The 70,490-nt window shown below is 51.6% G+C and overlaps 1 protein-coding gene across 1 annotated transcript; it reads right to left on the bottom strand.

The window, feature by feature from the left end:
* Positions 1–11,060: 11,060 nt before the first annotated feature.
* Positions 11,061–49,492, bottom strand: TGM3 (transglutaminase 3). The gene is made up of 13 exons (XM_047854438.1): positions 49,486–49,492; positions 37,982–38,176; positions 37,396–37,638; positions 36,648–36,766; positions 35,296–35,424; positions 32,422–32,599; positions 32,196–32,331; positions 23,089–23,192; positions 21,702–21,947; positions 18,025–18,333; positions 15,476–15,633; positions 11,968–12,101; positions 11,061–11,594 (listed from the first exon to the last, which is right to left on the bottom strand). Exons 1-13 carry the CDS (start codon positions 49,490–49,492, stop codon positions 11,447–11,449), a joined length of 2,106 nt encoding a protein of 701 aa, XP_047710394.1. The 3' UTR covers positions 11,061–11,446.
* Positions 49,493–70,490: the final 20,998 nt, after the last annotated feature.

Below are 70,490 nucleotides of genomic sequence, written 5' to 3'. Positions count from 1 at the left end.
TCTCCCCCTCCCCCACTCATGCTCTGTCTCTGTCTCAAAAATAAATGAACATTAAAAAAATTTTTTTTAAATAAGAAAAAAGAAACTTTAGGATACCTCCCTCTCCTCCCCAATCCATTGTGTAATTATTGTTATACAAATGACATTTTTATACATTTGTCGGTTTTATTAATTTTTTTCAATAAACCAATGTTTTGCTTTGTTGAGCATTTCTACTGAATGTTTTCTGCTTCATTTTTTTGTTTTTGTTTTTGTTTTGCCCTTTCTCTTATGTCCTTTATTCTATTTTTTCCCCCTTATTCCTTTATGCAAGGCTATCTGGTATTGTTTTATGCTGTTTTCTTTTTTAAAAATCCATACTAGATTAACACATGCAGCTCTAACAAGCTCCCAGTGCTGTGAATGCACTTTCTATGGTGCTGATTCTGTCTTGTGCCCATCGAAATCACCCGGTTTCCTGGGTCAGTGTTTTGCTTGTTGCTGAATTTTAGGGAGGCTGGTTGCAGGCTAGGTCTCCCTCTGTTGGTTGTCCTTAAGATTGCAGCAGGCCATCCCCAGCCTTTGTCACCCTGGGGTCTTTCCTTAATATCCAGGCCACATCTCTCAGCGTCTACATCTGTGATTCTCCGGAGGAGAGGACCTCTTCTCTACTCCAGGCAAACCCTCAGAGCTGTGAGCTGAGCCTCAGCCTGGGTCTTTCCCCAGTGCTGCCAGTTCAGCCCTGATTAGACCACCCTGACCAAAGGGGAGATCAAATCTCCCCTCCCAGTTACCTCCAGGCAGAATGATCGAGTCCTCCCTCCTCCCTAATACCCTCGAAACCTAGCCCTTAGATAGGGGTGGGGAGCCTCTGGCCAGGGCGATGCTTGGACCAGTGCTTGGGCCTGGCAATAATAAAGCTGCCCTTTACCAAACACTTACTCTGTCAGGCACTGTTCTAAGAGCTCAACATGATTAACTCGGCTCTGTGAGGCAGGCACAGGTATTAATCTGCATCGTACAAATGAAGAAACGGAGGCACAGAGAGTTTAAGTAATTTGCCAAAGTCCTACGGCCAGTTGAGAGGCAGAGCTGGGGTCCCCCAGGCAGTCTGGTACGAGAAATAATATCATTTATTATTCTAAATAATTTTAATAATTTAATTCATTTAACCATTATTCATTTAATAATGTAATTTAATAACTTAAATACTTGGTTTGATGATTAATTTACTATTAATTTTTTAACCATACCGTTTCTGTGTCCAAGCACCACTGAGTGCTTGATCGTCACGACCGCATGTAGTTTTGCAGATGGGAAGTCGGCATTCAGAGAGGAGGACTCAGAAAATGGCGTAGACTCGGGTTCGCCTGTCCCGAAGCTCCTCTGAGCCAGGGCGCCTGTGTTGGCAGAATTCATCGGCGATGCTCATCGAGCGCCTACATCAGATACATCTGGATGCCATAAAATGCATATGCCTCACGATTCTGAGCCAGTGAGTTTGGATGATGGGCTGTGAGAATGTGCATTTAACAAGAACTCCCTGTTGATCCCGATTTATTTAAAAAAAAGAAAAAGAAAAAGAAAAGAAAAAAGCGAGCAACCTTACTGCCCTGCTTCCTCCACCCATCAGAGCACATCTTATCAGTCATCTTAGACGTGAGTTACCTGAGCACGTGTCGCTTTCCCTCGATCACAGTTAAAAAAAGTGCTTTTGGGGCGCCTGGGTGGCGCAGTCGGTTAAGCGTCCGACTTCAGCCAGGTCACGATCTCACGGTCCGTGAGTTCGAGCCCTGCGTCGGGCTCTGGGCTGACGGCTCGGAGCCTGGAGCCTGCTTCCGATTCTGTGTCTCCCTCTCTCTCTCTGCCCCTCCCCCGTTCATGCTCTGTCTCTCTCTGTCCCAAAAATAAATAAACGTTGAAAAAAAAATTAAAAAAAAAAAAAAGTGCTTTTGCTGCCAGTAATAGGACCTCTGACAACAGTGGCTTAAGTTCTGAAGGGCTTTATTGTCGGCTTAATAAAATGGCCAGAATGAGACAGTCTCAAGGCGGGTGTAGCAGTTCGGCAGTGTCATCAAGGGCCTCGTTCTTTTCGGCTTTCCGTCACGCTCTCCTTGGCTGTTGGCTTTTCTTCTTCACGCTTGTGGTTTCTTTTTTTCAAATGTTTTATTTAGTCTTGAGAGAGAGAGAGAGAGAGAGAGAGACAGAGCGTGAGTGGGGGAGGGGCGGAGAGAGAGGGAGACAGAATCCGAAGCGGGCTCCAGGCTCTGGGCTGTCAGCACAGAGCCCGACGCGGGGCTCAAACTCACGAAGCGTGAGATCATGATCTGAACCGAAATCGGATGCTTAACCGGCAGTGCCCCCCAGGTGCCCCCCACACTTGTTTCGTAGGTGGCTGCCGCAGATCCAGATATCTTGTCCAAAGTCCCCAGACTTGGATGCAGCAAGAGCATCATCATGTGACTTAGGCTCAACCAAGCACATGTGCTCACTTGGAATTTTTTTTAAAATTTTTTAATGTTTTTATTTATTTTTGAGACAGAGCATGAGCAGGGAAGGGGCAGAGTGAGAGGGAGACACAGAATCCAAAGCAGGCTCCAGGCTCCGAGCTGTCAGCACAGAGCCCGACGCGGGGCTCGAACTCACGGACCTTGAGATTATGACCTGAGCCGAAGTCAGACGCTCAACCGACTGAGCCACCCAGGCGCCCCTCACCTGGAATTGTTAATTGGGAGGTGGTGGCAAGACTGGGGACAGTGAGGACTCCATTCTGGGGGACGATGGTGATGGCTCTGGGGGCCCAGATGGGTTCTTCTATATCTTATTCTTAGGTCGGCGATCATGTGCTCACTCCGTGGGTTTTGTGATGCAATTCTCGCTGCGATGCTGCCTGTGTGGTCACCCTTTGCTCCTGCCGCTTTCTAAGCCTTGTCCTCTGTCTTCCCCACCCGGTCTGGGAGTTTCCTGAGGTCCCTTTGAGATTTCCTCCTCTCCTGGGTCCAGCCAGAGTCGGCTTCCGTGGATTGTGGACAGGCCTACCAAGTGTGGCCCCTTCAGGTCTGAGCTGAAAGACGACTCCTCAGAGAGACATTCGCTGGCCACGGAGGGAAGGTGGCTTGTTATTCCCCAGGACAACCCCCCTGGCTTTCCTTCACCGCGCTGATCGCAAACGGTTTGTATTTTATTTGTTCGCTTGTTCCGTCTGGCTCCGCATTACGGTATAGGCTCCAGGAGGCCACAGACCATCGTGTTCTCGTGTGTGGGGTGCAGTTCTGGACACACAGCAGGTGCTCCAGGTGGTTGCGATACAGACATGACTGGTGGATGGCGTGTTTGGGACGGGGCTGACGTGGGAGGCACCCGATGGGCAGATAAGCCCCTGATCTCCGGTCTCATCTCTCCACTCCCCCCCCCTCCCCCCAGTCTCCTCCTTCACGAAGAGCGGGCAGGTCATATTATGAGAAAGCATTATGAAGAGAAAACCCTGCTCTTAAACAGGATCACAAGGGTTGTCCCTGCCTTGGGTGGGGAGGGTGCCTGCCTCCCCAACGCACAGGCACCAGCCCAGCACGATGGGGAACAAAAGTAAAATAACATTTAGATAAAAGGCCATAATTAGCCTTAACGCCTGTGCATAACGCCTACTCAGACATTGATAACCCTGGAAATAATATGGAGACATAAATGGCACTAGGAAATCATCCACCACGCTGACGTGTGTTGGGATGGTTCCAGTTGCTATCGATGCATAACAAACTACCCCCAGGCTTAGCGGTATAAAACATCCATTAATAGTTCTTATGTTCTACTGTGCCCCGTTTGTGAAGGCCGTCTCAAATGGCAACTCTTAGAAAGGGAGGAAGTTAGACTCCACCTTCTGATGGAGTCTGGAAGAGCATGGATGGAATTCTCACGAGCGCTGTGGCCCTTTCCGGAAAAATGGAAAACATCATCCGCTGCACGGCTCCTCCCCCTGCTCCGCCCCGCCAAACTGTAGTGGACTCTGGCCAGTCAGGGTCAGGCTTCCTCTGGTCCTTGGGCACCCGCCTCTCCAGCCTCACATTCTGACACTGAGCCAACACGGCTTCCTTCTCTTGTCTCCCCCTGCCAGGGTGAGGGAGCCCTAACATCCTTTGCAGGCCGGCTCCTCTGAGAAGTCCGCCCTGATTGCCCCAGCCTCCCAGCTGGACCTCAAGCTTTCTTCCCCGCTGGACCCTGCTCCTCCTTCCAGGACTAGCGTTGAGCTCTCAGCACCTGGGAACTTGGCTGAAGAAGATGCTTTGTGAGCTTAGGCCAGGGTCCCGGCACAGTGGCCAAGGGGGCTGGACGCAGAAAGGCGGCCGATGGGGGCGCAGGAGGGACCCTGGAGGGGCAGGTAAAGAGCCTCCCACTTTACCGTTTCCCACGGCTCACATTGGTGAAGGAAGAGCAAAGCAGCCGCGCTGCTTGAGGTCTGTCTGGAATCATCGAACGGCTCGGACTATCAGACGATGTCGTTCCGGCCTCCTTTCTTCACGCCCCACATCCAATCCCTTGGGACAGCTGGTGGGTTCTGCCTTCTCCACCACGTCTCACGCCACATTGCTGCCACCTTGGTCAGAGCCACCGGCACCCCTGCCCCGGACGGTTGGTTACGATCGCTTCGTCACTGGACGCCTGGCAACAGCCGAAGGGTTTCTTTAAAAACACGAGTCAGAGGGGCGCCTGGGTGGCTCAGTCAGTTAAACGTCCGACTTCGGCTCAGGTCGTGATCTCTCGGTCCTTGAGTTCGAGCCCCGCATCGGGCCCTGTGCTGACAGCTCAGAGCCTGGAGCCTGCTTCGGATTCTGTGTCTCCCTCTCTCTGACCCTCCCCTGTTCATGCTCTGTCTCTCTCTGTCTCAAAAATAAATAAACGTTAAAAAAAAATTAAAAAAAAAAACAAAAAAACACGAGTCAGATTCTCTGCTCCTTCCCCCTCCCCCACCGCTCCTCCCGCCCTCCGTTGCTTACAGCAAGAGTGGTGCTTCCTCTGTGTCCCCTGTTACCTGCCTCGGGGCTTTGTCCCCACTGTTCCTGGAACCCATTCCTTTAGATCTCCACTCTCCCTCATAGTCCACACCGGGTTTCTACCCAGATACCACCCGTCAGAGGGCTTCCCCAACACATACCCACAGCCTGGATTTTGTTCATCCATTATAGTTCGTGTTTATTTGATTACTCCTTTTATTACCTATCTCCCCACACCCACCCCTGTACCTCTGCCTCCCCGCGATGACAAACTTCCAGAAAGCACAGATCATCCGTGCTGAATCCCTGGAACCTGCTCACGGTTGGGGCCCATGAATCAATCATCTGTGATTCAGTGAGATCTTGGCCATGGAATTTTTAATGGCTTGGTGACCCTGGGAGGTCACAACTTCCACGATCAGGTGAGTCAGACTGCTGGTGTCATACACAAAAATACCAAAATCACTCTGCAGAGTGGTGCCCCCAGCCCCCAAGGGCATTTCAAGTTTAAATAGAAGGCTAGGCCTTCAGTCTGAAGCATTGGCCATCAGATGCTTTTAGAAAAGCCTGCAATTCCCATAGTGGACCAGTGGGAGGCACCCCACTCATCCCTCAAGGACTCAGAAAAATCGGGAAGGGCACACACTCCAATCTCAAAACTCGGGTGTCCTCTGGGGGAAACAGTGGAAGAGAAGTGGGGAAAGGGAACCGTCTATCTTTTCACTCTTGCATGCTTTTGTATTTAAGCAATTTTTATATTCCGAACATATTTGCATAAAAATATTTTAATAAATGTGTGTGTATATTTTAAATTTTTTATTTCACAAGAGAGAAAACTAATTTACTATGGAGTGGCCATAAACTCAAAATACATAAGTAATATTATTTTATTTTGTTCCAGATTGAACCCCCTCGCATACACTTTCCGAGGCATGCTAAAAGTGTGGGCTTACTCGACGGAAATCAGAGACATAGATCATCCAAGGCAGCGTGCAGGATTAATGGAATCGCTGTGTTAACACTCCAATTTTGTCGCAGTTTTGCACAGCACAACGAATTATGCCGTGCAATAATTCAAACACGTTGAATTTATCATGCAATGTCACCGAATGTATCATATATTCTAATGTGATATCAATAAATCGTGTTTATGCATGTTTGCCAATGTTTGCACCCTGCAGATCGGCAACCATTGGCAGATAAATGGTTGCCATAAAATATTGTAGGTGATCATAAAGGCATGTGGAGGCTAGAATGAGAGCGAAGAATGGAGAGCGCTTGCTCTAAGCCTCTGCTTCCCCGTTGGTACAATGGTGGGTAAATACTGTCCCCTTTTTGAAGGTTGCCAGGGGGGGAAACAACATAACGAGGGAGCCTCTCCCACTGGGCAGGCTCCGGGAGATGCTGGTTGAATCCAGGTGTTTGAGGCTGGCTTCTGAGGCACGTATGATCAAGATTGGGAGGAGGAGGGGTCGAGAGCCAGAAGCAGGGCAGATGAGGAGGCTGCTTCTGGGAAGAAGGACTCTGAGGTCCCTTGGTTATGGCACCTCCTTAGGTTGGGAATGCGAGAGCCAGGAGCCAAGCAGTCGCAGGAAAGTAGGCTGGGAGGAAGCATCCAAGAGTGGCTCTCTGGGGCTGGGTGCCACTGCACAGACACACGTCCTTAAGTTTCTGCATCCTTTAGCCCCTGTCTCTTTGCAAACCTGGGATGGAATTCATCACTGGATACCTTTTTAGAATTTGTGCATAACACCGAGGCGAGGCACTGGACCCAGCCTGCCTGGGTACTAGCGCTGCCTTTGCTAACTCTCCCGTGACCCAATTCACTGGCTAAGTCTCGGTTCTCAGATCTGTAAAGTGACGGCAATATTATTAGCCCTTTCCTCAAAGGATTATTGGACGGAGTAGATCAACAAATACCTATGAGACGCTTAGAACAGGCTTCCGCCTTCCAGCTTCTGGTCCGGCACAAACCAAGCTTCAAAGTCGCCACTCCATCCTAACGAGTAAAAAGCTGAACAAACCAATTTTTCACGGTGCAAACCACTCCCCGAAATTGGAGACACTGACAGGCGAATAGAGAATCCTAATTTACAGGAGCAGAAACCCACGAATAGCATCTTCTGTAGAGGCCAGTGCCGGGGTAGGGAAACCTGAATGGTTATTGATGAACGGCTAGAGGCTCGGTGTGGGCAAGTCTGAGAGTTAAAATCCCCGAGGGGCCCCATCCTAGAGGGCACTCAACACCTCTGTGAGCTTTACCCCCCAGGAAGCTACCAGACTTTCACAGTGAAGATCAGAGAAAAATCTCCTCAGGCTTCAGGAGGGGGAAGGGAAAAGAAACTATTTTGAAATATGCCAGAACATTCTGTTCTTCTTAGCAAGGTCGGCCCCCAGGAGAAACTAACCAGAGCTGGGCTTATGTCAATGCCTAACTGACCCCGAGGAAGGGAAATACCCAATTTCAGCCCCTTCTAGCCTTCCATGTGGGAAAAGGGAAATACACAACTCGAACACACCCCCGCCTTTCAGTCCCAACCACCTATGGAGGAGGGGCAGGGACTGAGAAGCCTATGTAAATTTCACAGGTCAGAGGCACAGACACACTACAAAACAGACCTGACCATAGAACTATAGAATGCTTCCCCTCCTCCCACACCTGATGACCACATCACTAAAGCTTATTTACAGTAGTTCATCTTACCCAGTGCATCATGTCTTGCTCTCAAGAAACAAATTTACAAGGCATACTAAAAGGCAAAAACACAGTTTAAAGAGACAGCGCAAGCATCAAAACCAGACTTAGATATAGCAGGGATGTTGGCATGATCAGACCAAGAATTTAAGACAACTGTTAATATGCTCAGAGCACTAATGGATAAAGTAGACAGCATGTAGGAACGGACGAACAATGTAAGCAGAGAGCTGGAAATCCTAAGGAAAATAAAAAGAGAAATGCAAGAGATCAGAAACACTGTAACAGAAATTAAGAATGTCTTTGATGGGGGGCCCCTGGGTGGCTCAGTCAGTTAAGCATCTGACTTCGGCTTTGATCATTATCTCACGGTTTGTGGGTTCAAGCCCCACATCAGGCTCTGTGCTGACAGCTCAGAGCCTGGAGCCTGCTTTGGATTCTGTCTCCCTCTCTCTCTGCCCCTCCCCTGCTCGCTCCCCCTCCTCTCTCTCTCTCTTTTTCTCTCAAAAAATAGCTAAAATAAACTTTAAAAAAATGTCTCTGATGGGCTTATTAGTAGACTGGACACTGCTGAGGAGACAACTTCTGAGCTTGATATCTCTCAATAGAAACCTCCAAAACTGAAAAGCAAAGAGAAAAGCAAAGAGAAAGAAGGGCGGAAAAAAAAAAAAGGAAAAGAAAAAAAGAAGAACAGAATATGCCAGAACTCGGGGACAACTATATATGATGTAACATCCATGTAATGGGAACACCAGAAGGAAAAGAAAGAGAGAATGGAATAGAAGAGATATTTTAAACAATAATGACTGAGAATTTCCCCCAAATTAATGTCAGACCCCAAACTATGAGCCAGGAAGTACGGAGAACACCAGATAGGATAAATGCAAAAAAAAAAAAAAAAAAAAAACCCCCACAAAAAACAAAAACAAAAACAAACAACCCCCCTCTGCCAAAAAAACCCCCTATATCTACATATATCATTCTCAAACTGAAGAAAATCAAAGAGGGAGAAAAAAATCCTGAAAGAAGCCAGAGGTGGGGCAGAAAAACAAAAACAAAAACAAAAACAAAAAATCCACCTTCTCTATATAGGAGCAAACATAAAAATTACGTCTGATTTCTCAGAAAACGTGCAAACAAGAAGAGAGTGGAGCTAAATATTTAAAGTGTCAAGAGAAAAAAAAAACCCATCAACCTAGAACTGTGAAATTATCCTTAAAAAGTGAGGAGAAATAGCGACTTCCTCAGACAAACAGAAATGAGGGAATTTGTTACCTTGCAAGAAATGCTAAAAGCAGCTCGTTGGAGAGAGGAAAAAATGATCTAGTTCAAGCACTCAGCTCTACATAAAGAAACGAAAAGCACTGGAGAAGGAATAGGTGAAGGTAAATAGAAACTTATATTTTTTTTCTTTTTTTTTTTTGTTTTTATTTTATTTTATTTTTTATTTTTTTTAATGTACATCCAAATTAGCATCTAGTGCAACAATGATTTCGGGAGTAGATGCCTTAGTGCCCCTTACCCATGTAGCCCATCCCCCCTCCTACAACCCCTCCCGAAACCCTCAGTTTGTTCTCCAAATTTATGAGTCTCTTCTGTTTTGTCCCCCTCCCTGTTTTAAAAAAAAAAAATTTTAATGTTTATTTATTTTTGGCAGAGAGAGAGACAGAGCATGAGCAAGGGAGGGGCAGAGAGAGAGGGAGACACAGAATCCAAAGCAGGCTCCAGGCTCTGAGCTGTCAGCACAGAGCCCGACTCGGGGCTCGAACTCACGAACCGTGAGATCATGACCTGAGCTGAAGTCAGCGCTTAACCGGCTGAGCCACCCAGGCGCCCCTCCAGATGGATTTTTAATGTCACACCTTAGGAGTGTCACTCCAGGAGAAACCCAAGGATAGGGATCATGCTGTGGTTGATTTTTAATCTCTCTTGACCCCATGCCCAGCAGAAAGCCTGGCACAAAGTAGGTCCCTCTGGAAATGCTTGCTGATAAGATGGCTGTTTGTGGAAAGTAAGGTCTGGGGCAGGCCTCCCAGGGATGGCAAGATACGGATTTCCTTCTTTCTCTCGGAGACCGGAGTAGGTGTCTGTTGATTTCACCCTCTCCTACCTCACTGGGGACTGCTGCAGAATTTCCGAGGAGGAACGGAACACCCCATCTTCAGGCCTAGTGCGGGGCCAAGGCCCCCAGAACGCTTGGAGAGGGTGGCAGAACTTTCGGGAAGAGAGACAAGCCCCTCGCTCCGCAGGGGAAGCCTCTGCTGCGTTTAGACACGGGAGCCGGGGTCTGGTGATGGTTCCTTGATGTTGGGAGCAGAGTTGGGCCCGAGTGCTGGTGCCGGCTGCCTCCAGGAAACCGTGGAGGTGGGAAGCTGAGCCCGGAGTGGCTTGAGTGGCAGGAGGAGGAGAGAGGCAGCTGGGGCCGGCCAGCTTACCCCTTTTGGTGGATCAAGGAGGTTGCGAGTGTCCCATGGGCCAGGGGACCCCACTAAGGGCAAGTGGGCTCAGGAGAAAGCACAGGACCTTCCGGTGCAGTTAGAGGTAGTGGGGTGAATCTCTGGGGGCTGAAATTAAGGGCCATGTTGCCCCCATCATGGAACACGTAGTGGCGAAAGCCTGCCTTCACACGCTGGCCGACATCAGTGGATCAAGCCATCCGAGGGGAAGGGGGAAGGAAGGAGGAGCAGGTCGGGCCTGAGCCGAGCAGAAGGCAGACGCTTTGAGCTGGACGTTGAGGCAGAAGCTTCTGGCCGATTCAAGAGAGCACGGTACAATTGCCAAAACGGAATCTGTCAGCACAAGGGACCGGAAAGCTATGGGCTCTGCTTGGGGTCATTTCGAGGGGCAGGGAGACCGAGGAACCACCAAAGGGTGCGCGAAGGCAGAGAAGGTTCCGGCTGAGTTACCAGTGCTGTGGCCTCCTGGCTGCAGGAGGAGAGGTGCGGCTTTGAGGAAGGAAGAGCCCGGTGTGAGCAGAGGCTGGGCCTCTCCGGGAGTCTCCTCTGCAAAAGGGTTCCAGGGAGGACTTTGAGGTCCCTTCCCACTCGGCCCAGCAGCCACACAGAGAGCACGCAAAGCCTGCCTGGGACAAGGGGCTCCCTCTCCGGGCAACCTCGTCTATTTTTGGACATCCTATTAGAAAGTTTATTCACTGAACAGTGATCTGTCCCACACAAGCCCACACTCCCTTTGGACACTGGCATGTGGGGAACAAGATGTCCTTGGGTCATCCCTTCTCCAAAAGAACATGGCCGCCGCCCCCCTTCCTCCTCCACCACCTTAGGCAAAGCAGCAGTCTAGTACAGCCCGTGCTGATTGTGTTCTTTTTAACTTTTATTTTGAGTGTAAAGATGTGAGTGCCACGACAGTGTGAGTGTGGGACAGTGCCTCCCGCGGTGGCCCGAGGGAGGAGTGGGAATGTCCTAACTGCATAGGCTTGGGATCAGCAAACCGTCCGGACGTCTCCTCCCCCACAGCCATTCAGAGAGTCGCTGGGTCAGATGCCACTCTGTCCTGCAGCATTGCTGGCCTTGAGGGCCGAGCAGGGCCACGGGGCTCATGGGAACGTGCAAAAGTGAATGCGTCTCAGGGCGGGAGGTAGCCAGCCCAGCCTGGGGAGTGGGGGGGGGCGTGCGTGTGCCGGAGGCTGGGGGTCCCGTCCGGGCCGACTCGGGGGACGTCGTGGATTTCCCAGGCTGGACATCATGGGCGGGAGGGCTCACTCCACAGGCGAGCGCCGCCTGCCCCGTGTTACCCAAGTTTGTATGGGGCCCCCTTGAGCCCTTCATTCGGCCACGTCGATGGACAGCATGGCCTTGATCGCAGGGAATTTGTTGCAGGAGAAGTCAGCAAGCAGCTGCTTGGTGCCACTCCGGGTGGGCAGGATCTCAAAACGCACCCGGGACCGCTCCTTGGGGCGCAGGGTCGGCACACTGGTGGGGAAGCGCACCGTCAGGGTTGATGGCGAGGTTCGCGGACCTCGGGCTAGAGGGGCCCCCTGCAGCCTCAAGTCCTGCACTGGTGGGGCTCCCTCTGGCTCCCTCCCTGAGTCATGCCCCACCCCCTGCTAGCTTGGGGCCCCTCAGCCGGGAGGGAGGGAGCCCCATGATCTCCCACATACGGAAAGCCCTTGAGGACCGGCTCCAAGCGCTGGTGATCTGGACTTCCCGGGAGTTCAAGTCTGGTCAACCCCCACACCAGATGCAAACGTGCGTGCCCGCGTGCGGACTCTCCCAGGGGCTGCGGGGAGGCCGCCTCCGACCCCCTCCCACCGCCCCACACTGGCCCCTCGGGCCCCGGACTCACTCAATCCTGAGGCTTCCCAGCAGCAGGCCGCTGCCCTCCACCATCAGCACGCAGTCCTTCACGGGCTCATCCAGCGGGTTGGAGAAGAGCATCTGGACGTTCACGGGCTGCTGCACCCGGGCCTGGTCCAGCACCTACGAGGAGAAGGGCTGCCGGAGTCAGGACATGGGCTGCTAGCCTCACCTGCCACTTGGTGAGAGCCCACGCAGGCTGGGTGGACAGCTCAGTGACGGGCAGACACCCCGGCAGGGGCTTCCTAGGAGACTGCTGCCAGGCCCCATGCTTCCGACGGGACCCCAGGCTCAGAGGGAGAGGCGGCACATTGTAGTGACTGAGAGCACTTTGTCTTCTCTGCCCCTCTTCCTGGTCGTGCTGGGAAGGGCAGCCCTGCTTCCCAGGACGGCCCCGTTCCACGTGGGCTGCTCAGAGGGCGGGGGACTGTTTCATTCTGAACTTAGAACTTTCCTGGGGCGCCTGGGTGACTCGGTCGGTTAAGCGTCCCCCAGTCTTGGCTTCAGCTCCGGTCGCGATCTCACAGTTTGTGAGTTCAAGCCCCAGGTCGGGTTCCGCGCTGACGGTATGGAGCCTGCTTGGGATTCTCTCTCCCACTCTCTCTGCCCCTCCCCCAGTTGTGCGTGAGTTCGAGCCCCGCGTGGGGCTCTGTGCTGAGCTCCAGCTTAGAGCCTGGAGGCTGCCTTGGATTCTGTGTCTCCCTCTCTCTCTGTGCCCCTCCCCCTCTCACACTCTGTCTCTCTCTCCCTCTCAAAAAATAAATAAACATTAAAAAAATTAAAAAAAAAAAAAGATAAAGAAAAGCAGTATTTTCTTTGAGGCTCCCACTCATCGGTCTTTTTCTTCCCTTCCAGCCTGGAAGCCCCCTCCCTGGGAGGCCCGAGCCCACTCAGACCCCCCACTCAGAGCCTCATGCTCCTCTCCACAGGACATGGCATTGGGCCCCTCAATTCAGGCCACTCTCTGATGACACCCCGGCCTATCAATGTCCTTTGAAACTTCTGGAGCCAAAGTTTTCCCTGTGTGTCATGTGTGGTCTGGACGGGGCTCCCGCCCCGCACTGTCCTTGGCCAGAGAAGCCTCGTGTTCCCATCAGGAAAGCAACCTGGACTATTTGTTTGCTGTCGAAGAGAGAGCTGTGCTTCTGTCCCTCCCTGCCTTCCAAAGAAGGAGCCAGATGAGCTCATGGATACGTAAACACTGACGTAGCGTTCACACTGATACTCGGTTTTCGTGTTATTTGTTCCTCTTGCATTATTGCTGCTTACCACCCTATCCCGTTGACCCAAATCTGTATGTGCACCCAAAAGGGAGGATAAGAACCACCAGAAATCTGAATCTGATTATCAGTGGTTCACGGGCCAAAGTGAGGGACATCACCCTTTGGGACAAAGTTCAGATTTCGTGGTCTGATTCCACAGTACAACGTCCTCAATGCTTGCTGCGAATCCGTGCTGGATTAGAGAACGGGACTTCATCTGAATGGTTACCTTTTCATACAGATTACCCTCACGGGTTTAAAAATCCGCACCCTGGGGCGCCTGGGTGGCGCAGTCGGTTAAGCGTCCGACTTCAGCCAGGTCACGATCTCGCGCTCCGTGAGTTCGAGCCCCGCATCAGGCTCTGGGCTGATGGCTCGGAGCCTGGAGCCTGTTTCCGATTCTGTGTCTCCCTCTCTCTCTCTGCCCCTCCCCCGTTCATGCTCTATCTCTCTCTGTCCCAAAAATAAATAAAAAACGTTGAAAAAAAAATTAAAAAAAAAAAAATCCGCACCCTGCTCTGAGTGAGCTGTGCACGGATTCTTTCAAATCAAGGTAAGAGTGCGTGGTGCTCTGCAGGTTGATGTCAAGGCGAGATTGTTAGGAGCAAATTCGCACAGAGATGTCCGAAAGAAGAGAGATCAGATGCCCTTTTGAAAGATTAAGTAAGAGAGTTCTTGGTGGCACATTTCCAGCCTATTTGTATTCTGATCTCCTTTCTAAAGATATGATAGTCTCTTCAAAGACAAAGGCCACTCGATATGGAAACCCAAAAGCAACAGTGTTGCACAACAGTGTTGAATAAAAGGGCGCCCGGGTGGCTCCGGTGGTTGAATGTCTGACTTTGGCTCAGGTCATGATCTCACGGTTCTTAAGTTCGAGCCCCGCGTTGGGCTCTGTGCTGACGGCCCAGAGCCTGGAGCCTGCTTCCGATTCTGTTTCTCTCTCTTTCTCTCTCTGCCTCTCCCCTGCTCATGCTCTGCCTCTCTGTCTCTAAAAAATAAATGAGCTTTAAAAATGAAAAAAATAAATAAACATTAAAAAATTGAAAAAAAAAGATAAAGCTATAAGAATATTTGACGATACCGGATAAAGGAGTATAATGGGGGAAAATTACCCTCACTTAACCACTGATCATTTTAACACAGAATGTTTTCATAACTGAACCAGCTGCTACCCAGCGTCCCCTCCCAGCTTCAGCTGTCCATCACGTCCACGGAGAGGATGCGCGGTTCTTGGAAATGCCTTGGGAAGCAGGAGAGGCTTGGGCACACAGGGGACAAGCACCGGCTGACGACGAGGACGCGTGGGTGGGGAAGAAGGCAAGCCGGAAGCCAAGTGCCCTGCTCTGCTCATGATTATTTTACAAAATCTGATTAGCTTCTAAGATGTGGCAGCAGGGGAGCCAGTGATGGGCCCAGAGCAGGGGCAGCGCCTCCCCGGGTGGAGTTTACAGACGGGTAGGAGAACGGAGCCAAGATCAAAGTGCACAAATACAGGTATGACTTCAACTAGAACCGATGCCATAAAGTAAGAGCACAGAAGGCTCTCGGGGACGTATAACTGGAGACCGAGCCTTATTTGGCGGGGCAGGGAGGGGGCGCGTCAGGAAACGCTTGTCTAGGGAAACGGCCCCTGCAAGGGAGGTATTTTATTATCGCGATGACAGAGTTAGAGCAACGGAGCCACAGAGATCAAGGGACTTAACTCAGGGTGGCTGCTGGTAAATGGTGGGGCCTGGGTACAAGGTCAGGCCCAAGGGCTGAATGGATGCCCCTCTCTGCTTTCCCTTAAACTCCCTGGCCAGGACAGGGGCTGCCCTTCTGAGGTGGGGGACCACTGCCCACGCTGAAGCACAGTCTAGACGATGCTTTGCAAACGTGGCCAGCGGCTAGACTGTGGGCTAGACCCACCCTTTTTGAGCCTCTGTGATTCTCGAGCCGGCCCCCCCACCCCCGAACACGGCAGGTGCTCAGAGCTGAGGAACCCCTCCAGCGGCTTCTCAGCTGATGCCCCCAGTCCATCTGGAACCTGATCCGAAGAAGCCCAGGGGCAAATGTGCTTGTTTATTACCAGAAACAAGGATTCCGGTCTGAGCGGGAGCTCTGGGCCATCCACTTGGCGGAGGCTGGACCTAGGTCCCTGACCCTCTCTGCGGGGAAGGAGCTGCTTTGCGTTTTGGGGGTATTGGTAGGGCTGGGCTGGCTGGGGAGGCGCCCATTCACCGCCCCCCTTACCTCCAGGGTCAGGCTGGGGTTGTCCAGGATGATGTCCCTTTCTACCACCACCTCTGCCTCGTCGGAGACCTGGCACACGGCGGTGGTCCGGATCATGTTGTCTGCCTTCAGGTACTTCTCGTACTGAGCGTATGTAATCTTCACGGGATGCTGTATTTCTGGAAGGGGAAGCCGGGGAGGGCAGAGTGAGAGAGAGTGGGGTGGACTTCTGGAACCTTCAGAGCTGATGATACCAAGCCAAGGCTGCGGGAGCCGGCCGGGAAGGTCTGCAGCCCGGGGCTTGACTGAGCCCTCCCTGCTGGGCCCGGTGGGAAACAGGCCCCTGTTCTGTGCAGCCTCTAGAGCCGAGGCTGGGGAGGGACCAGGACTCCGGCTGGCTGGGCAGCTTCCCAGGAGGATGGGTTGGATGGGCTGGAGACACTTCCCTTCCTGGAACATGTCGGAGGGCAGGGAAGAATACAAATGTTAGCCGATTGCCTAACGATGACGACAATGGCGATGACAACAAAATCTTAACTAGGAAGGGAAGCCAGGGATCGGCTGAAGAAATCGAATAGCCTGGGATTCTATTGCGACAGGTCCCCGAGCCACCTCGCCACCGCTGGTCTCTCCTGCTTCCGAGTCCCCCCCCCACACCAGGCGGACGCGGCTTCGGAAGCGCTCCCCCCACCCACCCCCTCCAAAATCATGTTCCTCCTCTCCCTTGCCACTTCAAAAAGCTCCTTGCTGGCTCAGAAACGAACAGATGATCATAAGGGGGAAAGAACAGGAAAAATGAGGTAAAAACAGAGAGGAAGGCAAACCATAAGAGACTCTCAAACACAGAGAACAAAGTGAGGGTTGATGGGGGGGGGGGTGAGGGAAACGGGGGATGGGCATTGAGGAGGGCGCTTGTTGGGATGGGCACTGGGTGTTGTATGGAAGTGATGAATCATGGGAATCCACTCCCAAAGCCAAGGGCACACTGCATATACTGCATGTTAGCTAACTTGACGATAAATTAAACAGAAAAGAAAAGAAATAACGTTCCGATGCGTCAGTCTGGCCCTGCATCACTGAGCCCAACTCACCTCCCCCTTGAAAGAGCCCTCAGTGATTCTCATTGTCCCTTTGACCACACAGACACATGGTGGCCAAACCACAAGGTTCCTTCGGGTAGAAATGCCTCCCCCAGCTTCTGTCCATTCCCCTGGCTTTTCCCAAGTCTCAGGGCCCCTCTCCCTCCTCTGTGGTCCAGGCCATTCCCGCCTCTCTCCCAGGGGTCATGCTGGGTGGCCCGGGGTGCCCCGGCACCCCTATGCCCTTTGAGAGGGAAGCTGCCTCGGCTGTTCGCACTGGAGGAATGTACGAGGCCTGCCTCGACTGTACAGGTGGATGTGCAGAGTGAGATGTTGTTGTTTCAGCCCTTTCCCTCACGTGAATTCTTTCTGGTCCACAAAAATAGCTCTCCCCTAGAGCTTTGAAGGGAGACAGCAGCCCGGCGGTTGCGTCTGGAGGGGGGAAGATTTCTGCTGAAATTCTGCCAGAAGGCAGGTTGCTGGGGCTGCAGCCTCCTGACAGGTGTAACACATCTCAGTGTCCCTACAGACAGAGCTCTTCTTTCAAGACGGGCTGTATAATTAATCAGTTTTTATTATGGGAAGCAAGTAGCCACCCCACCCTTGTTAATCTGCTTTGTAAGTCCCAACTTTTCATAACAGCTTGGCGGATTTTGCCAACGTGGGCACGCCTGCGTTCTAATCCTCTCAGAGCGCCGGGCCTTTTTCTGCTCCGCCTCGCTCCTTTCCCATCTGTGCTACCCAGGACCGGGGAGTTTCTGCTCCTCCCAGATTCTCTGGCCTCCAAGAACACCCGTCACTGCCGAGGGAAATCGGGAAGCTTCCCCCGTGGCTGCGGTGTGGGAAGGAACACTGGACAAGGGTTTAAGACCCTGCTCTGTATTGCGACCCGTCCGGGGGGCAAATCTGAAAAGTGATTCGTTGTGGGGTGGGGGTGGGGAGGGCTGGGGTGGGGGTGGGGGTGAGGCGTGTGGGAGGGGTAGGCAGACATATGATCTAGAAAATGGGGGGTGGGCCTGGATTTAGCATCAGGACGCCCAGGGCCGAGACCCCCGTACTGCCGCTAGCTGTGACGCGTAAGCTCTTAAAGCAAGGTCACAATGTCTCCAAGCCTCAGTTTCTGCCTCTGGGAAAGGGGATACTGAAATCCGCCCGTTTCAGAAGATCAGATGAGAGAGGATGTGAAGAAGCTCTCTGCACGCTGAGCGAAGTGCGTGTACCTGCAAGGGACGTCGCGGTGTGGCTATTAACTGCCAAAGCCTCCTTCCTTCCTCCCCCCCGGGGTGTAGGATTTGGGTTGGCACCGCCCTGACCTGCACTGTTCTCACTGTGACAGCTTTCAAAACTTCAAAACCCAAGGCTTAACCACAGCGACCATGGGCTGCTGCTCTCTTAGTCAGCCGAATCCGTTCCAACAGGAACCCTCCAACCCCAAAAGAACACGAGCCGCCTTGGATGCATGGCGTCCCCACAAACCACAGGGCGAGTTACCTTCTTCGGGATCCAGGGATATTGTGACAGAGTCCTTCCACACTTCGTGTACCAGTGTGCCGTTGTAGACGATGGTCCAGGCCGTCATGTTCACGGTCACCGTCTTCATGTCGCTCGTCAGGTTTTTGAGTATCAGGGCCATGTTGACTTCTTTGCCCACCTCCAGGATGCCGGTGACCTTGAACTTCCCAGAGATGCTGGGCTCCCTCCCCTCTCTTTCCAAGTGTCTCGCAGACGTGGCACCAAAAGCCATGCGGGGTTTAAGTTTCCCCAAAGCCTTCTCAAACACTTGTCTCTCCTGGCTGGAACCTGTGTGGTTGGAAAAGAGGGAAACATCTCAGGGAGCGGGCGGAGCCTGGACAAAGGACAGCGCTCTACCTGGAAAGGCAGCCTGGGACTAATTGGCTTGGCCCACTGAGCCACGATTCTCATCGAAGCAAGTGGCCACGCTCTCGGGGCCTCCATTTCATCCTCCTTAACGCGAGGCTCACGGACCCACCAGTCTGTGGCGCTTTCCCTTTCAGTGGGGAAAGCTTTAGCGCCACCTGCACCAAGTTACCATCTGGCTTGATATTTTGCTCAGCTTAATCAGTGTAGATTTCGTTATGTTTGGATAAAAGGTCCCTGGCGAGAACAAGCAGGTACTTTAAAAATAAGTGACGGGGACACTCGTGTGGCTCAGTTGGTTAAGCGTCCGACTCTTGATTTTGGCTCAGGTCACGATCTCAAGGCTCGTGAGTTCGAGCCACACGCCAGGCTCTGCAAGGACAGCACAGAGCCTGCTTGGGATCCTCTCTCTCTGCCCCTTCCCCTCTCGTGCTCGCTCTCACACTCTCTCACTCAAAATGAAGAAAGGAGCTTTTAAAACAGAAAAAGTAAGAAAAACGGAGTCAAAAAAGGTTAGAGTGAGTTCATAAGCAAAAAGAGGGGGAAAAAGGTTATGATTTAGAATTGGCTTCATTAAAAAAAAAAATTTTTTTTTTCCAAACCACTTCACCATGTTATTCTGCTTTGTTTCTAGAGGTACTTTGGGGTCCAAGAATGGCACTTCTGTCCATGTCAAAAAAGAACGTCCCGTGGTTGGTTTGGTTCCGTGTTATGACTAGTTTAAATTGTCGAGAGAGTCCAGGTTTTAAAACCCCAAGGATGGATTTTCTGACTCCGACTCAGATTGTGAACACTACTAAATGTGACGGTAGAGATGTCCCCTGGAGGATGGCCATGGTGACCCTCAAGGTCGTGGCTCTTGGGCATTAAGGTGAGTAGCCACCTCCATGCCTCTGGGCCAATGGTGGCCACACAGTTCACATAAGGCTCCCTGCCTTGACCTGAAGATAGACCCAAGATCAAGGAGAAGGTGCACTGACCCTCCAGGAATGTGGGCAGACATACACAAGGAAGGATTCCCATGTTTGTATCTGCAGACCATACTTAACGGCCCCCGTCTTCCCCAACCAACTTGTGACATTTTTAAGACACCAGATGACTTATCGTAAGCACTTTACAACTTAGCGAGGCCTTTCCCGTAAGTTACACGTAACAACTGGCTGAGACCTCAGAGGCCAACCCATCCAAGGCCATTGTGTTAAAAGCAAGGCCTTAAGAGAAGACGCCACCGATCCAAGCAACTGGTCTGATCATGGGGTTAGAAGCAGAGAAGAAGGCCAGTCCCCACGTGTCTATACCCGTAGTCCAAGGTTCCCCCCGAACATCCTACTGAAAAGGAGACAGGCAGCCAGATTACCCAAGCTGAAAGCTCCTGGTGGGCTGGGTTCTTTCTGGTGCCTTCCCATCTTCTAGCAGAATTGTAAGTCCACACCCAGGGCTGGTGTCTGTGCAGGGAGCTGAGCCTTCTGTCCCCAGGACCTCAAAGCAGGCGTGTTTGCACAACAAGGCGCAGAGCCCAGATACCTATATAGGTCACCTGCTGAGCTTACTCAAGACTCAGCTTCCTGCTACTGTCTTCTCCCTTGGTGTTGACGTTGCGCAAATGCTTAGCAACCCATTTTATGAGCTTTTCCTCCCCGGGGCCCTCGGAGACGGGCCGGCCGGCATCATTAGGTAAGGAGAACCGGGGACAACAGTCATCAGCTCTGCTGTCACGCAGAGGCTGGGGCACTGTCCTGCATGGACTCACCCCAACCTGGCCACGGCCCAGCCCTTCCCCATTGGTGAGGAGGTTTGGCTGGGACAGGCAGAGCCCCTCAGTAAGCAGAATCAAGGTGTGACAGCAAGGTAAGGAAATCCACGGGACATATGTCCAAGGGAGCAGTACCCTTCAAAAGGCACCTTGGGAGGTCATCATTTCAGTGCAGCGACAGAAGTCCAAATTGATAAAAATCACCACTATTTAATACATCCTCACTGTGCCAGGCACTGCTCTTGGCCCTTCCTGTGCACAAGCTCATTTACTCATTTATTTATTTTTTAACGTTTATTTATTATTGGGAGACAGAGAGACAGAGCATGAGCAGGGGAGGGGCAGAGAGAGGAGGAGACGCAAAATCCGAAGCAGGCTCCAGGCTCCGAGCCGTCAGCCCAGAGCCCGACGCGGGGCTCGGACTCACAAACCGCGAGATCGTGACCTGAGCCGAAGTCGGATGCTCAACCCAGGCGCCCCTGCACAAGCTCATTTAAATCCTACTGAAGACAGGCATTGCTGTTCTCATGTTACCGGGGAGGGAGCCAGGGATCAGAGATCCTAAGACTCCTGCATGAGGTCTCCTGGTTATAGATGTATGACGGGAACCGACCTCCTGCCCCCCGGCCCCTACCCTTGTTTCTACGTCATGACAGTGTTGAAAATTCTTCGGCATCTCCCTTCCCCCTGGCCTGTGAGCTCAGGGAGGGCAGGGTCCCCGTCCGCTGTGTCGCTCATTGCCTCCCCGGAGCCGGTCACGCAGCGGGCACAAGCTGGGTCTCAGTCCAGGTTTATTGACTGAGAGAAGGGCTGTCTGATCCCAGCCCTGGGGATGGCCTGCAGAGGCAGCTTGGGGACCAAACTGAGGCTACCGATCTCATTACCCTAGGCCTATGCTTCCAAATGCCCATAAATACCACTACCCAGGCAGGTTCCCTGCCCTCCGCCACCAGACTTGGAGTCAGACCCCGTCTCCCGTGCTCAGCTTTCTTCTTTTGTGAGCTGCAGCCGACACCAACAGCCAGCATTTGTGAGGGTTTTGGGCTTCACTCCAGGGCGTGCTCTGGGTCCCTTTAGGGAAGCACCGAGGCAGGGACCCACATCTTCGGGGGCTTTGCCCATTTCGGAGTCCGGATAGTGTTTCCTGCCTGTGTTTCTTGGAGGCTAGCAATTTCTCCTAAAGTCCCCAGGGCAGCCTCCCACGGGAATCGTGTTTCTCCCCGTGATGTCCCATCGCAGGGCTGTCACCCCAGTTGTGGGAAAGGGACGCGGCCGGAGAGGAGCCGCACTGCCAGCTGCCAGGCCCCGTGGCAACATTCCACGGGCGCCGCGTCTGCCTGTGATGGTTCCGTCCCCACTGGAAACAGTCGGAGGAACTGGGCGTTAGGCGCCAGGGAGCAGTCCTCCCATTCAGGCCGAACGGGCTGAGAGCACAGGAGGAGGAGGAGGAATTCTCTCCCTCCTCCGCCCTCAAAGCCGTCTTCCCACCGCCCAGCCCTGGGCGGCGCAGCCCCCAAGGGCCATGCCCCCTTCCTACCTTCTGGATACTTGTACTTCTCCGTGATGTCCATGCGAGAGTTGCTGCCCACGGCCTTGGTGCTGATGTACCTGCCGATGCTGCGGGCGTCCGTGGAATTCTGCTTCAGGGTGTTGTTGCGGGCGTCGTGGATCCAAGTGATGCGGTCGGCGTTCACCTCCGCGAAGACGAAGGGCATGTCGAAGTCCAGGTTCACGTCACCCTCTCGCACGGCGGTCACCGAAGCGGGGCCGCACTGGAACACCCCTGGTGGCCCAGGCGTAGAGATTGGATGCGTGCCAAAGCCAGGCCAGGCGGGCGAGAGCTCCCCCCGGGGAGGCCGCCCACGGCGACGCAGCCTCTCTGCCTCTACCCCCTGAGACTCCTTCGGCCCCGGCTGCCTGCCCCACTCCTTTGGCCCTCGGCACAGGCCCTCCCGGGGGTGCTGTTATCTGCCGCGGCGACACCCCGCTCAGACGGCACTTCTCCGGAAGAATGGCCAGTCCTGCAACCCGCTGGCCGCCCCGGGGGCTGTCTCCTAAAGAGGAAAATCTGGCCGTCTTGTGCCCTTTTCTACCTTCCCAAATCCTCACCCCCTATTCCCAGAAGAATACCCTAAACCCAGCCCGCAGGGGTCTTGCTCCTCTGAGCTCCCAAGCCCTGCCTGTCCCCTCGCGCCTCCGGCACTTGGCCGAGGTGGATCAGATAGGTAGAGATAGGTGTAGATGTGGATACACAGGATACAGTTTCATGTGACACTCAACATGAACGTAGTCCGCGACACACGGCCCGCGGGTCACAAGCGGGAAGAAGAAAACTTCCTGGAGAGTCTGGGGCCCAAGCCGCAAAGGGAGAGGCCGGAAGTGGGAGCCGAAGCCCTGGGCACCAGGACAGGGAGGGGCCAGCCTGCATGAGGAGAGCTTGGCTTGGCAGAGGGGCACCGTGGAGGGGACAGAGGTGCTGGGGGCCCTGATCACGGAGGTCTCCAGCTGAGCGGGGGACTCTGGGCGAAATCCCTGGGCAACAGGGGACCGGAAGGTTTCTGTGCTGGGAGGGACAGGCTCCTCGAGGCAGTGTGGGGAAATCCCTGTTGGCAGAGCGTGGCGTCTTCCCCTTGTCGCCTGGCACGTGCCAGGGCCTCCACAGCAGTGACAACAGTCGCGTGGGCGCAGGGAAGCCACTCGTCCAAGTAGCAGCCTGAGCCAAGGAAAATTAGGATGGGAAATCTATGCTGAAAATATTTTGTCTTCGTTCCATCGAGCCTTCCTGACATCGAGCCTTCCTTTCCTTCCATCGAGCCCTCGGGTGGCTTTCCTGAGCCGCGTCCACTGCTGCACAGAATTGAGAGGCCGGGACATAGGGCGAAACCCAGAGGAGGGGGCGGTAAGCAGGGCTGCTGGAGGGTTACCTTGGCTCCTCTCCTGGGGGGTGGCGTCCAGGACCTGCCATCCACCGTACGAGGGGCCCAGGTCAGTCCGCACAAACCAGCCTTCGTTCCAGACGTGGAAATTCCTGCGGACAGAACCACAGATTGCAGAGCTGGCCAAAGGCCACGCAGCAGGAGGCGGCAAAATACCACGCCTCTGCCTGACAGTGCGGCGCCCCTTAGTCACCGAGCGAGTTTCCCCTGCGCCAGCTACTGTGCTAAACCTCGCCGAGCACCTAAGTCCTCACAGCGCTAGGAAACAGTGCCTTAATGCCGATCTCATAAGAAGGAGAAACTGAGGCTCGGGAAAGTTAAGCAGCTTCCAACGGTACGGTCAGAGTTTGGATCCAGGCACCCCTAACCCCCAAACCTGGGTCCTCGACCATGATGCTCTACTGCCTTTCTGAGGAGCAGAATGGCCCCCGGTGGGAGCGAGCATCCAAGCAGGGAAACCCACACAACTTTGTTCCTGCGCGTCCTGCTGGGAAACACGTCTGTATCTCACGCCAGCTGAAAATAAATGGGGCTGCAGCAAGAGTGACAGGTCTGGCGAAGAGCCACGTGCTTCTGGGCTGAGGTCTGGCTGAAGAATGACACACGCCAGCGCAAAGATGTTCTTCGTCAACCGCGTCACCTCGTCTCCCAATCTGCGGGGCTCAGTCGCGTCTCCAGGGATAGCCAATTAGCCGATGTCTCCGTCATCCCACCTGGTGGTTCTGCCCTCTCCTGTCCTCTCTACGCCCACTGCAACTACATTAGCCTTGGCTTTGGAGCTTTGATCCAACTAGAAGAAACTGCACGTCGGACACGAATCCAACTTCCATTCGACTTGGAAACACAGCGTTTTATACTCGTGAGGTGGAGAGAGTTTGAAGCCGAGTGCCCACTCATAAACCATAAAGGAAAAAGATCGATACATTTGACTAAGCAAAGATATTAAACTTGCATATACCAGCCAAGCAAGCAAAGTGTAGTTCCATTTCCCGTATGGAAGAGGAAGCTCCTTGTACGTGGTCCCTTCCGCAGGTAACGATAAACTCGGAAAAGGAAAGCAAAACAAAACAAGCCCCCCCCCCCAAAAAAAAACAAAAAGAAAATAAAAACCAAAAAAAACTAGACAACTACCTGAGCGTGAACAAAACAGAAGGATTTTGGAAAGGAGTCTGAACTTGGAGGAAGGAGCCAGCATGGGGCAAATTGCACTTTGGGTGACTTTGCCCTAAGTCAGACCACATCTGGGGCGAGGTGCAGGGCAGTAAAAACTTCAACAGGTAGCCCACGTGTTTCTGACCCGAGGAGCCAAGAAGCAGCCTGGGTCAACCAGGGCCACTAGACAGTGAGGGGGAAGCCCTGGAGGGAAGGAGTCAGAGAAAGAAAATCCCAGATATGTATATAAACTCTGCCCAAGCCTCTGGGCAACTCTGACCCATGCATGTATACAGCAGACAGCAAGCAGTCGGCTAAAGATAAAAGAAATGAGCTGAGATTCGAGTTGTTTCCTGCCATAGGGTGAGACGAGGTTTGCAGTTTGGACCCAGCCCAGGCAGGCTGCTGAAATAAAATAACAGAATCCAGACATACTCAATGCCCGGGATGCAGTCCCAGATGACTCAACATAGGAAGAACCAGAAAAACATGACCCATTCTTCAAGGGAAAAGGCAACAACAGAGAGTAACCTTAAACCAATATAGATGTGGGAATTATTGGACAAGGACTTTAAAGCAGCTCTCGGGACGAGGCTCAGTGAAATACGGGGAAATATGGCAATAGCAAGTGAAAAGAGAACTTTTAGCCGAGCGAGAGAAACTATTTGAAAGAAAAAAAAAAAAAAGAACCCAATGGAAATTCTCAATGGAAAAAAGACGAATATCTTAAATCAAACCATTCGATGGATGAGCTTATTTGTGGAATTGAGAGGCCAGAGGAAAAGTTCTGTGAACTTGAAGATAGACCAGTGGAAATTGTCCAAGCTGAAGAAGAAAGAGAAAAGTGGTTGAAAAAAGATCAATAAAATAGGGAAAAAATATGTAACATATACATAGACAGAGATTTACTCTAATTAATATTATGAAGGACTTATACATCAGTAAGAAAAACACAAGAGGACGGGTCAAACACACCAAGAAAGGACAATGAGCAGGCAATTTTGGTAAGAAATACAAACGATTAGGGCACGTGGGTGGCTCAGTTGGTTACGCGTCCAACTCTTGGTTTCAGCTCAGGACACGATCTCAGTTCGTGAGTTTGAGCCCCACATCGGGCTCTCTGCTGTCCTCGCAGAGCCCGCTTCAGATCCTCTGTCCCCTCCCCCACCCCCGACCTTCCCCTGCTCATGTGCTCTCTCTCAAAAATAAAAAAATAAAAACTTAAAAATTAAAAAAAAAAACAACCTGTCAAGTAAACATATTAAAAAAAAAAAGAAATACAAACGATCACTGAACATATGATTACCCTAGCGTATGTTTAATCCCATGACCACGGAAAGAAAATTAAAGTGACAAAGAGATACCATCACACCCATGCACGGAAAAAGACAGGCCCAGGATGATGCGTGTGGTTGTGTGATGCTTGTTTCCAGATGTAGGAACACAGGCACTGTCAGAGCTCACTGGTGGGAGTTTAAACTGGGGTGACATGTATGGAGGGCCATTGGGTAATGGGTACGAAAAACCTTTAAAAATCCACATACCCACTGAACTGGTAATTCCACTTCTAGGGATTTCTTCTATAAAATAATTCACACGGGCTCACATAGGTACACGTGGAAAGGCGCTCACCGTGGCATTGTTTGCAATAGCAAAAACAATGGAGGAGAAATTCGTCAGGAGGGAAATTGCCAGAGAAATTGCGGCACAGCCATGCACCAGAATATCAGAAAACCACCCAAAAGAATGAGCAAAATCAAGGTAGCATTTACGTGGAAAGATGTCTAAAATATATCAAGTAAGATATGGTGCATGGTCCCTGATTTTTAACCACCACACGATCCTATCTGTCTCTCTACATTTTTACTTATTAAAAAATTTTAAGAAAAGAAAAGAAAGAGAAAAGAAAAGAGAAGAGAAGAAAAGAAAAGCCAAGAAAAAAGAAAAAGGGGCACCTGAGTGGCTCAGTCGGTTAAGTGCCTGACTTCAGCTCAGGTCACGATCTCATGGTCCGTGGGTTCGAGCCCTGCTTCAGGCTCTGTGCTGACAGCTCAGAGCCTCGACCCTGCTTTGGATTCTGTGTCTCCCTCTCTCTCTGCCCCTCCCCAGCTCCCTCTCTCTCAAATATAAAATGAAACATAAACAAATTTAAATTTTTATTGATTGACATAGAAAGATATAAAAAAATTATAAAATAGACAGTTTAACTTGATCCTATTTGGGTCATGAAAACCACCACACATCCATCTAATGTGTGTGAATAGAAACAGGATGAAGGGTCTGGGAGAATCCATCTCAAAATGTTATTAGTGTTTTTCTTTGGGAAGTAATATTGCTCATTACTTATTTACTTCTTTGTTATTATTTCATAATCGGGAAAAATTTGTTTTCATGTTGCATGTTTGGAAGAGGCTTCCTGTGGGGCCAGACGGGAATCTGTGTATGCTAGGCAGCTACCGGAGGAGTTAGAAGCACCCCGTCAGTACTTATGGGGTGCCACATGACCGTGCTAGTCCTGCAAGGAACAAGGGGAGATATAAAAAGTCAGCTCGGGGCGCCTGGGTGGCACAGTCGGTTAAGCGTCCGACTTCAGCCAGGTCACAATCTCGCGGTCCGTGAGTTCGAGCCCCGCGTCAGGCTCTGGGCTGATGGCTCGGAGCCTGGAGCCTGTTTCCGATTCTGTGTCTCCCTCTCTCTCTGCCCCTCCCCCGTTCATGCTCTGTCTCTCTCTGTCCCAAAAAAAAAAAAAAAAAAAAAGTCAGCTCCAACACAAGGCAGAAGGCGATAAGGCCATAAGAGGTGAATAAACAGATGAGTAAGAATAATACGAAGCAAGGATACGAGTGAAGAAAAACAACACTCTTATTCACGACTGCAGTGACCATAGGTCATCACAATCTTTCTGGAAGGCAACAGTAGTAGATGTCAGAAGCCTTAAAAATGTTCCTTCCCTTTAATCCAGGACATGCCATGTCTAGGAATCTTTCTTACGGGACTAATCACAGATTGTGCTCAAGATTTATATCTGAGAACGTCCATTCCTGTGTTATTTATAACAGGGAAATAGATAGGTAACCTAGGGAATAGGGATTATAGTAATAGCAAAGGTAGGAAAAGAAATAATGGTTCAACCATACAGCGGAATTTGACACACTCAAAACCTTATTTTTGGAGACTATTTAAAGACATAGGGAAAATGCTCATCATATAATGTTTGGGCCAAAGCACAGGACTTTAAAACAAACAAACAGGGGGCGCCTGGGTGGCTCCAGCGGTTGAGCGTTAGGCGTGCCTGGGTGGCTCAGTCGGTTGAGCGTCCGACTTCGGCTCAGGTCACGATCTCACAGTTCGTGAGTTCGAGCCCCGCGTCGGGCTCTGTGCTGACAGCTCGGAGCCTGGAACCTGCTTCGGATTCTGTGTCTCCCTCTCCCTCTCTGCCCCTCCCCCACTAGTGATCTGTCTCTCTCTTCCTATCAAAAGTAAATACATGTAAACAAATAAAATAGAAAACAAACAAAACAGCGAGTTTCGTTTCCAGGTGCGGAAAAAAGGAAGATGCCACCTGTGATATGCTCCGTCTTGTACCGTGCCTCGTAAAACGTATAATCCCAATTCCATAAACAACTGATGGAGGAAAGATTGGCTGGAAAACGATCAACTACTCAAAGTATGTGAACAGTGGGACTACAGAGGGCTTGCATGTCTTTATTCTGAAACTGCCTGTAACCGGGGGGCAAAAGGGTCATCATAGAAAGGATTGCTAGGAAGGTCCACAAGTCTTTTGGAACGGGCCTCCAAGATCAGTGAGAGTTCGCCCGGGGAGAAAGCAGGGGGTGTGAGGTGATCAAGGGACGGGACAGGGATGGGAAGGCAGTAGGGAACACCAAGTTTCGCGTTCGTCTACTTCCTGGCAGAGAACCCTAGGGGAAGGGCGGGTTTGTATCAAAAATCGATAAGTCGCTGGATTTTAATATTTATTTGCAGGGTGGGAATTTAAGAGCAGATAACAGATTACATCCTGGTCCCTCCCTCATTTGGAAGCCAGGACTTTACGCACGATTATTTGGGATGCATGTGCCTGTCTCTCGAGGGGTTTCGGGGGGGGGGCCTCAAGAAAAGGACACACTGCAGGTGTTAGAACTACCTGAGGCGTTTACTAAAAGATGCAAATTCCCCTATCTACCCCCACCCCCCCCCACCTAAGTCGGTTCTAATATAATCTTGGAAGTTTGTAAACCATTGCCTTAGAGACGGCATCTGCCCTCTGCTGAATTCATGGGGTCAGGAGACCCCATCTAGAAAGGGACCCCCAAAGCCCTCTCCCTTCCCCTGGTAGACTCCCATTTGTCCTCAAAGCAGTCCAGACACAACCTCCTCCAAAAAGTCTTTTCCTGATGCGGGGAGCCAGTGCCGGCCGCACGTCTGGGCTATCTCTGAATCTCGCTCAGGATGCGGTTATTTGGGCTTTTCTCCTCCACACCTGCCAGTCTCCTTACGCAGCCGCGAGCTCCTCTGGCCCAGTGCCTGCGTCTCGCTCCTCTTGGGGCCCTGGGCCCCGGGCAGGGCCTGGCACGGGGGACGCACTTCATCGTGTTTTCTGGGGCCCGGGCCATTCTGGGAGCCTTGGTTGCCTCGCCACAAGTGTGAGCGAGGCGCGTTGGGGCGGCCGCGTGTTAGTGGAGGCCGGTAGCCACGGAGAGATTGCATCACGAGCCAGCTAACAGGCTGAGGTGTGGTTGCCAACAGCTCTGCCCCAGAACTGGGCAGCTCTACCTCCCTGTGACCGGGCAGGGCGGGCCCCACGTGCCTTCTATCTCAGAGCTATATAAAGTCTGCAAGCAGAGTCAGGTCTGTGACTCCAGAAATTGGGGAATCGAGTCAGGCAAATTAAGAAAACAAGCCAGAGATGTCAAGGGAACGATAACCTTGGCCTTACTTGTTCCAAATCTTTTGCTTAGCGTTCAGTGACAGAGCAAGGCCCCACAGGCCTCCTCTGCAGTGGCTCGGAAAGGAACCGAATGAAAGAAGCATCTCAAACTAAGCTCCCTGCCCCCACCCCCAGAGGAGCCTGATTCTCGAGAAGCGAATACTCCAGAACCCTGCCCCTCTTAAGCCGAACCACTGGCATGAGCAGCATGGCTTGGCAGAAAACCTACCCCACTGGATGCAGTTAATGTGATTTGAAGAAAGATCTGGAAGAAATTGCTGAGGTCCCCCGGCCTAGCCCTTCGTTTTGCAGATGGGAAACTGAGGCACAAAAAAAGTTAAGGAACCTATGTAAAGTCATACACTTTAATTTAGAGAGCCTGAATGTCTCTCTTACTTCTCTCCGGGCCTTTGTTTTCTCATGTACGGAATCAGCAGGTCCCTCCCCAGGATCCTTCCAGTCTCCTAAGGTTCTCTGACTCGGGAGAGTCCCGTTGACAGGGCTCTGTGTTCCACCCCTCCATGATCTTGACTCCATCTGCACGGGTTGGACGGCACCCAACCTCACCGCAGCCCTGTTTGGCATCCAGCCAAACCGGGAAAATCTCAGAGTCAGCAGGGTTCGATTGCTCAAGGTAACATTAATCAGGAATAATAACAATGTTCTGTGGCATGTCTCTGGTACCAAGTTGCCTGGGTTCCAAATCCCACCTCCACCGTTTGCTGGTTATGTGCCCTGGGCGGGGGGCGGGGGGGGTGACTCTGTGTCTCAGTTTCCTTGACTACAGAACGGGGGTGATGACGATACCGCCCTACCTCATTGTTCCCGAAGACCCCGCGTAGGCCCCGAGAGAAGTGTCCGGTAAGCGGCGATTGCTCAACAGGCTATTCGTCGCTGCTGTCCTTATCAGGCACTATTGGCCATTTCACCTCACTTGATCCCTACCTTCTATTTATTACCTGAGGCAGATCTGGGCAAGGTTCTCCAGGCTTTCAACATTTGCAACCCGCAGAGATTCGGATCAAGGTTTATTCTGTCCAAACCCAGACTATCCCTTCTGCTAACAGGTTAGCGAAGTCCCTCCAGGCGGAGGACGACTTATGGTTTCTCTGCCCCCCCCCCCCACCGCCACATCCGCACAGAAAGGACAGCATGGGTCCCCTTGGGAAGGAGAGCTCTCAGACAAAAAGTGGGGTGAGCCGGAGTTGCAGGGAGTCGAAACAACGAAAGCCGGTGAGAGTCTTAAGGGAGCGTTAGTCTGGTAGTGTGAACCAGTAACCAAGAGAGCTGGATCCTAATTCCAAATTCAGCTTAAAGGCCCCACATTTCTGTTCTCGGGGAGCCTTCCTTGAGGCCTCCTTTCCCGAGCTCCCACGGTGCTTGCCGTCTGATGTGTTTCCCTGGCATACCACACGCCATCCTGTGTCGCTAAACGGTCTTGACTAATGGCTTGCCCCTTCCCTGTCTTCTGACAGAAGCAGAGGGACCGAGTCTCGAGCTCTCTGGTCCCTCTGAGGTTCCTAGCCTGTAGGACGATCACAGAAGGGTTGTGCCCAATGGGACCTCCCCTCCCAAATGGTATTGGGCCGAGCATCAACTCTTGTGAAGGAAACCAAGGCCAGGAATGACATTGCCCCAGCGATGAAAACAGGTTGCAGTGGGATTTTGGACACAACAACAAAAGGGAGAAGAAAACCGGGGAGAAGAAACCGGGGAGAAGAAAAGGTGCCCACTTACGAGAAGCCGGAAAACAAAATCTTGCGAACGCAGCAATGCCATTAGAGAGGAAGTTGTATGTGCCCAGATCAAGAAAGGACATCCTGAAATGAGCTTTCTCTCCCTCATTACTCCCTGGAATCCACGTGACCTTGGGTGAGCTCCATAAGCCTTACTCTCCTTCCGAGGCGAGGGGATATTGATATCACCCAGTTCCATTGTTGGTGTGGGGTTGTTGTTGATTTGTCTGAACAACTTTTCCCATTAGTATTTAGTCCCCTCTGACTCATTCAACCGGTTACACTAAGCACATTTCAGAAAAGCTGGACCTCCCTCTTCTGAGAATATTAAGTAACGGGGAATATTTTATAAGACTGTCTCAGAATTGAACGTCTGGAAATAGATCGCATCAGGTTACCTAGCCATATGCATGCATGTGAGTGATTGTGTGTGTGTGTGGGGGGGGGGGATAGCCTGTGAAATGGATTAAAACAGTAGATTATTGACATGGGCCTGTAGTTCTTTGCATATATCAGCACAGAGATATCTACGTGTATGTACAGATATAGACATAATTCTTTTCAGTTGCCATTTGGTAATAACTTGGCTTACTGCACAATCTCAGATAGCTGTAATAATATTTATTGCATGTATATATATTGCCGTATGAAGTCATAGGTCTATGTCTATAAGTTTTATATAGCCTGCCTCCGGGGGCCATCTATTATACGTTACATGTGTATGTGTATGTATAGATACACGTGCACATGCCATATATACGGTTAGAAATGTATGTGTTCGATTACATACCAAGCTTCTTATGTTCAGCTGGAATCCAGAATAAACTAGCTTTTTATCGTATCGATCCAGGTACACGTAAAGTACATATGCGTAAGAGAAAATGTGTTGCTTTCCTTTAAGAAAGCCCCTAAGTCATACGAGTCGCCTGAAATAAGGTAAATTTATATTTATCAACGGAAAATCAATAGTTTCAGCATTTACGGTTCTCAAGTACAGAGGGTCTAATGGGCCCTGTAAATTCAGGGCGATTGCACACAGCCCGTGAGCCATTGGCTTTCACCGGTAGCAGAGCCTTCATCTGAAGGCAGGGCGGTGGACCGCCAGACTTCCCAGGACCCTGGGAAGGGGTGTTTTGGATCTTCCTAGACGTCTAATCAGCACTGCCCACGTTTCCATTCTAAAGCTTCTGTCGATGCGTTAACTTGCCTCCCAGCTCCTGTTGGGAGCTGGGTCCCAGAAGCTGCTCAGGGCTGGTGCTCAGAAAGGGTCGACTACTCACCACACGCTATCACTGCCCTTGTCCATGGGTCTCCCATAGGCGTCATAGTACACGTCCACACTGAGGTTTCGGTCTGTGTCATGAGCCGAGTTGAAGTTGGTGACCACCCGGGAGGGAATCCCGAAAGACCGCAGCACTGCAAGTCAAGGGGGCCGTATGAGGACCCAGGCTGCTGTGGAAATGACCCTCCTGGGGCCCCCTACTGCGGCCCACCGACGCAGGGTACCTGTGTTGAGGGTCCCAGCAAAGACCCAGCACTGGCCATATCGGACTGGCCTGAAGCCAGACCTTTTCCACTCCTTGAGGATCTCCACGCTGCCATTCCAGTTCCGTGGGTCCCGGCCACCCGTGTAGCTGCCGCTCCAATTCCCAGAGATCACACCGTTGTCATCATTGCCGTTGACCTGGGCAGGAAAAACCCCACATGAACCAGCGTAGAGTTCAAGGGACAAGGCGGGGAGATGAGGAAGGAAACCGGGGAGATGGTCTAGTGGTTTCTCTGTGTCTTTCTGGCTGATTTGGGGATGATCATTGTAATAGCGATCCTCTAGGGGCACGGAACAGGTTAGCAATTTAAAAGTGCTTTGGGCCATGATCAATGGCCCATGACCCATCTATCAATCCTCACATGGCCAACTGAGGCTCCACGGCTTTTCAGTGGCAAGGCAGAGTCAGGACCCCAGCCTGCCAGAACTCAGGGACTGTCGTTGATGTCTGACTTGGGAGTCTATGAAGCAGCCAACTTCTTCTTGGAACGCGTAAAGATGGAATATTGCTTTTCATTCATTCATTCATTCATTCATTCAACTTAAGACGTGATTCTTGGGGAAGTAACAAGCGAGATGCAATGTGAACAGGGCACCCGATTAGGGATCAAGAGACCGGAGTTCCATTGTCTTTTAGAGACACATATTGAAGTCTTTACGAATGAAATGATGTCACCAAACAATCTGCAAAGGAGGGGGTCAGAGATGACACAAGACTGGCCTTGGGTAGAGTAACTACTGAAGCTGGGGGTGGGTCCACGGGAGTGCAGTTTACTCTTTCCTCTACTTTTGCGAAGCTCTGGGCTTTTCCATGACAGAAAAGTTAAAAGAGAAAGAAAGGAGAAACCAAGTTATATGGCCAACTTTGCCACTTGTCAGCTCGGTGACTATGGGCAGGCCATTCAACCTCTCTGGGCCTTGGTTCTTCACCTTCCTTCCCCTACAGGGAAAGTTAGAAACAAATGACTTCTAGCGGCCCAAGTGTTCGAAGTTTAGGAAATTGACAGGCATTTAACCCAACCATCGAGGCTGCGAGGCCTGCTCCCTCTCTTTGTGGGGCTCCGCGAGTGGCAAGACGGGTGAGAGCAGATAGTCTGGACCCAGAAGGATCTTCACCCAGCCTCCCGCAGCCCCTCCGTATGAGGGATGTGCTCTTCTGCCCAGCTTCCGGGAAGGCCTGGGCTATAATCGTGGAATCAGGCAAGACAGGCCTCCTCCAAGATGGAAGATTGCACGGCCCAGCCCATCTCCTGAGTCACAGGTACCCCCGCCACAGCCACCGCAGTGGTAATCAGCAGGGTCATCTCCAGCTGAAAGCAGAGCATCTCAAAGCGCTGCGCAGGCCATAATTAGCTCAAAGCCCAGCCCGACCAGGAGGTCTGGAGAGAGCGGCAGGGAGGTGCAGCTCAGGAACTTGGCACTGAGATACGGTGCTTTGTCCCCAGGGTCAGAGTGAGTCAGCAGCTGCCAGAGCCGGCTGGCCTCACCCACCCTCTCCTGGGCCTGTGAGGCTCAGCCTCCCTTAACCTGGGCCTCAGCTCCGTCCCACCCCTCCCGGGCCACTTGGTTTTCAAGGCTCAGCCCAGGCCCCACTTCCCTGGTTCTAGCCCACCGCCTCCATACTCCCTGGGCCTCCCCTCTCCTTTCCTGCAAGGCTCCGTTTTAGACTCCATGCCCTTGCAGGAAGCCCTTTGGTTAGTAAGCAGTCAGAAGGTGGTTCCAATTTCTAACAGCATAACGAGCTCATTAACTCAGGCTCCAACTCAAAAGTAGAGACCAGGAATGCCTCGTCCATTAACAACAACCAGAAAGGGGGACACCTTCTGGGCAATTAGTTTCAGAGGATTAACGTTCGAGAACTCTTTAGCTTTCAGCTTTAAAAAAAAATTTTTTTTTAATGTTTATTTTTGGGAAAGAGAGAGAGAGAGAGAGGGAGACACAGAATCTGAAGCAGGCTCCAGGCTCCGAGCTGTGAGCACCGAGCCCGACATGGGGCTCGAACTCATGAACCATGAGATCGTGACCTGAGCTGAAGTTGGAAGCTGCCCAGGCGCCCCAACTTTCAGCTTTTTAACTGGTAACATGACAACATGTTTGGACCCTTTCTAATGGAGACTTTCTCTACACAGCCAGTACCTGAGAGAGAGAGAGTCCTCCAGGATCCAGCCTGTGTGTGTGTGTGTGTGTGTGTGTGTGTGTGTTTGGGGAGGGGGCACAGGTCTTCCACGTGGAAGAACTGAGTGAATGCCAGAGGCCGTGGGCAGGCAGCTTGCAGACTTGTTCTGGTTTGACTCAGGCTGTGTGCTGTGAGCAAGTCACTTCGGTTCCCCCATGGGTTCCCACTGCGGTTCCCACTTGGGTTTCCCCATCTAGATAAAGAGCGGGTGGGCCTGCTGCCTTTCCAGTCTGACATTTGAGCACTCTGCTGCACGGGATGGAGCACAGCAGAGGCGGGTTGATACCCCGGACTCACTTGGGAACTCACCTTTTCCCCCCCTAGGGGGCCCGGTGATGGAGCAAAGTTTCAGTTGTGCACCCTACTTAGCGTGGGGGACAGCGAAAGGGAAAGTGCCCTTATCATCGGAGAAAGGCCTCAGGATACAACGGAAAGGGCCTTGGGGCCCGGCCAGTTTCTGCCTCGGCCATTCACTCACCATGTGCCTTGAATTTAGAGGAGCCTCACCTCCATATGTGCCAAAGGGGGTGGTTATAGCCACCAACTAGATTTTGTGAGTCTTCAATAAGATGGCAGGTGTAAAGGACGCAGGTGCCTAACCCATAGTTGGGTTTGATCTATGGGAGCCACGAGTTATTATGGTTCTCCTGTCACTCACCATGGCACTCAGCACTCGGCCGACGTATTTGGGGTCGCTTCTGCGGGCCACATCGGTAGCAGGGTCCCGACGGAAATTCAGGCTGTGATCCAGGATTGAGAGGCAAATGTCCAGGATGCCTTCTTCAAACTGTTCCAAATGGGACCATCCGTTACGATGAGACAAATGACAAGCAGCGTTCACTATTGAAGGGTACGGGAGCTACATACCGGTGGGAACCACAGGAATGACTCGGGCCCTTTCGCTCCGTGGCCTCTGGGACACGGAGCTCTCTAGGAGCAGCCACCTCGCCCAGCCTCTGACCTGCAAACTCGTCCGGAGCCCTCGCCATGCACGAGGTCCCGTGCCGAGGTCCCGAGAGGGGACGAGACCCTCTCCCTGTCATGGCCCGGGGAGCAAATCACTTAGCCTGCCTGGGCCTCGATTTCCCCATCTGTACGACAGGGGATCGGGCCAAGCTCATCCCAAAGTTTCCATCTGGCCCTGACTATGATTTTGAGCATAATCTTTAGACTCCGGGGAACTAGTTATAAAGATAAAATATCTCACTAAAAGATTTTGAAGCCGTGTTCCCCAAATAAGACTTATTTGTTGTCACTGCTTCTCAAACAGAGAAGGCCACGCTCTCTCCTGCCTTAGGCGCTTTGTGTGTGCTGTTCTTTTGCCTCTAATGTGTTTCTCCAAGATATCTATCTGGCTCCTTCCCTTTCTCAGGTTTCTCATTAAAAGTTCCTTCCTCAGAGAGGTTTTTCCAGACCACGCCGTCAAAATCAGCCTGCCTTCCACCCCTGGGTGCACTGTATGCCCTTATACATTTTTCCCCCTTTTGTCTTCCTTCCAATGCAATTTGACCCAAAGGGCCAACATCTAACTAGGCTGAGCACAGCTGAGAACTCTGTGAACTCAGATTGGGGGGGGGTGGGGATGGGGGGGTCACAGTAACGAAGGACCAAGAGGCTACGGCTTTGAGAGGCCAAATGCTCACACTAGGGAAGTTTCGTCGTATCCTTACGCGGAATTACGATTAACAGAAAGTCTGTGGTTAACCCGAGCGTCTCTACTAGGTCTTATCCTCATTCGTCTGTCGTGACACCAATAATTCCTCAATGTATTGATTTAGCTGTATATTCGTTTTGCCCCCCTAGACTGTGTCCCCCTCAGAGAGACAGAAAATGTGCTTTTCTCCACCTTCCGTGTCTCGAGTGTGCGGCGGGGGCCTGGCACACAGCGGCTGGTCAATAAATGTCTTCTGAACGAGTACATGTATGACCAGCAGGGCAGGCAGGTAAGCGGGTTTGGGAACTTCCGCCTCTCCGCTGGGACTGCCACAGAGCTTCTTAAGACCCTTTTACCTGCCCGAAGTTCCAGCCGACCATGCCAATTCGATTTGTGCTCCCCACATAGATGATGCCGGCATCTTCCTGAACGTATTCCTCTCTCTCCGCGTGGTTGCTCATAAAGACACCATCCTCTGTTTGATACAAAAGTCAGATCCCAGGAACTAGACTCCTACAGAGGACTATGGTGACCCGTTCTCCCATTCCTGAGGGCCGGCCTGGTGGCTGGAGCAGGCCACGCCTGCAGCCCGTCCCCCAACCCCCACCGAGGAATGAAGCCTGTGAGCTCTAATGTTTCCAACTCATATTGTGGGAACTATAAACTTGTGAGAGAACCTGAAATGACCTGGAGGGCAGAAAATGAGACCCTAGGAGGGAGATACTTGCTCCCTCGGGCAAGAAGCGGCCTCCATGCTGTAGAATTATACTGCGGTCATTGTTTTTTTATAGTTACACCACGTGACGCACTTTGTAAAAGCTCATGGGGTCCCCACAGTAGCCCCGGAGGCGACAGCAGGATTTCCACGTAATGGTAAAGACTTTGAGGCTCAGAAGGATAGAGCCACTGCCCAGACTTACAGAGCTGATTAGGTGGCAGAGCTGGGATGAAAATCCGTGACTTCTGACTTCTGGCTTCTACGCTATTTCCATATCCCACGCACTCCTGCTACTCAAACTTGAGCCTATAAAAATCACCCCCCCATCTCCTTTCCATCGGTGTTGCTTAGCCGATGGCTAGGCGTGTGGCTGGTTGGATGCCTACCTTGCACCCAGGGGTTAAAGAGCAGTATGAACGTCCCAAGTTTCTGAACGAAGTCATTGCCCTGGGAGGAGATCTGGGTGCTCAGCGTGTACCATCCGATGGGCGCACTGGCAGGACTAGAGATGGAGATGGTCAGAACATTGTCCTTGTTGGACACGAGCTGTGCGCTCCAGCCACCACGACTTATCCCACTGGAGAGCGGAAACACAGCCTTTGTCCTGGCCGACTCTGAGGGGTAGGGCCCTGTAGAAGAAGACAGAGGGCAATGAAAACCGAAGAGTGCTGGCCAGACAGTGGGGAGAGATCAGATTCCAACCTAACCACAGGGGCGCTTTGGAGGGGGACGTCATCCCCCGAAGCACCACAGAAGAGCGCTGAAAGCAACGACAGAGAGCAGGGAGGCCAGATCTCTCTTGATTTGAAGAATAGGACTCTTGGGCTCGAAGACCGGCAGAGGCTTGCCCAAGGTCACACCAAGTATCAATGGCAGAGCGGGGTTAGGACCCAGAGCCTAGTGGCCCAGTGTGACACCACCGAACCCTTGGAAGCACAGCCCCAAGGGCGTGTGGGAGCGGGGAGCAGGTACCTGTGGAGGCTATGAAGCCCAGACTGTCTCCACTGTCAAGACTTCGGTTCAAGATCATGGAGAAGCTGAAGGGTTGGCCTCTGCGCACGGTGAGCTGCTGGCCGGAGAACCTGTCTGTGCGATGCGCCTGCCGGTTGGAGGTCACCTGCCAGTTGATACTCTGGGGTTCTAAAGCTGGAAGACAGAAGAGGGGACCTAAGGTCCTGGAAGGCGAGGGAAGGTGGCGTGGGGAAAGGCGTACGTTACCACAAGGACAAGCTTTTGGGTGGGGCCGGTTGGGGAAGAGTCCAACTTCTAGGAAGCACCCCATTAAAATTCAAAGACCTTGATGGAGCGAGGTGAGCCCTTCACACCCTTTTCCCCGTTCTGTCCCTTCAGGCAGCTGAGCCTCTCTGCACACACTACCCACAAGGCTTGAGAATATCCTCTCTTCCACTCGATCACCCGTCACTCGACCCTGAAAGAACAGGCCACGCGTTCAGCATAGCTTCACCCAACCAGCCAGGAGAACCAGGTAACCAGCCGTGAGTAATCACACTCTGTCCCGAAAGCATCATTGCTTTGGGGGTGGGGGGCTCACGCCGGACCGGGAGGGGGCGCTGTCTCTCACATCCGCCACGCTGGTTTGCCTCGCTTTGCTTTTTTCCCCTTCGCGCCTTCCCAGATACCAAGTGCCTTTTCGCTCTCCAACATCCAGCAAATACTGACCCGTGTATTTCTTGCTTTCCCTAGATGTGCAGCACCCGGATGTCGGCCTGGGTCTCTGCTGCTGGCTGAGGAGGACAGCAGGACTCCTTAGTGCTCTAAGGAGCACTTCTAGGCCTAGAGATGGGGCGATCACTGGTCCGGAGGGGACTTTCAAATGCTCACCGAAAACAGTGGTAGATAGCAACAAGTCAAAGCTCCAGGAGTTCTCTGGATAAGATGCTGAGGACAAACATCTCGGACTCCTTCTTTTTTAAAAAAAATTGTTTTTACTGTTTACTTATCTTTGAGACAGAGAACGAGACAGAGCGGATGAGCAGGGGAGGGGCAGAGAGGGAGGGGGACACAGAATCGGAAGCAGCCTCCAGGCTCTGAGCTGTCAGCACAGAGCCCGATGCGGGGCTCGAACCCACGGACCGCGAGATCATAACCTGAACCGATCGGATGCCCGACCGACTGAGCCACCCAGGCGCCCCCAAACCCCTTCTTATGTGATTATGGAACTAAACTGAGAAGGGTTTATGACACACGCCATGATGTACAAGGAGTATCACCTGCATAAACCTTCTGAGAAAGTTTATTCCTTCAAGCAAGAATCTGAGATGTTTTATGATCCATTCCTCTGCAAACCAAACCGTCTTTCTGGCTTTATGATGGGAGTGTGGTGACGCATTCCCATAGACATGCCGGGCACAACTTTTTTTTGTTATATGTGTCTGTCTCTCTCCATCAGAATATGCCTTCTTCTTCTTCTTCTTTTTTTTTTTTTTTAATGTTCATTTATTGTTGAGAGAGAGAGAGAGCTCTTGAGCAGGGGAGAGGCAGAGAGAGAGGGAGACCCAGGATCCGAAGCAGGCTCCCGGCTCCGAGCTGTCGGCGCAGAGCCTGACTCGGGGCTCGAACCCAAGAACCGTGAGATCGTGACCTGTGCTGAGGTCAGATGCTTGACCAGCTGAGCCACCCAGAATGTGCCTTCTTGATCTTCCCGTTCTGATGCCTGGCACCTTGCTTGGTGGTGTTAGGACAAGTAGATAAACCAATGGATGAAGGAATAACTGAACAAATAAAAAAACCAGGCACGCAATCACCACGATGACGACAGCTCAAAATGTAGTCCATAAGGAAAGGTGCGTAGGGGGCATCCACTCGCCAAACACATCTAGAGTACCTAGTGTTTGCAGGACATTACATTAAGCGCGACGCCGGCGGGGGGGGGGGGGGGGGCGGGAAACATGTATGGAAAGCAGTTTTAACCCTCCAAGAGCTTCAGCCGTGGGTAAGACAAGCCCAAGTGGGACTGGGTGATGGGAAGGGGGTGAGTCCACTCTTCCCCTATAAAAGGTGGCTAGGAGAGGCAGGCAGAAAAGAACCACTTCCACTCGTAGAGATCAGAAAAGGCTTCGCTGGCAGTGCCAGGTCTTGGAGAGAGTTTTGTTCGATGCGAAGGGATTCCGGAAGGTGGGGAAGGGAATCCGAAGGCAGGGCAAGCAGGGGTGTCATTTGGCTAGCGCAGAGGCGCTCCGCACAAGAGGAAGGGGAGGCGGGAGAGGGTGGGCCTCCGAGGCAGGCCTGGGGCCAGGGGCTCCGGCCCAAGCAGCTGGGGAGGTGGGTACAGGCTCATCAAAGACACTCCCAAGTGAAAGGCAGGCTGTCTGGGCTGGTGTGAGCCGAAGACAGCGGGTCCAGGGAGGGATCTTGCCACCAGCTCAGGGTTTAAACCCCCGTGTCCTTCTCTGCATCTCCCGACACCAAGCGTGAGCCCCGGCACGAAGGAGCCAAACTCCGCAGCAGGGTGCCTGCGGGATGCACCGGGGCTTCTCTGAGCGGGGAGGTGAGGAGAGCGGGGCTCACATGTGGCCTCGGTCTCCTGCAAACGCCAGCTGCTGTTAACAATACACAGAGCACATGGCCGACATCGTGGGTGGAATCCTCATATGTGTTGGAAACTGACGCTCAGGGGGATAAACTTCTGAGTTGGGGTCCGTAGGCCTAGTAACTGGCAGAGCCAGGTTCTGAACTCAGGTCTTCCTGGCACCGTCCTGTTGCCGGCGGCCCCCGGGTCCCTGCCTGGAAGGGGGACCCGTGCAGGACCTTCAGTCCAGAAGTTACCCAGAGGGTGAGTGGACCTCACCATGCATTTTCCTCCCCGTGGGCATGTTCATTCCGACAAAGACGAGAGAGTGAGCAGGCCAGGGAAGGAAAATGTGTTCCCAAACAGCATTCGCTCTGCACGGGGTGGGGGGGGGGGTGCATAAAACGGGAGCAGCCTGTCCCTGCCGCCCGGAGTGGACAGGGCAGCTCGAGTGTCTGCTCGTGAAGCCTCCGGTGTGGTTTCTGGAACCTTTCTCCTTCCACTGGCTGCCACTTTCAGAAATTGTCCTGCCTCTGAACCCTAGGACTGGCTCTGCCAGCCCCCAAATCGAGGATCTGGTCATCCTGTCTGTGGATTTCCTCATTTCCCTCCCCCCTCCACCCCTTCACGTCCCCCTAATCACAGCCCCCTCTGCCGGAGGGGAAGGGAGGGGAAGGGAGGGGAAGGGCAGGGAGTGGGGGAGGGACACAACCATGTAAGGTTCTTCTCAGGTTTACGAGCCTCAGGGCAGTTTTCTGCACCAGTCTGGACAGAACAAAGGGAGGAAGGGAGAGTTGTGTGATGTGACTCCGACAGTGGACTCATTAACACACGCTCTTAAAAAAACATCAGAGGGAAAGGAACCTTGGAGACGGATCATGTGCTCACGTCCTTATTCCGGAGGCGAGCACAGGGAGGCCCGGAAGGTGGCTTGCCCGCAATGGGCCACTCTGGATTCTCATTCCCGTGTTCTCCTGGTCCCATGCCACCTCCCTGAGTTCTGCTCGCCTCTCGTGTCAGGCCTGGGGCCACGTCTCCAGCTCTTTCTCCTGAGAATAGCATTGCCACCAGCAGTCCCAATGGGGCAGAGATTACTAAGTGTCCCTCCCGATATTTCCTCGCCCCTTCTTTCTTGGTAATTAAGTCCCCCATATAACTGGGCACTACATTTCCTGGCCCCCCCTGCAGCCGGGGGCGGGGGCGGGGATGGGGAAGAGTAGTCACGTGAATGAATTCTGGCCAATGACCCGTAGGCAGAAGTTCTATACGTTAACTGCCAGGACACGTCTTTTTTTTTTCATTGAGCTAAAATTCACAGAACATGAAATTGACCACTTTAGCCGTTTTAAAGTGGACACTTCGGAGGCGTTTAGTACGTTCACCATGTTGTGAAACCATCACCACTATCCGGTTTCAGAACCACTCATCAATCCCCATTCCCCCTTGGCGACCACTAACCTGCTTTCTCTTCCCCATGGACCGGCCTCTTCTGGACATTTCGTATAAAAGGAACCACACAGAGGGGTGGTCTTTAGGGTTGGTTTCTTTCGCTTAGCGTTACGTTTTCAAGGTTCATCCATGTGATGGCATTTTGGGGGAGTTCATTCCTGCCTCTGGCTGCATGATATGGCTATACCACATTTCGTTCAGCTGCTCATCAGTTGAGGGACATTTGGGTTCTTTCTGCCTTTTGGCTCTTCTGGATAGTGCTGCTATGAACGTTCATATGCAAGCATTTGTTTGAATACCTGTTTTCAGTTCCTTTGAGGAAACCTCTTTTTAAAAGCAGTTGGCAGGGGCAACCCCGGGTGGCTCAGTCGGTGAAACATCTGATTTTGGCTCAGGTCAGGATCTCGCAGTTCGTGAGTTGGAGCCCTGCGTCGGGCTCTGCACTGGTGGTGTGGAGCCCACTTGGGATCCTCTCTCTCTCTCCCTCCTTCTCTCTCTCTCTCTCTCTCTGCCCCTTCCTCACTTGCATGCTCTCTCTCTCTCAAAATAAAGAAATCAACTAAAAAAATGAAAACAAAAATAGCTGACAAATGCCCTTAATCTGCTTACCTCCAGAGCCCAGGTCCCCGGGGATCCGTGCGCCTGCCTTCCGCACCCAGAACTGCCTACATCAAGATCAATTGTTGAAGGAAGAAGTCAACTCCTGTCTTGTGTCTCTAAGCCATTGCTCCTTGGGAACTCAGTGTTATTCATTACCAAACCTAATCGCATACACCCGAAAGGTGACTCCCACCCACTCATTCTGTGGTCTGCCTTTGGCAGGGATAGCATGAGAAGCACAGAACAGATTCCAGACTGTGCTACTAGTCAGCTGTCTCCATCTTTATCAGCCTGGCTCTGTAATTGAATCACCCACCGCAGACAGGACAGCAGCAGAGGTTGCCAGCTGTGTGGCTGGGGTTCTTCCTTCCTATTCCTGGGGGGGCCACACCATGCAATTGCCGGTCGGTCATCCAACAGGACATAATTGATACTCAAGTGGTTAGGTCTTCCCCACCTGCCCAGGTCCCGTCTCTAGACAAGACAGATGTTTATCGTACAGATTTCTAGACCTAATTAGGTTGATAGATACACTAAACACCGTCTAGCTGAGTGTCTTCAAGCATTTTGTTAGAGACCACATTAAGAAGTACATTTTCCAGAGTGTGGGGTGCCTGGGTGGCTCAGTTGGTTAAGTGTTCACCTCTTGATTTTGGCGCAGGTCATGATCTCACAGTTCATGAGTGTGAGCCCTGAGTCGGGCTCTGAGCTGAGTGGAGCCTGGTTGGGATTCTCTCTCTCTCTGCTCCTACCCCACTCACTCATGCTCTCTCTCTCTCTCTCTCTGTCAAAGGAAGGAAGGAAGGTAGGAAGGAAGGAATGAAGGAAAAGATAGAAAGAAAGAAAGAAAGAAAGAAAGAAAGAAAGAAAAGAAAGAAAGGGAAGGAAGGAAGGAAGAAAAGAAAGAAAGAAAAGAAAGAAAGAAAGAAAGAAAGAAAGAAAGAAAGAAAAGAAAGGAAGGAAGAAAATAAAGAAAGAAAAGAAAGGAAGGAAGAAAGAAAGAAAGGAAGGAAGGAAGGAAAAGAAATGAAGGAATGAAGGAAGGAAGAAAGAAAAGAAAGAAAGAAAAGGAAGGAAGGGAGAAAAGAAAGAAAGAAAAGAAAGGAAGGAAGGAAGGAAGAAAAGAAAGAAAGAAAAGGAAGGAAGGAAGGAAGAAAAGAAAAGAAAGAAAGGAAGGAAGAAAAGAAAGAAAAGAAGAAAGGAAGAAAGGAAGAAAGAAAGAAAGAAAGGAAGAGAGAAAGAAAGAAAGAAAGGAAGAAAGAAAGAAAGGAAGGAAGAAAGAAACAAAGAAAGAAAAGAAAAGAAGGAAGGAAGAAAGAAACAAAGAAAGAAAGAGAGAGAGAGAGAAAGAAAGGAAATTTTAGAGTGTTTAGATACATGGGTCTACAACTAAGTTTCACAAAACAATACTAACCTTTACTATGTACAATGTACCAATATTTTCTCTTCTACTTCTTCCTTTTTTTTTTTTTTTTTTTGGGTGGCTGGTCATAATCCACTAAACTGATTTTACAGTCTTCTAATGAGTGACAACAGGCAGCTTGAAAAACAGTGATGTAATCCCATATTCCCGTCTTACAGGAAGAACACTGAGGCCCCCAGAGGGTTATAGGGTAGTTTAGAAGCAGAGCTTGGCTCAGAAACCAGGTCTGAAATCCTGGTCACTGAGGGGCTGTGAACCACTCCCAGTTCTCCCTCTTCTCCCTGTCACTCCCCTCTGGGCACCCGGAACACCCCCTAGTTCCTGGCCAGTCTCCCACTGGCCCTGGGCACACAGGGCTTTCCTCTCAGATCTCAGGTCTCTTGAGCCTGGCCCCTTTCCCTTCGTACCCCCCCCCCACCCCTACCATGTTCGGACAAGTTCAATCCCTGTGCAGCATAGAGGGGGTGGGTACTGTCCCTTGGCACCCAGCTGGTGGGGAAGACGGGGTTCTGTGGGCAGCTGAACAAGGGGCTGGTGAAGCTCCCTGGGGTGCCGGGCCATGAGCCCTGCACTGGCAGTCTGGAGGGCCTTGGGCAAGCTCCCCACATCTCCATCTGTAGAAGGGACAGTGACACCTGAACATCCTCCCTTGTAGGGTTATTATTGGGATCCAACGTGTGCCCTTCACTAACGCCTGGGCCCCAGCGGGGGTGGGGCAGAGGGACAAATCCCTTGGGCTCCTTCCCACACATAATGGCAATAGCAACACAGGATACAAGAGGGCTTGAGCTTTCTCATGGGCTGCCATCGAGGGCCTCGGATGCACCAGGCACCGTGCGTTTTTTACCTGCGTTATGTCCTTCGATAGTTACAAGACCCCTACGATGTCGTTATGCCCATCTCACGGATGAGAGATTTGCAAATCCAGTTGGCTGACGTCATCTGCCAAGTAGCACGTGCTCAGGCAGCTCCTGGACCCAAGCCCAGACTGGAAGCCAAGTTCTGCCTGACCACACGGGACTCCTAGCTGCCACCAACAACTTCGGCACGGTGCCAGGAAGCTGCCAGAGAGAAGGGGCCCCCCGTGGCCTACTCCCTGCCTTGACATTACATGGTCAGGGGCACGGGGAGGAAGAAGGACTCCTTGGCCCCTTCACTTCCAAAGACAGGTGAGAACCTCTTGGCCCCGTGGGTCTCCGGCCTGGCCGCACATGAGAATGGTCTGGAGAGTCTTATTGGCCTGAGCCCCTTCCTAGACCAACTAAATTAGGATCTCACGGTTAGGGTCAGCCTTGGTGGGTTTTGTTGGTTGTTTTTTGCTGTTTTAAACCCTGCTGGTGATTCTAACACGCCAGCAGGACTGAGAATCACTCCCGGAGGCCCGTGTGTCATTGGACATCCATCAGAGGACTCTCACAACCAAGTGCCTCACCCGGAGCCACAGGGCAGCTCTGGGAAGCAGGAGGGGGAAATCGCTGCCTCCTTTTTACAGGGGGAGGAAGCTAAGGCTAAGAGCAGGGAAGGTCAGACACCTTCTGAACCCATCCCTCAGCCCCTACCAAAAACCCTGGGGCCTTGTTCCCTCCGCTCCGCTCCGAGGTGATAGGGAAAAGAATTTCCTGCCTTCAGCTCACACCCCAGGCCGGCATGTGGGCCCTGGGGAGAGGGATTGCCCCATCCGTGGAGCACAGCCCAGCAGGGTGGAGACAGACTGAGAAGTTATATGAGGTGAATAAAAATGACACAAAGACGAGAACTGGGGACTTGAGAAGGGGCTGGTGAGGGGGTCGGGGATGGGGGTCTTAGTGGGAGAGGTTCCTTGGAAAAACTCCTCGATTAAAAAAAGGGACTTCATCTCATAGCGTCTGTCTTCAGACCCCAAGGCAAGGAGGAACTAGGCTCAGGAAAAGAAGTTCCCAAGTAATAATGAGCCATGCGGCCTGAGCATCTAGAAAGGGGATATTAAAAGAGCCCCATTAAAAAAATTTTTTTTAGGGGCGCCTGGGTGGCGCAGTCGGTTAAGCGTCCGACTTCAGCCAGGTCACGATCTCGCGGTCCGTGAGTTCGAGCCCCGCGTCGGGCTCTGGGCTGATGGCTCAGAGCCTGGAGCCTGCTTCCGATTCTGTGTCTCCCTCTCTCTCTGCCCCTCCCCCGTTCATGCTCTGTCTCTCTCTGTCCCAAAATAAATAAACATTGAAAAAAAAAATTTTTTTTTAGTGTTTATTTTTGAGAGAGAGAGAGAGAGAGAGAGAGAGAGACATTGAGCACGAGTGGGGGAGGGGCAGAGAGAGGGAGACACAGAACCTGAAACAGGCTCCAGGCTCTGAGCTGTCAGCACACAGCCCGACGCGGGGCTTGAACCCACGAACCACGAGATCATGACCTGAGCTGGAGTTAGACGTTTAGCCAACTGAGCCACCCAGGCGCCCCTGAAAGAGCCCCATTTCAGAGAGGAAAGAGCTGAGATACACGGTTAAGTCAGCTGCCCAAGGTCACTCAGCTGGCAGAGGCAGAGCTGAGACGCAACCCAGGGCCCCCCTCTGGATGTGAGCCCGTCACCCTTCGGCGATTCGACCTCCCTGTACAATCTTGGGTAGAAAAAGTGGAAACGGGCAGCCTGCGTTGCAAGGGGATACAGCCGCTGGCAGGTCTGGGTCCCACGAGGGCAGGGGGACAGCAGCGGCGACCCCAGGTGAGAGGAAGCCGCTGGGCCTGAGGCAGGCAGGAGGCAGCTGTCCTCCACAAGCTGAGCCTGAGGGCTGCAACCCTGAGCCCCTGAGCCTTACAGGGCGGCTCGGCCTGCAGAGAGAGCCTAGATGTTGCTCTGGTCCCGGGGGCTGACACACAAAGCGAGGGGCCCTGCGAGGAGAGTCCTGGACACTTCCGGGGCTGCAGACGGAGGCAGGACCCCAGCAGGAATGCCCGACTGCTTCTACAGCAGAAAGAGCCGCCGGTGTCCCAGCTCCGGGGAAAAATGCTTTGCGGCAGACCCACAGCCCAGAATGGCACGGGTCCTTTGCATATCGGGAACGAGGCCCGGAAGGTAGTGGTCTGCCCAGTATAGCAATTGGCAAGAAAGCTGACGGCCCCAGGGGGACGGAGGGTTTAGTCCCCAGAAGGTCGGTCCTGGCCTCCGAAAGGTTTGTACCCTGAGGACTCTGCCTCTGACCCCGGGCCCCCAAGTGGCTCTGGGGGAGAGGGAACAAGGCTTCCCCTGCAGGTGAGCCCAACGTCCCCAGTGGGCAGCAGGCCCAGGACACCCCCCCACCGCTGCCAGCCACGCCTTCCTCTGCCACCGTGGTCCCCACCGCAGCCCAGGCTGCTCTCTCTGAGCCCCTGCAGATTCCAACTAGAACCTTAAGTTAGGAACGGGACACAGAGTCCTCTCAAACCAGCACACGTGGGACCCTGCCGGTCCCCTGGGTCACGCCTGCCGGCCCACCCACATTTCTTTTCCTGTTCCCTGTGCCCAGAACACTCCTCACCCCGCAAAACTCCTCGCCGTGCCCGACTCCTTGTGACCAAATGCCGTCTGCTTCGCTCCCCCGGCGCCATCCCTGGCTGAGTTAATCTCCTCCCCCCATCGGCCCCCACAGCACGGGGGTCCGATTCGCCATGCAGCCTCGTGACAGTCCACCTTGCGGGTCACTTGCCTACCAACTGGTGTTTCCAAGCGCTGTCAGGCTGAGAGCTCACGGAAGGCAGAGACCACAGTCCATTTGTCTTTGTCCCCGTCTGCACCTCCCCTTGGCTCCTTTCCCGAGGTGTCCAACAGGTAAAATTCATTCATTCGGAAAACACTTTCTGAGCACCGCCTTGGCTGGGGGACTAAACGCTGAGCTAGGAACTGCCTGTGTCACAATGTGACACGTCGAAGGGAGTGAAGATAATTCACCTGTCTCTCCCCTGCCTTTTTAAAAAATTGATTTTATTTTTCCGCCCACCCGGCTATTGTCTCCCTTCTGTTGTGACCTTAGGACATCTCTGGTCGATTTAGATGCTGAGCTCTTAGAGCTCAGCGTCTCCACGAGTCACAGGCACTGACACGCTGGGCCCACACGTGTGGAACAGCCTCACGGCGGGCAGGTTTGGGGGGACGGGGCTTGCAGGGCCTGCAGAGCTATTGGGGGGGGTACACTAGGCCCTGGGGCCCGTGCTCCCCGCCCCTGGTTTTCCTCTCATGGCACAGCATTTCCTACTAGAAGGAGCCTGGAGTCTGTTTACCCCAGGCCTTTCCTCTTGCAAACGGAAACCTGAGGCTCGGTGACGTTAAGGAACACAAAAGCAGCTGGGGAGGAGAGTTCAAGTTCGGTACCGCGTTTCCGCGCCACAGAGGTCACACACGGCTCATCTAGGAGCTCAGCTCTGGTAACAGGACAGAGTGGAAAGGGCAGTCTGGCTTCTGCTACCAACTTTCTGTGCGGCCCCGACAGTCCGCCTAGAGGGAGGGAGTCGGCCCAGGGGACGCTGACATCCCCTCGTGCTAACGTCTACAGGATCCAGGGCTCTTCTCGGCAACCCAGCAATGCTGCAGGTGCACAGGAGGAAACGGGGGACCGTGGAGGGCGGGGGGGTTCGCGTTTGCAGCCCACCCCCCCCAGTCCTGCTCTTTGGGATTCCGAAGTAACCGGCCTTGGCCGTTTGCATCGCATCGTGCTGAGCGATTTCTTTGGCAAAGCTTCCCCAGGTCCTAACCCCCACTCGCGATATTTTACAGGTTTGACTCATGCCTTGTTTGGGTTTGGCGTCTCTGGCAACCCACTAGGCTGAGCACCCATGACAGGCAATAATTAGCACGCTGCCTGGCAGGGGTGCTCACAAGAGCCCAGAGCCTCCACCGGCGACCGCAGAACTAAAAAACCTGTACATCTTGTAGCTCCTTTTCACCTCCTTCCCCGGTGCTGCTTGCAGGGACGGCCTGTGGTACACCTGCTCCTTCCGCCCCGGGGAAGTTTCAGCTCATCAAGTCCCTTTCAAAAAGAGCCTGCGGTGCTTCCGGATGTGTGGTTTACTTAGGAACATTCCAGCCGCGCTAATGATTTTTTTTTTTTTTTTTTAAATCAACTTACACGCCATCACTCTCTCTCTCTCTCTCCCTTGGAGCTCTGAGATGTGCTTTTCTTTGCCGACATGACTGACAGCTGGGAAAACCGCCCTGAGAAATACGGGAAGCAGGTCTCAGCCGGCTTGAAAGGGGCGAGACTCGTCCATCTGTCCGAGGGATGTGAGGTCCAGCTGGGTTGGATACACGGCCCATTACTCTGGACTACATTCCAAGCATGTTCTACCCCTGGAACCACGCTGGAGGGACTAGGCAGCCACTGAGGAAGAGGCGCCTTTGAATGCCCTCCTTAAATACTAAGATCTAGCCTTCAGAGCCCCTGGGGCAGCTGTCCCGAGCTGAACACTGGCCTCTCAGCCTGGTCCAGGAGAAGCTTCCAGCAAGGACCTGTAGAGTAGATGCCACGCACTCACCCGTCATGTTCGCCTTCCTCTGCCTCTTCTCTGGGAATGGCGCGGACAGACGGACAGAAGGTGTGGGGAGACAGCTGGGGATCTCCTTACCATTTATAGCAGCCTCTCCACATCCAATTAGAATTCTAATGAGGTGGGCGAGGCACCAGGTCATTCCTGTCGTGCGTGTAAACGTTTCACTTACGACATACTTGTCACCCAATGGAAGGTCATCCTGCTTGTGCAAGACCAGCTTAGGGAGAAGAAGGGAGATAAGAAACACCAGGCGTTCACTTTTATGATTTTTTTTTTTTCCCTAAGACAAACTTCCTGGATTGTAGGGTTTAGGAAGTGATGTCATGCTTTTCTCCAGGTACCTTGTCCAGAGTTGGTGCTAAGAAGTCCTCCGGGAGGTCAAAGAGTTGTTTCTACAGAACCCAGAAGCAGAAAACGGCTTGGTCCTTCTCAGGGTACACGGTGCTGGTGTCTCCTCCTTGCATAAGAGGCAGGAGACGCTCGTCACAGCCTGCTTGCTCAGAGTTGCAGCAGAAAGAGCTTTGATTTGGAGCTCGACCCGGTAGGTTCTGAGGCCGGCAGGGCCCCGGGGCCATCATGGAACCTCAAAGCCCTGGAAGCCCCACCATCCGCAGCCAGGGGGTGGTCGTGTGCACCCTTCTCTGCTCCCTAAGTGGTGGAAACAATCAAATGAGGTGGGGCAATGTGAAGTGCATGGACGTGGACCGTAATGGGCGAAACCAGCTTGAAGGGAAACTGCTCTTTCTTTTTAAAAAAAATTTTTTTTTAACGTTTATTTATTTTTGAGACAGAGAGAGACAGAGCATGAACGGGGGAGGGGCAGAGAGAGAGGGAGACACAGAATCCGAAACAGGCTCCGGGCTCTGAGCGGTCAGCACAGAGCCCGACGCGGGGCTCGAACTCACAGACCGTGAGATCATGACCTGAGCCGAAGTCGGACGCTTAACCGACCGAGCCACCCAGGCGCCCCGGAAACTGCTCTTTCTAAAGAAGCAGCAGGGACAGCCACAGAACGCGTAGTTGTGACACGGTTTCATGCCACTTCTGCCGCGTGCTCTCTGTAAGAGGGAGGGTAGGTCCTGCATGGTCTGTCTCTGGGCCCAGGGTCCACACCGGTTTAAAAAAGGTGGAGGGGGGCATGGGGTGGGAGGGACTCAGACAGTCTACCTTTTGTGTGTGCTTGTTTGTCATTTACGTATTTTCCCCAAACCCCTCTTGTGGGTATTTACAAGCACCAAGGTTTCCTGTGATCGACAAAGGAGTTTAAAAACATCATTAAAAAAAAAAAAAAAAAGGGGGGCGCCTGGGTGGCTCCGTCGGTTAAGCGTCCAACTTCAGCCCGGGTCACAATCTCGCGGTCCGTGAGTTTGAGCCCCGCGTCGGGCTCTTGGCTGATGGCTCAGAGCCTGGAGTCTGCTTCCGATTCTGTCTCCCTCTCTCTCTGCCCCTCCCCCGTTCATGCTCTGTCTCTCTCTGTCTCAAAAATAAATAAACGTTAAAAAAAAAAAATTTTAAAACATCATAATGCCGGAGCGCTGGGGTGGCTCAGTCCGTGAAGCATCCGACTCGTGATTTTGGGCTCAGGTCACGATCTCACAGTTTGTGGGTTCGAGCTCAGCTTCGGGCCCTGCGCCGAGAGCGAGGAGCCTGCCTGGGATTCTCTCTCTCCCTCTCTCTGTCTGCCCTCCTCCGGCTTGCTCTCTCTCTCTCTCAAAAACAACGAACTGAATAAATAAACAACCAAATAAACGCTAAAAAAAAAAAATGTAGCATAATGCTTCAAAGATTCATGACAGAGCAGAGATGATTCAAGGCCTCCCCCAGAGGTGGAGGGGGAATGGAGACCTAGCACCACAAAGACAAGATTCAGTCTCTAGGGACAAGGCGGGCAGTCTGGGCCTTGAGAAAGCTGAGACGGAATAGACAGGTGGGTTGGAAAAGAGAAATCAGCATCCTCTGTCCATCCTCTCAGCTCCCACGGGCATTTTGCACCGTGCGCACTTTGGGACCTCGTTTACCGATGCATGTCACCACACCAGATCACCTGTTTACGTCTGCCCCCATCCCTAGACTGAGCTCTGGGAAACACAGGCTGTGTGTTACTCGCATCTTCTCAGAGCCTACGTCGGGCTTGGCACACGTATTTTTGGATAAGTGAATCAATCAATCACCGTAAACGCGGAAGTGTTGAAAGTTTATTTACTTATTTGGGGGGGGGGGGGCGGGTAGGGGCAGAGAGAGAGGGAGACAGAATCCCAAGCAGGATCCGAGCTGTCAGCGCAGAGCCCGACTCAGGGCTCGAGCTCACGAACTTTGAGATCGCGACCTGAGTCGAAATCGGGAGTCAGATCGTAACCGGCTGAGCCACCCAGGGGCCCCAAACATGGAAATATTAACCACCGTCAAATTAGTGCTCGCCGTGGGCAGATCAAACATCTCATATCTGTTACCTTTTCTCATCTTGATAGCAATCCTATGACATAGGTACTATCATTGCTATCTCACAGCGGGAGAAACGGGGTTAACTGGAGTCTCTGCAAACCGGGAGATTCACACCCATATGTGAACAACTCCAGAGCCTGTTTGAGGTCCGCTGGCCAAGCGAGGTGCCATCACACCCATGACAGGCAGAATGTGACCCCCCCCCCCCCTTGGCTCTGGCAAATGACCAAGAAGAGAGCAGTGAGGTGGATGACAAAGAGTGCTGGACCCTGACGAGGAGGTTTGAGTGGGGGTCTCGGCCCCCACTGGCTGTGACTCGAGACCCTAAGAACTTCGTGCATCATTTCGGCTGAATGGGTCTGATGCCCTAAGATGCGCTACTTTGGGCACGTGGATTTTTTTCGAGCTGACAGCAGTCAAGGCCCACAAGACTCAGGAAGAAACGTTGACCTCCCGCCTCCCCAGTGGCCTAAAATGGTTTTTTATAGAGGACCTCTTCCAGGAAGGGAGCCGTCATCACAGATAATGGCAGAGTGACATGAACTTGGCTTGGTGGATAGGGAGGAGCCCGGCAAGGCCTGTCTGATCCAAATCCTCCCTTTGTCCCGTTGTTCCTGGGTGGCCCAGCAGCGACCTGCTCACCAAACCTTGGCCCTTCCCGTTCTTCCAGGGGGGCACTGCCTTCCTTTGCTCGGAGGCCCCAGACCCCTACCTCATTCCCCTTAGTCCAAGATGGCACAGATACCTCATCTTGCCTGACGGTCTCGGGAATCGCTCACGTTTATGGTGGATTCCCCGCATGTATGTAATTAAATTCGATCTCCTCCTGCTAATCTGTCTCGTATCAAGTTAATTCTTTTTTTTCTTTAACTTTTTTTTTAACGTTTATTTATTTTTGAGACAGAGAGAGACAGAGCATGAACGGGGGAGGGGCAGAGAGAGAGGGAGACACAGAATCCGAAACAGGTTCCAGGCTCCGAGCTGTCAGCAGAGAGCCCGACGAGGGGCTCGAACTCACAGACCGCGAGATCATGCCCTGAGCCGAAGCCGGATGCTTAACCGACGGAGCCACCCAGGCGCCCCACATATCAAGTTAATTCTTAGACCAGCCAGAAGAACCTTGAGGAGTAGAGGAAGACTTTTCCTCCTCAATAGTTGGCGCGGCTAGCAGGGTAGACTGTCCTGGCTGGAGACGCTACAGAGGAGAGATCCTAGGACAAACAGCCGGCAGAGGTAAGAATTCTTACCACGGCAGCAGCCCGGAATCTCTGTCTGCGGCGTCTGGTGGAGCAAAAGTGGGGAGTCCTTTCTCTCTGTCTCTAAATTGAGATAAGCAGGGAAAAAACATATGGGGAAGTCGTTCCTCGGTTTTAATGACTCTGGTAAATTTGATAGAGCGCTGTTGGGTTTTACTGACCCATTTCCTCTCAGAGATAGTCACCGTTTTTCTGTGTCTTCTGTGTCATTTGTCATAAGAAGGATACGAACACAAGCGTAGGTCCTATAAGCCTACTGATGGAGTCGGCTTCACAGACTGCTGAGTTCACGGTTCTCCCAGACCAGTGTCTGTTTAGACAAGCTTGCTGTGGGTCACTATGCCCACGAGGTAAAAGCTGTTGCTAAGGGGCGCCTGGGTGGCTCAGCCAGTTAAGCGCCCGACTTCAGCTCAGGTTGTGATCTCACAGTTCGTGGGTTCGAGCCCCGCGTCGGGCTCTGTGCTGACAGCTCGGAGCTTGGAGCCTGCTTCAGATTCTGTGTCTCCCTCTCTCTCCCTCTCTCTCTGGCCTCCCCCTGCTCACACTCTGTCTCTGTCTCTGTCTCTCTTTCAAAAATAAAATAAAATAAAATATAAAATAAAATTTAAATTTAAATTAAAAAAAAAAAGCTGTTGCCAAGGGACGTCTTGGAAGCCAACGTCACAAAATTGGTGGGCGTGGGTGGGGCACTTGAGAGCTGTTAGAGCACTAGCCCCCTTGCCCAGAGACTCCCGGGTTAGAATAAGTTGGCCACAGAATAGGTCAGAAGGACACTAGATCCCCTGCTGACCTCAAGGAAACTTCTGTCCAACCAGGCACGCTGGACAACACACTGTCCCCCACCCTTCTGAGGTATCATTGTGGCTCGGAGAGAACCAGGGCTTAGCTAAAGCTGTGAATGTGCATATATAAAAAACTGAGGAAGGTTTTGCTTTCATCTTGTTCTGTGTTCTTAACTGAGAGCTTAACTTTAAGCCCAGGGAGGGTTCTCTCTCTGGTCCCTGCCATCTGGAGGTGTGCAAACCAGAAGTGGAAGAGACTGGGGTTCCAAGACCTCCTCTTTGCCCAACCGAGCCGGCTTCCAGGGGGCAAGGAAAAAAAAAAAGACTTTAAAGCAACGATTCTTGCTTTTGCAAGAATCTTTGAATCTGAATCTTTGGAAAGGCAAGAGCGTGACTCTGACAGAATGCAAAACCCGTTCCCTATTTGCCTCCAGGCATTTGCAGATACTGTAAGAATCTAGAACATTAAAAGAAAAATTGTGCCGCGGTTCGGAAAAAGGAAAGCTTGGGGCACCTGGGTGGCTCAGTCGGTGAAGCATCTGATTCGTGATTTTGGCTCAGGTCATGATCTCATGGTTCGTGAGATCGAGCCCCGTGTCAGGCTCTGGGCCGACAGCACAGAGCCTGCTTGGGATTCTCTCTCCCTCCCTCTCTCTCTGCCCCTCCCCCGGCTCTCGCTTTCAAAGTAACTAAATAAACATTTAAAAAAGAAAAAAGAGGGGTGCCTGGGTGGCTCAGTCGGTTAAGCGGCCGACTTCGGCTCAGGTCACGATCTCACGGTCTGTGAGTTCGAGCCCTGCGTCGGGCTCTGTGCTGCCAGCTCAGAGCCTGGAGCCTGTTTCAGATTCTGTGTCTCCCTCTCTCTGACCCTCCCCTGTTCATGCTCTGTCTCTCTCTGTCTCAAAAATAAATAAACGGTAAAAAAAAAAAACCAAAAAAAAAACTAAAAAAAAAAAAAAAAGAAAAGTTTAAGAAGCAATTTCCCTAAACCCCATCACCGTCAGAAAGTTCATTTATCTCCTCTTGAGGGACAGTTCCCCCTCAAATGACGGGTCAGCTGAACCTAGCCACACCCCAGAACCCACTATTAAGCCGAAAATAGAGGATGGGGAACATTTCTTAAATGACACTGTGTGTTTTCTCCACTATCGGCTCAAAGAATTTTCCCCACCTGTCCCCTCGGATCCCATTCAGGCTGTCGGAGAGTCTGGGCAGCCTTTCACTGCACACGTCCCAGCCTTCCCCAATATCTTTTTCTGTTTTTTCCTTCTCTTCTCTTGTCTTTAGTTTTCTTTTCTTTTCTTTTTTGAGAGAGAGAGGGCGCAAGTGAGCAAGGGGCAGAGATTGAGAGAGAGAGAGAGAGAGAGGAAGAAAATCCCACAATGCACACACAGAGAGAGAGAGAGAGAGAGAGAGAGAAAAGCGGGGCTCACCCGAAGCAGGGCTCAAACTCGTGAACCTGAGCCAAAGTCAGATGCTTAACTAACTGAGCCACCCAGGTGCCCAACACCTTTCTAGTTTCAAACTGCTCACCAGCAAGTCTTTTAGGTAGAAGTATGTTATGTAGATTTAATGCCACTATAAAATGCAATGAAAAGGGCATTTTTATCTCCCTTCCTTCAGGCCTAGCCCCAAATCTCTTACTTCCCTTGCTAGAAACTCATTTTGGTTTTAATTCCTCTGAAGAGGAAGTCTTTATTTATTTATTTATTTATTTATTTATTTATTTTTAAAGTAGGTTCCACGCCCGGCGTGCAGCCCAATGCAGGGCTCGAACTCACCACCCTGAGATTAAGACCTGAGCCAAGATTAAGAGTCAGACACTTAAATGAGCCACCCACGCACCTTTGAAGAAGATGTCTTTAAAAGATGTTCCAGTTAGGGGCACCTGAGTGCCTCAGTCGGTTAAGCATCCGACTCTGGCTCAGGTCATGATCTCACGGTTTGTGAGTTCGAGCCCCGCGTGGGGCTCTCTGCTGACAGCTCGGAGCCCGGAGCCTGCTCCCGATTCTGTCTCCCTTTCTCTCTGCCCCTCCCCTGCTCACATTCTGTCTCTGTCTCTCTCAAAAATAAGTAAACATTAAAAAAAATTTTAAGATGTCCCAATTGGTTCCTGGGCTACACATGCACATGGGGTTGGATTGAGTGCTGAGCCCGCGTGCATGGCATTAATTTGGGGAAGGAATAAACGGGTTCTAGCAGTAGCTCAGTAGGGGTTTCCCTCCCTATACATAGGCAGAGCACCCCTATGAAATCTCGCGTCAGCCAAGATTCAAAATTAACCTCTCTTAGGCTCTGCTGATACCTCAAGACACATCTTGCTAACCGATGCACAAAATACATCAAGACAAAGCACAGATGCTCACAGACACTTGGAAGCTCTTGGTGTTTTGATGCTGAGATGCTGAGGGTAGTTCCCGGGGAAGGAGCTTGGCGGGGGCGGGGGGGGGGGCACTCACGGTGCTCGGGGTGTGTGCAGCCTCTCTCTATAAGGGCTCACTACGAGACAAATGCTTTTTGCCTTTTCCCGTAAAAAACAAAAATCCTCGGGGCGCCTGGGTGGGCTCAGTCGGTTAAGCGTCCGACTTCAGCTCAGGTCACAATCTCGCGGTCCGTGAGTTCGAGCCCCGCGTCGGGCTCTGGGCTGATGGCTCAGAGCCTGGAGCCTGCTTCCGATTCTGTGTCTCCCTCTCTCTCTGCCCCTCCCCCGTTCATGCTCTGTCTCTCTCTGTCTCAAAAATAAATAAAACGTTAAAAAAAATTAAAACAACAACAACAACAACAAAAATCCTCTTGGGATTTTCTGGCAGTTAGCGAAAACAGGGACCAGTGTGGGTCTTTCGTAAAAGCCAAGTAGTGTGATGCAAACTTTTGGAAAAGTGGGGGACGCCTGAATGCTCTCTCCGGCCGCGCCGAGTGAGGAGTTGAATCTCTGCTAGACTTTCTCCTGCAGGAGGGCGTGCTTTTCTTTACCTTCACCCTGTAACACTCCAGGCTTGCCCGTAAAGAAAGAAGGTACATCTGATACAGAGTGGAATCAGATCTGTCTTTTGGTGCAAGATCGAAGGGCCGTCTTCTTCTGCACCCTTCAGTCCCCAGTCCGGCTATTATTCTTACCTCGATTCCCGCTGATGCTGAGGCCGCCTGGTTTATAGTAACTGATCGCTGCTCAGCTTTCCTTTCGATCTCATTGCACCCCGACTCACAATTTCTTTCCGCACTCACAATCAAAGGAAGACAATTTACTACTGACTCGTGAACTTCAGGAACACTGGGAGTCTCCCTCAATGTCTTCCGCGTACTTAAAGCAGACTTAGCTTCTGTGACCTTTACCAGAGGCTCCACCGCTGGTTCAATATGTTGACGGATCTTTTGCTTTGTAATCAAACTAAGCTCTTACAGACCCTCATTCTCCTAAAGGCACTAGCTGAATGAGGCCAGAGGGCGTCCAGCTCCAACTTCAATGGGGGCAAACAACTATTATCTGCTTAGGACCTGAGATGATCCCAGGGCATTTAAAAGCTCACCCTACAATGCCTTGAGTCAATTTTGTCCAAAATTCTTCCCCAAACGAAAGAGTAATTTTTTAGAGGCAGCTGGCTAAGGCTACCCATGCATCCCCAATTTTGCAACCCTTGCTAACCTTGTGTCCCCTTTTCCCAGACGTGTTCCCTCAGAGCATGTTCCCTGGCCCTCAGAGACATTAACCTCCTCTGAGGCCTTGAAATTGACATCGTCAGCACCCCCAGCTCTTGGCTTACCGAATTTAACCAACCTTTTTATCTATACTGCCATAAAAATCGTGGGATTGCTGCAGGCATTTTAGGACGATCTTTTGCCTCTCAGATACATTTCGTAGTATGTTGCTCACGCCAGTTAGACCTTGCGGCATCAGGTGCGGCCCCACGTCTACACGCAGCGGCAGCGTTCGGATCGACAAAGCCAACGCTCATACGTTAGGCTCCCGCATTCCCCTCCGTGTTCCCCATGCGGTGTCTGCTCTCTTCCAAGTTCGTAAGACCCAGCACCCCTCTACACAGCGACAGACCACTTGTGAACAAGCTCTGGACCAACGCTTCCATCATCATACGTGGTTGTTAACACTCGAAATCCAGCTACCTTACTATCCCCCGATCACGGAGAGCCCACTCTCTTCCCCTTGATTGCCTTACGAGTATCAAAATGGTCTCAAGGCCACAAGAGGATCTCTCAGACACCTCTCTCCACCCAATTTTTAAACCTGCCTTTATCCTTGACCGATGTTATTAGCTCTCAGGCAGAGGCCCCACCATCTGAAAAAGACAGTCATATACAAAGAGTGCCAAACAATTACCAGATGAATTATATATTTATCAGGCCAAACGGACCTCCTAGAGCCCCCTACCTTTTTTTTTTTTTTTTTTTTTTTTAATCCTTTGGCTTGTACTTTTCTTGCAGACAGGGGATCGTGAAGGAACTAAGAGTCAATTGATATTGCCCTGATATCCACAACATTTCTGAGCAAATGGTTTCCCTGTGAACTCCTTGTGAATCTCACCAAATTTCTGGAAGAAAGTGATGCCCCCCCCCCCACCGGAAGTCCTCCTAGGCCCACCCTGCCCTTTCCTGTACTTCAGATGGATTTTGTACATTTGCCCTTGGCCTCGGGCTGTTCTCACTGGTTATTGTCTGCATGTTTGGTGGATGGATTTATGCTATCCAACTGGATGAGCCCATGCCCCAGCAGCGGCAAGGACATTAATAACTGAGATTTTTATTTTCTCTCATTTTGGCATCCCTTTATGGATTGAATCGGACGGGGAAACTCATTTTATGGCAGAGATGAACCACTGACTTGCAAAAACTCGGGGGTACTCATTAAAATTCCATACCCTGCATCACCCTCGATCATCAGGGCAAGGGGACAGTAGCAGTCTAGACAGAAAAAGGAGTGTAGGAAAACTCTGTCAAGAAACGGGGCTTCGGGGGCGCCGGGGTGGCGCAGTCGGTTAAGCGCCCGACTTCAGCCAGGTCACGATCTCGCGGTCCGTGAGTTCGAGCCCCGCGTCGGGCTCTGGGCGGATGGCTCGGAGCCTGGAGCCTCTTTCCGATTCTGTGTCTCCCTCTCTCTCTGCCCCTCCCCCGTTCATGCTCTGTCTCTCTCTGTCCCAAAAATAAATAAAAAACGTTGAAAAAAAAAATTAAAAAAAAAAAAAAAAAGAAACGGGGCTTCGATGTCCAGAAGCAGTGCCCTTGCCTCCTATAAAGGTCCAGAATATTGGACAAGCCCAACCATCCCAGTCTCCTGGCCTTCAGAAGAAGGTCTTTCGAAGAAAACATGAGCTGTCACCTCGCTGGGGAAGACCTTACGAGGTAAAGCTAACCACCTACACCGTGATCAAAATAAAAGAACCAATCCTCCTGGAATCATGCAAACCACACCAAAGCAGACCCAGCTCATTGCTCTCAAGACCATTGGCGACAAGCCCTACAGCTGACCTTAAAGTGAGGATTTCCAGGGCCAATTCCCAGGCGCTAGAAGCCAGCAGCATCACGAAGCAGACGGCTTATCCCCCCTCTAAACCAGCCGGCAAGCAACCAAAAAGCACCCTACATTCACGCCGCGACCCGACAGCAACGACAAAACCAAACTCTCCTTATTCGTACTTTCCCGCATTTATGAATCGGAGAGCCGGCTGGAGAGCACGTGTCTCTACCGGTTCTACTTCCTGTCTCCCAGTTTCCTCCGTGGGCGCCTTTTCAGTCTGTGTCCTCTATCAGCTTCTCTTTGTCAACAGGTGGAGTGCAGACCGCCCATCCCCTGGGCCAGGTGGCCACACCTGGCCCCACTATGGACAGCCCCACTCCTGGGACTGGGAGCCGCTTTAAGGGGCTGGGGGCACACGTGTTTCCCCTTGTTCTTTCCGGCTTGTCCTCCTTAGAATCTGTGTCTTCCCTCCCTTTGCGGCTCCCTCACCACTCGGCTACTAGCCCGTTTTTCTCGCTCCACAGTCCCGGGCTCATCTTTTAATATGGGAAACTTCCGGGGAAGTTTCAGTGGCCGGAACCGTAGGGGTTCAGCGTGAGTCGCCCTAAGATGCGCTACCCTGGGCACGTGGATTTTTTTCAAGCTGAAAACAATCAAGGTCAGGGAGAAACGTTGGCCTCCCGCCTCCCCAGTGGCCTAAAATGGTTTTTTACAAAGGAACTGCTCCAGGAAGGGTGCCATCACCATAGATAATGGCAGCGTGACATGAACTTGGCTTGGTGGATAGGGAGGAGCCCAGCAAGGCCTGTCTGATCCAAATCCTCCCTTTGTCCCATTGTTCTTTGGTGACCCAACAAACCTTGGCCCTTCCCGTTCTTCCAGGGGTGCACTGCCTTCCTTCGCTCTGAGGCCCCAGACCCCTACCCTGTTCCCCTTAGTCCAAGATGGCACAGATACCTCATCTTGCCTGACGGTCTCGGGAATCGCTCACGTTTATGTGGATTCCCCGCATGTATGTAATTAAATTCGATCTCCTCCTGCTAATCTGGCTCCTATCGGTTTCGTTCATAGACCAGCCAGAATGAGCGTTGAGGGGCAGAGGAAATTTTTCTTCCCCCACCCTTTCAGTGACCTAGCAAGGCCACCTGCAGAGGTGACCGGGAGGCGGTGCTGCCCTTGGAGAGGAACCCAGAGGTAACAGAGACAGGGGCCCAAATTCTGTTTCTGCCACGTCACCTCACCTCTCCGAGCCTCGGTCTCCTCGTTAGTGAAGTTGACAGGTTGAAATAGAGCGAGAATCAAAGCAAACAGGAAATGAAGCACTTAGCCCATGTCTGTCTGGCATAGCCCAATGCCATCCGTTAGTATCGACGTTATTAGTATTCTGATTATCCTTACAGAACCCCCAGTCCCGAGTGGTGCAGATTCTTCACTGGGACCCACCAAGCACGGACAGCTGCGCCTGGCCGCTTGGTCTTCCCTTGGAAGGGTCTGTGGCTGATCAGTCTTAACCCGGGTGTGGTAGAAAGGTGCCCAGGTCAGACCCAGAAGACCCTGACGGAAAGCCGGGCTCTGTGGCTGGCCCACCGTGTGACCTTGGTAGGATCCTTTGACTTCTCTGAGCCTCAGTTTCCTCTTTGGCCTACCCACACACTTCCCAGGGTTGTAGCCAGGCTCAACGCGATGCAATCGTGGATATGACATACGACGCTCCTCCGTAGACAGGGTGGGGTGGCGAAGACATCAGGCTGGCTTCCTTCCTCCCCTCCCTGCCGCCCCAGCCCGCTCCCCTGAAGCCTGCTAACCAGGGGCAGGGCCCTGCCGGTGCCACCAGAGTCTGCCCGGAGTCGGCTTAATGTCAGGTGCTGGAGGATTGCACCACGGTTCTAGACACAGCCCCGACCTGCAGGCAGGCCATAATTTGCATGTTTATGTCACAATTCTAGCTAAATGACTTTCAGCTCGTAGGTGGAGTCACCCAGCGACACGCAGGATGAAATTCCTGCTCGGCCACACTCCGCACCGTGGCCTCGGTTAAGATGAACGTGCGAGTCTGGGCTTTGTAAAAAAAAGGCAACGTTAATTCATCATTTACTTTTTTTTTTTTGTCTCTCTCCCTCCAATTATGGGATTTAGGGTTGCCGGAGATTTTGCAACCTGCGGAGAGGCACAGAGTCTTATGGGGAGGTCAGCGGCCCAGGCTTTCTCTGAGCACAAGCATCCCCTTTCCTGACAAATTTCTCTTGAAAACGCCCGTGACGGGGGGGGGGGGGCTTGCACCTGTCAAAGCAGCCTAAACTCGCGCGAGACAGCTCCGGCTGTAACATGCATTTCTGGGGCGCTTCTGTTCAAGGTGTATCTTCACAGGGGCTCCATGAAGGCAGGGCGGGACAGGGCAGGAGCTGTCCGTATCCCTCACTGCCCCATCCCCAGCGCACCCCGGGGCCAGGGGCGTGCCATGAACTGTAGGTAAACTGGGGTTCGAGAGCACTGAAAGGACCAGAAAGTTCTCCCTCCTTTGAGCTGAGAATTGGTCTCCCTAAAGCATCTACCCTGCTGCTTCGGTCCCCCTCCAATCCCTCATTGAGCCCACGTGAACTGTCTGTTCTCCCATCACCCAGCAATGACCCTGTTCTCCTCCAAATCTGGTAAACGGATTTTTACGCACCCCCCCTCCCGCCGCCCCCGCCGCCACGCCACGAGTTTTCCCTTTTCCAGGTTAGACATCAATTCCTTCGACCATTTCTCATGAGTCATGATTGAGAGACCCCGTCCCCATCTTGGCGAGATCACGTGGGTCCCCTCCTCTGAAAGCTTCAATGGCTTTCCAGGGAACGCAGCCCACTTTCCTTAGTCTGGCATTCAAGGCCCTCCAGTGTATGTTCAACCTTAATTCCATTGTTTCCTCCTATTCAAGAAAGCACATCTCATCATGTTTCCTCGAATCCAGCCTGACTGTCCCTGCCTCGATACTAAAACGCCCTTGCTTGGAACACCTTCCCCGTTCCTTCTGTCTCCAGGTCTCATCATTACCAAGGCCCGTAGCGAGCCCCTCCCCTCCTCCTGACCCAGCCAGCACGTTGTGGAAAGGGGGTTTGCAATGAAACAAGCAAATCTACGTCGAAGTCTGAGACCCGTTTTCCCTCATCGTGAGCTCGTATTTTTATAATCACACCGGCCTTGGGCGAACGGCTTAAATTCCCGGAGCCTGAGGTTTCTCCTTTGAAAAATGTAACGAGGTCTGCACCCCCTCACCCTTTAGAGCAGTCGGAGGAATGGTGACAGGACGTACTAAAAGCCCTCTGCAAATGACAAGATGCCTCGACTTCCCCACCTCTGAGCCTCTCGAACCTGGCCTGTGCCGTTCAGTGGGCACTAACAAAACACAATCTAGATGCCTCGGTGATGCCTCTTTCGGAGGGGAGTACACCAGTCCCCGTGGCCAGCCGCCGTGTCCCGAGCCCCGAGCTAAGGGGTTCCACAGCAGTTAACTTCCAAGCCTCGTGACAAGCCTGTGAGGGAGACAGTCCTCTTCCACTGCACAGATAAGAAACCAGAGGTTGGGAAAAGCTACGTAACGTATCAGGGTCACACAGCTCACCAGCAGCAGCACCGGGATCCGAATCCAGGCTTGTCCGACAGCAGAGGCTGTCAGTGAAGCCGGTTCAGTGAAGCCTGCGTCCGTCCTTCAGGACACTGTTCTTGGTACCGGGGATGACTGTCTCAGGAACTCGGGCTGAACAGGAAGGCAAGGCCCTTTCCCAAGAGGAATCTCAGAGCCTTGACCTTCATAAGTTTCTGCCCAAGTTTGCCACCTCCCGCCCAAACAAACTAAAATCTTGAAGGAAGAGTGGACGCGTAAATGTCCTTGTAACTCATGGTGTGCTCTTTTCGTCCAATGCCTGCTCGCGTGAAGTGGGTCGTCGGTGCTAAAAGACCCCCAGCCCCGGAGGAGTTAGACTGGGAGCAACAGCATTTTTTTTTAATGTTTACTTATTTATTTATTTTTTTGAGAGAGAGAGAGAGAGAGAGCGAGTGGGGAAGGCGCAGACAGAAAGGGAGACACAGAATCTGAAGATGGCTCCAGGATCGAGCTGTCAGCACAGAGCCCGACACGGGGCTCAAACCCACGGACCACAAGATCATGACCTGAGCCGAAGTCGGACACCCAACTGACCGAGCCACCCAGGCGCCCTGCATTTTTTTTTTAAAGACGGAACCCAATAAGAGCTAAAAGGATGTGTAGCGCTCGTGGAAAGAGTTCAGAAGTAATGATTTATAAGATGGCGGAGATAAGATGATTTATAAGATGCCTTTCAGGCATGCCCTGAAGGAGATCATAGGGAGACAGTCCAGGCAGGAGGGAATTCAGCGGAGGACAGCCTGGGACCCCACCCGGGAAGTCTGTGGAGTTGATCTAGAAGGAGATGATCTAGAAGGAGTTGATCTAGAAGGAGATGACCTAGAAGGAGTTCATCTAGAAGGAGATGACCTAGAAGGAGTTCATCTAGAAGGAGATGATCTAGAAGGAGATGATCTAGAAGGAGTTGATCTAGAAGGAGATGACCTAGAAGGAGTTGATCTAGAAGGAGATGACCTAGAAGGAGTTGATCTAGAAGGAGATGACCTAGAAGGGGTTCATCTAGAAGGAGATGATCTAGAAGGAGATGACCTAGAAGGAGTTGATCTAGAAGGAGATGACCTAGAAGGAGTTGATCTAGAAGGAGATGACCTAGAAGGAGTTGATCTAGAAGGAGATGACCTAGAAGGGGTTCATCTAGAAGGAGTTGATCTAGAAGGAGATGACCTAGAAGGAGTTGATCTAGAAGGAGATGACCTAGAAGGGGTTCATCTAGAAGGAGTTGATCTAGAAGGAGATGACCTAGAAGGAGTTCATCTAGAAGGAGATGACCTAGAAGGAGTTCATCTAGAAGGAGATGATCTAGAAGGAGATGATCTAGAAGGAGTTGATCTAGAAGGAGATGATCTAGAAGGAGTTGATCTAGAAGGAGATGACCTAGAAGGAGTTCATCTAGAAGGAGATGATCTAGAAGGAGATGACCTAGAAGGAGTTTATCTAGAAGGAGATGACCTAGAAGGAGTTGATCTAGAAGGAGCTGATCTAGAAGGAGGTGATCTAGAAGGAGATGATCTAGAAGGAGGTGATCTAGAAGGAGATGACCTAGAAGGAGTTGATCTAGAAGGAGATGACCTAGAAGGGGTTCATCTAGAAGGAGATGACCTAGAAGGAGTTGATCTAGAAGGAGATGACCTAGAAGGAGTTGATCTAGAAGGAGATGACCTAGAAGGGGTTCATCTAGAAGGAGTTGATCTAGAAGGAGATGACCTAGAAGGAGTTGATCTAGAAGGAGATGACCTAGAAGGGGTTCATCTAGAAGGAGTTGATCTAGAAGGAGATGACCTAGAAGGGGTTCATCTAGAAGGAGTTGATCTAGAAGGAGATGACCTAGAAGGAGTTGATCTAGAAGGAGATGACCTAGAAGGGGTTCATCTAGAAGGAGATGATCTAGAAGGAGATGACCTAGAAGGAGTTGATCTAGAAGGAGATGACCTAGAAGGAGTTGATCTAGAAGGAGATGACCTAGAAGGAGTTGATCTAGAAGGAGATGACCTAGAAGGGGTTCATCTAGAAGGAGTTGATCTAGAAGGAGATGACCTAGAAGGAGTTCATCTAGAAGGAGATGATCTAGAAGGAGATGATCTAGAAGGAGTTGATCTAGAAGGAGATGACCTAGAAGGAGTTCATCTAGAAGGAGGTGATCTAGAAGGAGATGACCTAGAAGGGGTTGATCTAGAAGGAGATGATCTAGAAGGAGGTGATCTAGAAGGAGATGACCTAGAAGGAGTTGATCTAGAAGGAGATGACCTAGAAGGGGTTCATCTAGAAGGAGATGACCTAGAAGGAGTTGATCTAGAAGGAGATGACCTAGAAGGAGTTGATCTAGAAGGAGATGACCTAGAAGGAGTTGATCTAGAAGGAGATGACCTAGAAGGGGTTCATCTAGAAGGAGATGATCTAGAAGGAGATGATCTAGAAGGAGTTGATCTAGAAGGAGATGACCTAGAAGGAGTTGATCTAGAAGGAGATGACCTAGAAGGAGCTGATCTAGAAGGAGCTGATCTAGAAGGAGGTGATCTAGAAGGAGATGATCTAGAAGGAGGTGATCTAGAAGGAGATGACCTAGAAGGAGGTGATCTAGAAGGAGATGACCTAGAAGGAGTTGATCTAGAAGGAGATGACCTAGAAGGAGTTGATCTAGAAGGAGATGACCTAGAAGGAGTTCATCTAGAAGGAGATGACCTAGAAGGGGTTCATCTAGAAGGAGATGATCTAGAAGGAGATGACCTAGAAGGAGTTGATCTAGAAGGAGATGACCTAGAAGGAGTTGATCTAGAAGGAGATGACCTAGAAGGAGCTGATCTAGAAGGAGCTGATCTAGAAGGAGGTGATCTAGAAGGAGATGATCTAGAAGGAGGTGATCTAGAAGGAGATGATCTAGAAGGAGTTGATCTAGAGCACTCAGGGCCCAAGGACAGTGGGAATGGGCTGGAGAGGCCGAGCTCCACCCTGGAACAGAATGAGGGTGCTGAATCCTGACGCATGGGGAAGGCAGAGCTGCGGGCAGCCCCGGCTCGCCCTGGGACTGATACCTCCTGATGGAAGGGGTGGTTTACCCTGCCAAGCTGTCACTCGGCTGTCGGTGAGCGAGCAGCAGCGCAAAAGCCAAAGAGCGAGGAGAGAAGAAGTCACAGCCCATGACCTGTGGGCTCCCCGAGGCCACCACCCGGAAGGCCCGGTGGTGGGTGGCACAAGAGCCCGGGCACCAGAGGACAGGGTGTCGGAGGGCAGGTCACCGGGGTTGTGTAAAATCCCAGAAGGAAACGATCAGAGAGGTCACCCAGCCTGACCCCGTCATTTTCGAGAAGAGGAAACGGAGGCCTTCTGAGAAAACACCTGCCTGAAGTCACAGAATAGCTGACTGACCCTCATCTCAGAGCCAGACGGGCGTTTAGGGGTCGTGTCGTTCACTTCCTCCTCTTACCCGACACTGAAGCTCAAATCCCCCGGGACTAGAATGGGGCCTTTCTAGGCCCCTGGACCCGCTTTCCTCCGCACCATGTCAGTCCGTTCCTTTCTTTCAGCGGAGAAACCCATCTTAGGAAGGCCAAGAGGAGGGAAATGTAGCAAGTGGAGCGGCAAACGTTAATAACATCTTTAAACACTTGTACAACGGTCACCCCTTTTGCTCTTGTATTCACCCCCTCATCTGATCCTAACCCAGCTCCCAGGAGGCCCATCTCAGTACAGCCGCCATGTTGCAGGCGAGCGAGTGAATGGGGCTCAGGGGCGCCCGGGTGGCTCAGTCGGTCAAGCGTCCCACTTTTGACTTCGACTCGGGTCGTGATCTCGCGGTCCGTGAGTTCGAGCCCTGCACGGGGCTCCGTGCGGACGGTGCGATTCTCTCTGACTCTCCCCCACTTGCGTTCTCTGTCTCTCTCCCCCTCTCTCAAAATAAATAAATAGACTTAAAAAAAAAAAAATCACGTTCGGCTCAGGTCGTGATCTCCCGGTTCATGAGTTTGAGCCCCGCATCGGGCTCGGCGCTGATGGTTCAGAGGCTGCTTGGGATTCTCTCTCTGCTTCTCTCTCCGCTCCTGCCTTGTTCATGTTCTCATTCTCTCTCTCTCTCTCTCTCTCTCTCTCCCTCCATCAAAATAAGTAAATAAGTTTTATTAAGAAAAAAAAATATGTTCAGTATCACACCTGTGCTGAATGCTTTATAGCAACTTGTACACGCTGTGCGTTGCTTTAATTTTTGCCATAGGACATAGCATGAGCCTGTGGAATGTAAATGTGACTTATGAAGAGGCCTAAAGCCTTGGGCAGGGGTGCAGAGTGGTCCAGGGGAGTGTGGTAGGGAGGGAGGCACAGGCTGGGCTGAGTTGGCTAGCTACAGGGAGCGGGCCCTGGCTCCAGCCCTGAGGTTCACCTACAGGCGAACTCAGAACAAGACACGCCCTCTCAGGGTCCAAGAGACTTGAGGTGGTTATGCACGCCCTGCCTCTACTCTGGGTCCTTCCCAAGGGGACTGGGGCCTCCGTTGATCTTTCTCTGAGGTCTCAAAAGAAAAGAAAAAAGATCTGAGGGAGGGGCAAACGCCTTTGGAATCCATTCATTTATCCGCCCAACATCTATTATGTCCGTTGCGCACGGGGCTCTCTTCTGACACTCTGGGAAATTGAAAAACAAACACGTTTTATGGGAGGGTAATGCGTATCAAGACCTGGAAAAGTGTACAAGGACAAACGCATATGAAACAATCACTGAGGGGCGCCTGGGTGGCTCCCTCGGTTGAGCGTCCGACTCCGGCTCAGGTCGCGATCTCGCGGTCTGTGAGTTCGAGCCCCGCGTCGGGCTCTGGGCCGACAGCTCCGAGCCTGGAGCCTGCTTCGGATTCTGTGTCTCCCTCTCTCTCTGCCCCTGCTTTGCTTGCACTCTGTCTCGCTCTCTCTCAAAAATAAATAATAAAACATTAAAAAAAATTTTTTTAAATCATTGATAACATCTGTTAATAAGAGGAAATAGTTTAGGGAAAAATGTGCTCGATAGTAGGAAGTTTATTAAATTGTGGCAGATCTACACAGGCCGATATTAGGAAGATGTCGATGTTTATGTATTTGACATCGAAAGATGTCCATTGATACGTTCAGTAAAAACCAAAACTGGGTGTACGAATGAACACATTTAAAGAAACGTATGCGGGGGCGCTTGGGTGGCTCAGTCAATTAAGCATCTGACTCTTGATCTCGGGTCAGGTCTTCATCTCAGGGTCATGAGGTCAAGGCCCGTGTTGGGCTCCATGCTGGGTGTGAAACCGAAGAAAGAAAGAAAGAAAGAAAGAAAGAAAGAAAGAAAGAAAGAAAGTGATACATATACATATACTTGCTGTCACAGGAAAAAATCTAGTACATTCAGTATATTGAACTACAATGTAAACAGTGGTCTCTGTGTTGTGATTGAAAGAAAATCTTGACGCTTTATGCGACTCCATATTCTCTCAATTTTTACAAATCATATTATAAACCATATCACACATCTTTACAATAAAAAAGAACCAAATTTCAAATTCTCATTTAAAAAAAGTGACCAGATTGGGGCGCCTGGGTGGCTCAGTCAGTTAAACGTCCGACTTGAGCTCAGGTCATGATCTCGCGGTCTGTGAGTTCGAGTCCCATGACGGGCTCTGTGCTGACAGCTCAGAGCCTGGAGCCTGCTTCTCCCTCTCTCTCTGCCCCAACCCACTCACATTCTGTCTCTGTCTCTCTCAAAAATAAATAAGCATTAAAAAATATTAAAAAAAAAAAAAAGGTGACCAGATAATCACAGATGTTAACGATTTATTGAGATATAAAAGTAGATGGGGCACCTGGGTGACTCAGTCAGTTGAGCTTCTGACCCTTTATTTCAGCTCAGGTCATGATACCTGGGTTGTGGGATCGAGACCTGCATTGGGCTCTGTGCTAGACGTGGAGTCTGCTTGAGATTCTGTCTCTTCCTTTGCCCCTTTCCCCCACGCGTGTGCTCTCTCTCTATAACAAATGTAGGAATTTTATTTTATTACTATTTTTTAATGTTTATTTATTTATTGAGGGGGAACACAAGTGGAGGAACGGCAGAGAGAGAGAGAGAGAGGGAGACACAGAATCCGAAGCAGGTTCCAGGCTCTGAGCTGTCAGCACACTTGGTTTGGACCCGCAAACCACAAGATCATGAGCTGAGCCGAAGTCGGACACTTAACTGACTGAGCCACCCAAGCACCTGCCAGTGTAGGAATTTTAAAAGCCTAGAATGCTGTACAATACAATGCAAAGGGTTTGTATTCCTGATTTTGTTTTGCTGTATTGTCTGGTGTCCATATATATATATATATATATGTATATGTATGTTACATATACCTACATATACATACATATATACATATTACATATGCATATATACATATATTGTGTATATAATACACATATAAAATATACATATTATTTATTTATATATGTATATTTTTATAGATACATATATAATAAATGTAACAAAAAAGAAAAGAAAGTTTTTATTTTTCTAAGAAAGTACTAATAAAATACTGGGGCGCCTGGGTGGCTCAGTCGGTTAAGCGTCCGACTTCGGCTCAGGTCACCATCTCGCGGTCTGTGAGTTCGAGCCCCGCGTCAGGCTCTGTGCTGACAGCTCGGAGCCTGGAGCCTGCTTCGGATTCTGTGTCTCCCTCTCTCTCTGCCCCTCCCCCACTCACGCTCTCTTTTTCTCTCTCTCGAAAATATATAAACATTTTTTAAAAAGTAAAACTAAACTAGAGTCCCTGCCTTTAAAGAGCTGACAATTCAACAGACGAGGTGAGAGCAGGATATACTTGACTGAAGTAGGCACCAAGGTTCTGTAGGTTTGCCTTCTGTAACAGGTGAATAACCAAAATGGGGTAAGAAAGGATGTATGGAAGAGAGAACATTTGGGCCCCGGCTTCCAAGGTCCTTATGAACAAACAAAAACTGGAGGAAAGGCATCCTCAGCTGCAGAAAGGCCGCACTGGATCAACTCCTCCTTATAAACTGCCTGCCAAGCCCCCGTGAACATCAGGCTTCGTCACCAAGTGAGCGTGCATCTTTTCAGACGAGGCAGCCATGAATGAGTGTGGGGGTCCCCTTTCCATTCTGATTTGATCTTGGTACATATTGAATAGCTAAGTAAAAATCAATTCAGCCCTAGATGGCTTACGAGTGAATTATTTCAGTTTGAGTCTTGGCTCTTGGTTGCATTTGTTCAACGTTTATTTATTTTTGGGACAGAGAGAGACAGAGCATGAACGGGGGAGGGGCAGAGAGAGAGGGAGACACAGAATCGGAAGCAGGCTCCAGGCTCTGAGCCATCAGCCCAGAGCCCGACGCGGGGCTCGAACTCACGGACCGCGAGATCGTGACCTGGCTGAAGTCGGACGCTTAACCGACTGCGCC

Source organism: Prionailurus viverrinus, chromosome A3, assembly GCF_022837055.1.
Source record: "Prionailurus viverrinus isolate Anna chromosome A3, UM_Priviv_1.0, whole genome shotgun sequence".
In the NCBI taxonomy this organism is placed as follows: Eukaryota; Metazoa; Chordata; class Mammalia; order Carnivora; family Felidae; genus Prionailurus; species Prionailurus viverrinus.
This window is presented reverse-complemented; position numbering and strand designations above follow the sequence as displayed.

Excerpts from the sequence above, each read along its gene's own strand:
- TGM3 (XM_047854438.1), bottom strand. Across the intron at positions 37,639-37,981 it reads GGGCTTCATAGCCTCCACAG|GGCCCTACCCCTCAGAGTCG; the intron begins GTACCTGCTCCC and ends CTTCTTCTACAG. Across the intron at positions 12,102-15,475 it reads ACCCCAGCCTGACCCTGGAG|GTGCTGGACCAGGCCCGGGT; the intron begins GTAAGGGGGGCG and ends TTCTCCTCGTAG.